Source organism: Haemaphysalis longicornis, unplaced genomic scaffold, assembly GCF_048455015.1.
Source record: "Haemaphysalis longicornis isolate Haplotype H1 unplaced genomic scaffold, Haemaphysalis longicornis Haplotype H1 scaffold_3, whole genome shotgun sequence".
Lineage (NCBI taxonomy): Eukaryota > Metazoa > Arthropoda > Arachnida > Ixodida > Ixodidae > Haemaphysalis > Haemaphysalis longicornis.
The window spans coordinates 128445492-128517580 of record NW_027526335.1 but is presented as its reverse complement, the minus strand read 5'-3'; the positions used below and the strand labels follow the sequence as shown (position 1 = coordinate 128517580).

General features: G+C 48.2%; 1 protein-coding gene across 1 annotated transcript; it reads right to left on the bottom strand.

Moving 5' to 3' along the window:
* Positions 1 to 32449: 32449 nt before the first annotated feature.
* LOC144175427 (serine/threonine-protein kinase haspin-like) lies at positions 32450 to 55434 on the bottom strand. Its single transcript, XM_077704506.1, has 5 exons — positions 55143 to 55434; positions 54386 to 54448; positions 51929 to 52029; positions 45969 to 46039; positions 32450 to 32704 (listed from the first exon to the last, which is right to left on the bottom strand). The coding sequence occupies exons 1-5, from the start codon at positions 55172 to 55174 to the stop codon at positions 32450 to 32452; spliced, it is 522 nt and encodes a 173-aa protein (XP_077560632.1). The 5' UTR covers positions 55175 to 55434.
* Between the last annotated feature and the right edge of the window lie 16655 nt (positions 55435 to 72089).

Here is a 72089-nt window from a genome sequence, read left to right as displayed (position 1 = left end):
GAGCAGGCGATTGGTCTTCTCATGAGTGCGTCCACACCGAGGCTGCTTAGCACGGGGCCCCACAACACGGTGGAAGAGCTGATAGAAGGCCATCTTTCTAACCAGAAGGTCCGACTCAGAACTGCGATGGGTAACCGCATGCTTCACCAGATTGGCTGGGCAGCCCAGAATGTCACTCCGCTTGACGTACTCCCTGCCTTTTGGCGACTAAAACTAAAGATGATCCCTTTGCTTAGAAATATGAACCCCTCACATGACGAGGGTCACCGAAAAGCACGGGCTCAAGCGCTAAACACCACCCTCGGTGGGGATCATGCAGTTATCTACACAGACGCCTCCAACCATTGAGGGCAGCTATACGCCATCATCGTGGCTACCTCCAGAACCAATCTCCTTGCGTGTACCTTGCTTAGGACCCAAGAAATGACGGCAGGCGAAGAGGCAGCCATCACCTTGGCTCTCGCTCAACCAGGGGTTCGGAGGGTAGTCATCGATTCCCAGCAAGCGTACTGGAATTACCAGTAGGGTTGGTTGTCCTTATCTGCACTTCGCGTGCTAAAACACCACTCCCCAAACGGTTCTATTCAGCTCATCTGGACACCCCCTCACGCTTCAATGGACGGCAACAAATACGCCCACCCACCAAGCCTGCGCTTTTACCTCCCGTGCTATGGAGCTGCACGAGGACAGTCACCCGCTTTTCACGTTCAGGGAGATAACCCAGCATTATCGCCTTCTGAGACAGACCGTACCTTTGCCTTACCCTGACCATTCCAGAGAACAAACTACCCGACGGCTCATACAATCCGGGCTCTCTCCCACTGCCTACGCGTCTTCACTTAATGTATCCAAATCGCTACGGCACTGAATGTAAATTTTGCTCAGAAGTAGGAACACTCGGCCCCGTAATCTGGAATCTGGGTGTGCGACTTTAGCCCTGAGCACCCTCCTCTCTTTCCGTCAACTACCCAACAAGAGGAATGGGAGATGCTGCTGTCCAGGCCCTCTCTACCTACACAGCTTCAGCGGGTGGACAGAACACAGGCCGCGCGGACTGCATATGGGCCCCACAGAAGAGGGAATCACTCCCCAGGGCTGCACTCTGGGCCGTTCAGAAATCTGAACAGAAGTATTTCTTCCTCCTCCTCCTTCTCTGCCGCAAATCTCGTCACCTCCGTCCGCGGCACAGAGACGGGGAAGACAGATCGTCTAACACCGGGTTGGAGCTTACTTTAATTTTATAAAAAAAGTTTCCACTCTTGTGCTACACTAATACAACTCAACCAAACACCATTCATGCTTCCTGCATTGATTTAACTTTAACAAGCATATCTCTTTGAAGTAATAAATGGTGTGGTTAAGCGCATTTCACTTCTTTCTGGTTTTGCTATGTGTAGAACGATGTGAGTGAATTTAAGTGACGTTGCATGGGTAATCGTTATGGGTGCCGTTTACAGCTTTGCTTTGCAACCACATTCACGGGGTGGATTGGCGCGATTTTTTTTATCAGGTAGTGAATATATCTTATTAATCACGCCTTCGAGCAGCGAAGATGGCAGAGGATAGAGTAGTGTAATTAAAATAGCCATTTCCTTAACATTTAGCTTCCCCGTAGTCCAGCATGCGCATATGCTTGGGCAGGCAGACGCACGTACGTTAAAGGGACACTTAAGTGAACTTGTGACGCTCCTTTTTAAAGCAAAGCTTTATACCTCTACCCCCCAAGGGTTCTTTCGCGACCGTTGGTGTCACCAGAAAACTCCCGCGAACAAATAAAATAATTCACCGGCACCACCAGGAATCGAACTTGGAACTACTGGTATAACAAAGCGGGAGCTCATCGTCTTACCGATTTAGCTACGAGCCCACGCAGAAACGGGGAAGAAAGGAGGTGCACTCACCAAGAACACCAACGTGTTTACCGCCTGCTTTCTCGGTGAATGCAACGTGATAGCTTCACGCGACATCTCGCACTGCTGTGCGCTACACCCACGGCACGTCTAGCGGCCCTGTACGCTGATTGCGCATGTGCTATGAGTTACAAAAATTAATGGAAGTTCACGCCAACGCATGGAATCTCTCTTTTAGTACGCCAATGTGCTAAAGCCTGTGGCCTCCACTGTTCACGCCAAAAATCACAGCTCCTTGTCGTCCGCCCTCGCGCCAAACGACACACCAAGGAACACATTAGAATACCCTTTGATAGCCATGCCATCCCTCCAAGCCCCAGCATAAAGATCTTGGGCCTACATTTCCAGGCCAACACCAAGCGTGGCGTATCCTTGCAGTGCCTCAAACACAGCATCAATCAAATCATCTACATGATCAAGTGAGTTGCCACCAAGAAGCGAGGCCTCAAGGAATCCGATACGTTTTGATAAAATTCAAACTTTTGTCCTCTCGAGAATCACTTACGTCAACCCCTGTCTTATTCTCGGCGAGGAGGACATAAAGATGCTTTATATAATGATTAGAAAAGCGGTTGAGCAGGCCCTTCGTCTTCCCATGAGTGCGTCCACAGAGGGGCTGCTTAGCACGGGGCTCCACAATACAATGGAAGAGCTGGTAGAGGGCCATCTTTCTAACCAGAAGTTACGACTGAGCATAACTGGTCGCCGCATCCTTCACTAGATTGGCAGGGCAGCACATAATGTCACTCTGCTTGATGTACTCCTGAAATTTTGGCGACAAGAATTATAGATGCTTAGCAATACGAACCCCTCACACGACGAGGGTCGCCGACAAGTACGGTCTCACGCGCTCAACACCACCCTCGGTGGGGATCATGCAGTTATCTACAGACGCGTCCGAACATGGAGAGCAGCTATACGCCATCATCGTGGCTACCTCCAGAACTAACCTCCTTCCCCTTACCCTGACGTTTCCAGAGAACAACAAACTACCCTACGGCTCATACAATCTAACTCCTTCCCACACCTGACGCGTCTTCACTAATGCACCCGAATCACTACAACGCTGAATGTAAATTTTGCTCTGAAGTAGAACACTCCGCTACATAATCGGGGTGTGCAACTTTAGCCCTCAGAACCCTCCTCTCTTTCCGTAAACTACCCAACAAGAGCAATGGCAGATGCTGCTGTCCAGCCCGTCTCTGCCTACCCCGCATGAGCTGGTGGACAGAGCACAGGCGGTGCGGACTGCATATGGGCTCCAGTGAAGAAGGAACCACTCCTCTGGGCAGCGCTCTGGGCCATTCAGAAATCCGAATAGAAGTATTTTCCCCTCCACCTTCTCCTCCTCCACCTCCTTCGTATCTGCAGCCGATCTCTACGCCTCCATCCCCGGCGGCAGCGACGGAGAAGTGAGATCTTCTAACACCTGGTTTGAGTTTCCTTTTATTTCATAAAAAAAGTATCCACTCATGCCCTTCACCAATACAACTCAACAAACCACCGTTCATGCATCATGCATTGATTTAACCTTACCAAGAATATCTCCTGGAAGTAACAAAGGGTGTGGTTAAGTGAATTTCACTTCTGTCTGGGTTCCGTAATGTAGAGCGACGTGAATGAATTTAAGTGAAGTCGCATGGGTAATCGTTTTCGGTGCCGGTTACAGCTTTGCTTTCCAACCATTCACAGGGTGGATTGACGAGATTTTTTTTGCTTGCACTGCCTAGACTGGGTCAAACAAGCACGCTTTTCATAGTTTATCCGGACGATAAGGCGGTATTTATTTTAGAAAGCCTGAAAGGAGAAAAACTATCATGCGTGGTTTGCGGCAGCCGCACCAACATCGTAAGTGACGTCAGTAAAGGTGCTACGTGATTGGACGATATCCAAGATTAGAATTCCAGCAAGTTTCGGTTTCGGTTCTGTGAAATAACCTGCTGATATCTGACGTTACCTTTATATGAGCATTCTCGATATCTCAGTAATCGGCACACCAGGCTTCTACCATGTTGTCGGTAGTAAAATGCGTCAGATAAGCCTAACAGCACGGCTTCGAGTCGTAGCAATCGCTAGCCGAGGCGTACGAAGTGAATTAACGCCCTCCGCGTCACGGCACACGCTCAAATGCGATGCCCTTCTCCCCCATCTTTGGAGCTTGCCTGGCTCATGCCTGTATTGTAAAAAGCGTGTTCGCACCAGGCCAAGGCTTGGCTGATTCGGGGCTGTGCTTACTGCCCGCAAACAGTAGGTGCGTATGGCAACAGCACGCCAACAAGAACTCGCTAGCGCATCAGTGTCAGTCTGCGCGTGTGCGGCGAACTCGCTCGTGGAGCAATGAACGTTACAACGCAAAAATGGGAAATTCAGTATACAAAACACCGGCCAAAAACAAACAAATCAACTTTAAAAAGAAAGCATGCACTCTCGGGGATCGCAACTTGCGACTTGCAAAGCAATATACCCAGCGCTCTAAACCACTCTGCCACGAGCCAATGCTGCCAGTGGTGGAAAAATGAAGTGTATTTCTCCAGTTTAGATTTTATTTATTTTCAGAATTTCACGCATCTTAGCTGACTACCTCTGTATAGCGCTCGTGCAGTAAGCGTCCCCCAAATTCTCACAATATCTCATGTCTAGCAACTGCATTTCTTAGACGGAAAAGCGTTCGGAGATGTGCGGACGTGCTGCTGACCGCTGTACGTGTTCACCCAGCACAAAAAAGTGCTTCCTCCTCTCTGGTTTTACGCTGTACGGTAAACATTTTGGTTGATTTTATTTTCTTAGTATCTATATAATTTCGATGACTCTTCTTTCGCCTTTAATTGGCTTAGATTTTTTCACTAGCGTACCAGTCATATACGCGTACCATGTGCTTTTGTGGGGAGCTACTTGGACTTATAGCGTGATGCAGGCTACAAATTAACAAACATTCCTCCAGGCGGAAATTGTGGCGTGGATTAGTTTCAACTGAGCGAACAAATTGCGACGACCCGCTGGCCGCCGGCCGACTAAACGCAGGGCCGACTGATTCTGTCGGAGGTTTGGCGAGCCGGGCAGCAGCTCAATCAAGCTCAACCATCTTTTTTTGGCGTCATGCGAAATGTCATAGAAATCGGAAAGGAGGATTCAGGAGGAGGACAGCATTTTTTAATTAATTTTTCTACTGAATAGAGTCGCGTAAACACAGCGAGGCTGGTCGAAACATCGCGTAGAGACTCCAGACTACAGCTTTCGCTAGTAATTCCGCAACGTTTACAAATCACTTCCGTGTACCTTTAAGCGCGAGAGTATGTCGGCACCACGCAAAAAACAAGTGTTGAGGCCCAACTACATCGAAAACAAGATTATTTTGTTCTAATCGAAACAAATTAGGTCTACAAGTACGTCAGGCTACACGTTTTTTTTTTTCAGACCATTTCATCACAAGTCCCCACCACCCATAGGAGCACTAATATTCTACTCTACTCCTCGTCCAAATACCCTTATTTGATAACCTCTCTAATCTGAGTATCACAAGATTGAGGGATGATGGGTTCATAAATTCCGGAGTTAGCGCACCCCGAAACGTAAACGTCTTTTGTTGACGCTCACCGGGCACGGCAACGTGTGCGGAGACTTCATGGTAATATTGCCTGGCTTTTCGACCGGAGGAAAACTCAGCTCTTCTTCTCCACCAACGCGCGTGCAACTGGCATACGAGAACATGTTTACCCCTTCAATAGAACATGTTTACCGCTTTGTGGCGAATAGCCCAAAATCCCATCGTTGCCTTTTACCGTGTAGTTGGTGGGATGCAGCTGTCCTTGCAAGATGAAACCTCCATGAACCCTTTCAATTTTCCACAAGAAGAGTCACGAGAAACGTAGCGAATTGGGCCAGTTGGTGTGTGTTCATATCAAAACACCGCAAAAACACAAGGACATAAGAAAGGAGAAGTACACCAGCGCTGATCGTCAACTTTTGTTTTTAATAAAGCATCACATTAGTGGTTTCCATACTATATATGTGTGATCCTTGATAAAAAACAGGAGTTGATATTTACCATTTGTGTGTGTTTGTTTTCTTCCGTCCGTTTTTGCTTTCGCTGTTTTAAGGTATCAAAAAATCACCCAGAACTTATCCAATTTTCTATGTCCGTTGAGGTTTGCCTGAGGAACACCTCTTTCTTGTTTATTCATGCACACATGACAGCGGTAATTTGCTGCTTGAAGGACCATATAAGTCGATAGAAGCGCTCGTGGCGGAAGTCCACAAGCTTCTGTTCTTCCACACTTGTGTTTCTTTCAGCCACAATGTATCTGCTACAATCTAAGTTCTGAGCGATGGCTCCAACAACTGCGGTTCTGACACACACCTACAAAAATAAACTGCATGAGAAATGTCGAGGCACTTGGACCGATCAGCGCCAACATTCTTTGGCGTAAACAAAACCTGCGTGCCGTGGTGCTTGCTTTGGAGATATAGGTGCAAGTTTGTAGTAGGGCTTCATGGTCCGGGAAATGAAAGTCACTGAAATGTGAGTTAAAAAACCTGGAGGTGATCAAATTCTTCACATGTTTTCTTTGCACTTCGAAACGAAGTCACGCGGTAAGGGCGTGTTATTCCATAAATGTGTTTATCTTGAATTGTCACGATAATACGCAAAAAACGCGGCTACAAAAGCAGTTCAAAAAACACGTGCAGGCACTAGCTGCACATTATATGGTGTGGCCACCGCGGCAATGGCAGGAGGTAGCGCCTGTGTATGGTCTTGGTGGAACACACCTATATTTTGTCTGACTATTTACGCTGTTCTCATCGTTGTAACAGAAGGCTGCGTGGTGTACGTTAAACTGCAAGACATCCTCCAGCATTTGGCACCAAAAGAAACTGACGTTCTGTTCGTATCCTTTAAGGCCTCGTGGAGCGAAGCAGACAATCTTTGGTCAAAACAAGTTACATCCTCTAGAACTTCGTGGCATTTTCACGACGCTGCTTTTAAAGGTTTCCTCATGCGAAGTGCGCAACGAGGGATGTCGACATTGGCATTAGTACCAAAAATCGGCATAAAAACAGAAATGTTCAGGCAGCTTGTTCATAAATCGTACCCATATTACGCCAAAGTACACTGGGTGCTCATGTGCAACCACAAGATGCTTCAGTCCATAAAAACGGCTTACAAGGCTTTCGCGGCACCAATACAGCTCTCTCTGCTTGGTGTGTGTGGTGACGGGGTAAGCAACGCCCTTGTTCAATATGACTCGCCCAGACGGCGAATATATCTAAGGGGAAGAAATTTGTCACAAGCAGCTGATTCTTCTCCTTTACTGTGGCGCAAACTAGACGGATCTCCTAACTTCGCAGGAACTAAGCTAAGACTGGGTTGCCTATTCCTCACACGTTACCTGACACAGACATTGGCGCACAACATCTGTAACAATCGAAGATTGAAGTGGCTGATAGGGGTTTTAAGGAAGAAGAACGTTTCGCTGCACTTTACATATTTCTTCAAAATGAAAGATGCAGTGACGGCTTTAGCGGACGGGAACATCGACCTCATAGTGGTTAAAACAAGCTTCGAAGGAAGCTTCTTGCACGCAGCCTCGTACGCAGACGCATGGGTCGGGTACGACACTTTCTACGCGAGGGCGAACGCTACGAGGGTTATTTCATTGTTTTCGGTCATGGGTTCTTCACCATTGGCGGTTACTCTTACTGTTGTGTGCTTGGGCGTATCCGCATTCGTGCTAGCGTCGCTACTCGGACGTCGCTCGGCAAGTGCTTTCTGCACGAACCTGGCGCACGAGATGATGTTTCTTTTGTCCGCACTGCTCGCAACGTCCGCTTCCGAGTCTCACCGCAACGACCACAACAAAGTTCGCCGCATGCTTTACTCTTGCTGGTTCATGGCGATCCTCCCTTTGTCGGTGTATTTCCGAAGCGAGATGACAGCTCTGGAAGACCGCCACTCAGCCCGCTGACCACTTGGACACTTTGGCAGAACTTGAAGCAGCATTGGATGCGGGAAAGGTGGCTCCCCTTGCTGCTAAAGGTGGCTCAACCTTGGGATACATGAAACAGGCATCCCTGCATTCAAGTTCATTGATGAGAAAGCTTAACGCCGCCTTCAGACGACACCCCAAAGGAGACCTGGTTGTATCGACCCCAAGCGACTGCATTATTGAGTCCGGTAAGCGCGACCGGGTGTGCTACTCAACGCTTCAGCCGCGGTGCATAGTTCAGAAAGTGGCCCCAGGAGTCCGGCCGTTTCGCGAGCCATTCACAATGGACCTCGATGTTTTACCTGTAAGGCACGGGTATCCATACACCAAGGCTTTGCGACGATTTTTCTTCAGCTTGCGGGAGGCGTCCCTGGAAAGCATTATTGTCGATCGTTGCGACAGTGATCCCTATTGGTCACCCACGGAAGTGAAGCTCGAACTACTCGATTTTATGGTGAGCTACTGGTTGTTACAGATAATCTCTATAATAGCGTTAATAACTGAACGCGTCATTGAGTTCTGTTTCAACGCAGTGAGTGTCCCTCGGCCAGAGAGGAAAAGTAGGCGATTACGAATCGAAGAGTTGGGCTAAAAAAAGAGGCAGGGACTGAGTGTGAGATAGGCAAGATAGCCAAGCCTGCACCGCAAGGAGACAGGGACTGTGAAACAAAACGCAACTGCGCTGCTACAGCGGAAGTTTATTTATTCCAGCACACGCTTTTCGGACAGATTTACGCAAAAAAAGTCACAAAATAAAAAAAGGTAAAATCGAAAGTAAGGAAAGCAGACACGGGATCAGTCTACGTGAAAGAACAAGGGTACACATGTTCAATTTTCCTCCTCCTTCACTGCCGTCATCGCACGTTCACCATCAAAATGAAGAGTTTCTAAACTCTTGTCATCATGCAATACCCACTCAGCCAATTCTTCCCGTCAGTACGAATTGCCCAAAACAGAAGAGGCGTCTTATCATTTTCCGACTATTATGAAGGAGCATTCAACGCATTATGCAGAGGCCTTGTTTTTACGGTAAAGCTCGATATGGCTCAGGTCATGTATATTTTTGTCCCGCGTTTCAAAAACGCCTTGATACAACTTGATACGCGTTGATACAAAGCCAACTTGATCCACGAGTTTTTGAAGCATGAAGTGTTACATAGCACGAGGAGTTAGTGTGCGTGCGTTGGTCTGTATGTTTGCGTGGTTGCGTGCTTAAAGAAGGCTTCCCGAACTTATACACAAGAAAGCATGCATCCACGTTTTACGCAAACTCTGCCGGCCGAGCACGTGACGAAAACCGAAAAGTCACTGTTCTTCATTCCGAATACCACTTGTATCATTGTCAATGGGCAGGCCGTGTACACTCCGCACTAACGGATGTCGGAAATCCCCATGTGGCCGGGACCTGTGGAGTCTCTGCTTGGATCTGCTGTCACTTATCCTCTATAGGCCACTACGCGTATCCTCAACTGTTCTATCGGGGTTCAATGACATCGAGGGGAGGTTAGTCGCAGCACGGACTTCGCTAAGTGTTTGTATCTTTGATCACAATTGCGTGTCAGCTCAGCTTCACTGCTCATCCACATTTACAGAGGGAAAGGGGTGTCTTCTTTTGTCCAGCTATAAAATTAATGGCTAACTATGGAATTCCTAACACTAGATTTTTCTTCTCATAGGAGCCACCTCTTCAGTCCTTCTGTCATTTCTTAACAAAATCTGTATATTTACTCGATCTTGAGCGCTCTTCAGTGGTTTTGACGCAGTTGTAGACATTTAAACTGACTGCAGACTTCCTGAATTTTTAAAGAGAGCATGGGACAGCACTGGTCCCACGTACAAGAGAGCGTGAACCGAGATTTGTGCACATTGCTTATTTATAAGAGGTAGTCTAGACGGACAAACGCGACGTTGTGAAGCTGATGCCAAAGCGTACGCTCGGACGTTGCATCTGGCGGTCTTCAAAATCTTTTTGATCACTCTATAAAATAGATGTCTCGCATGTGCCGTCTGATTTCAATACGTTGTGTGCCAAGTCGCTGTGCACAAGGCGGGGGTCGCGCCTGAATGAATTTTTTTGAAACATGCAAAAAATTGTGCACATTCACAGGAGTAAAGGGCATTCTTCGGAATGCCTTTTCGAAATTATTAACCCAAGTACCTCTTGGTAACTTCAAGCTGAGGGTTTTGCATTTCAGTTCATGGTTACTCCCTGTTACAAATTTTTATCAGGTTGGGAAGAAAACGACATCCAAGCAAAAGGAGAGTAGCCACCGCACGTGCAGCGGGCTGGAGGCACCACCTGCAGCTTCCGAATACCGTTAGTCGCTCGACGGTCGCAATAAACCTGCGCTCCTCTACCGCGCGTCTGCTTCGTGGTGTTCAACAATGTGGTGTTGTGACAAGGATGGGACGACTGCGCAGGATAAGTCCCCTACCGATGACGCAAGCCCATTGACGAGACGCACCAGCCATGAACGGCGCATCGCATCAGCTCCTGCTAGAGCTACATCTCCGCGTACAGCCGCCATAATGAACCTCGTTGACTAAAGAGAAAGATGCTCGCCACGAGCGCAGCGAGCGGGAGCTCGCTCCACGAGGTGGCTCATGCGGAAGTCGGCTGGCTTGCATTTCGGTAGCCGGACACCTATTCTTGCGATCCTACAGCAATTTTACGCCCAGCAAAGCGAAGCGAACAAGCGGAGGGCCAGTTGCACGCAGCACGAAGGAAAGAGTTTTAGCCCGGCGATTGGCTGCCGCCTCAAGCGGAGCGCTGTGCTGCGCCCTCTATCCATTGAGATTAGAGTTTCCTTTATAGGAGTAAAAACAAAGGTTAATTTTATTACGCTAAAATTCTAAAATAAAAACGAATTCTACGTTTAAGTGCGCATTATTTGATTTTACCGGTGATTTGGATCTTCTGGCGAGGATGTTAAACTAGAAAAAGTTCGCCACCACCGCCAACTAAAGCCAAAGCTCATATCTAGCTGTTCGTTGCAACGTGTTTGTTGGAAAAATCCGAAAGGAAGAAGAGGTGGCCATTAGCAGCTGCCTCCTACTATCACTATCAATGTACAGTTCCATCCGCCATTAAAAAGAATCGCTGACGTCTCGCGGTCCTCGCCTCGGTTCTTTAACAAAATGGTGCCGTGACCAGGATCAAAGGATAACACAGTTGAAGACCTGAGTGCGCACCGCCCCACAACGATGACGTGAGTGACCGCAACGATGGGACTGAACTGTCACCGCTGACCATAGACCGCAACCGTCCACAAGAAAACTTAAGGAATTGAGGACGAGCCAACCGTGCATGTACCGAATCCCACGCCCTCAACCATTTTACCGATTCTTGACGGACGTCTTGCGGAGACAACTGAAAGACAACGACCACAGCTTCGACATCAACGACAACGGCTTCGACATTCCACCGAGCGTGATCCTTCTCGACGACTACCTAGACATTAACCACGTCGAGAATGGACCTGCAAACCCTTTGCCAAAGAAGAAGCGTAATCCGACAGAACATCAAAGCACTGATTGACGACATAAAATCACGCATTACTGACGAGACATCATCAATCGGTGAGCTAATTTTGCTGAAAAAAAGTTTATTAGAAAAATATGAAATCCTAAAGAAACTGGACGGTGAAATTGAAGAGCTTGTCGAATTGGATGATTTAGAGAAAGAATGTGAAGCATCAATAGAATTCGAAGATTCAATCCTGCTGACAAAATTTAGAATGGAACGATTGTTCCCGGAATTACAAAAATGTCCTAGCAATGACACTGTAGCAATAGCCTCCGAACAAGACGACAGCACCATAAAGAAGAAAGAGTCAGCACTAAAGAACAGTGGCCGTCCTAACGAAAACAGCGATTTGGCGGCACCTCCGAAGGACGATCGTCAGGAGCCCCATGTCACCGCACGAGCTGGTACTTTCAAAGTACAACATAATGCCTCAATTGACAAAGTGCAGGCAGAGGCTCCTAGGGCTTGCTCGGATGAACTGACAAAAACGTTTTCCACAGTTGACGCTGCAAGCGATGAACCTGTGTCATTACCTCCAATGAATATAAAAAGGGATAGAAGCGACGACACTACATTGGAGGTACCAAAAAAGAAGTCTTCTGCGCAGGATTTTGAAGAGATTAAGAAGTGTGCACCGCACAACGAACGACTTCATGGAACCCCGAAGGTGAACCAAAGAACACTGCAGAAACATCGACAGATTGACGCAGTTACAGGCGCACCTGTCGATCGTTCAATTATATGTTGCCATCACGGAAACGCGACTTTGGTGGGGATTTTATTGAATAGAACGAAACGTGAAGATTTTATAACCCCGATGCCAAAGCAACGACGGCGAAAATGGCGAAGCCGGACAACCCTACGACAGGCAGGTACAAGTAGCACAAATAAGGCTCAACCGAAACGTGTGATCCAGTACAATGTGAGACTAAAAGCAAGGAATCAAGGGAAAGCCACATGTCGAAGGACCTGTATACACCTGAAGAGATACATCCGGTACTTGAATTTCCTTAGGACCCGACAGTCAACCCGACGACCATGCCGCATGAAGTTTGTACGAAGTCTGCAAGGTCGTCATCCAGGACGAACGACGGTGCAATCAAGTCGATTACCCTGCTCAGATTCTGCAAGGCGCAGATATCACAAACGCACCAAGCATCGATGGAAACGAAAGTATAGACTAGACTAACACAGGGCGGCTACGACGTTCATGACAAGAATTTTGAGCACATTGAACTGATCACGGGACCTTAGACGAAAGTGTTGTGTTAAAAGACGAGTGCTTGATGACCGTTGAAAACTGCAATCCTTCACGTCATGCCCATTCTCCTCCGCCATTTATCGCGTGGCCGGGAGGATGTTGGAAAAATCCGAAAGGAAGAAGAGGTGGCCATTAGCAGCTGCCTCCTACTATCACTATCATTGTACAGTTCCATCCGCCATTAAAAAGAATCGCTCACGTCCCGCGGTCCTCGCCTCGGTTCTTTAACAGTGTTTTAATAGATAGACTCTCGCTTCCGGCTCCAAAATATCTCTCTCAGAATTGCTTTGCCCAACACGACTGTACCGAAGAGAACCGTGCAGGACTCCTTGGCCTGACTCGGGTCAAATTATCCGAAATAGTCGACGTCTTGTGTCTTAGAGTTCTTGGTGAGACACGGCGTGATCCATTCTCCAGGTGCCGTCATTTGAACACTGATGCATTCGATAGTGGCGTCTTCACGACGTACTTTACTTTCAGAAAGGAAGACGTACACATGTCGAAGAAAGTCTTGTTCAAATCTAAAGAGATAACTCCGGAGGGGATGTCAGTTCCTGGTGGCGAGGCCCCCTGCATCGCGCTTCGAAGGCTGGCATACCCAAACAGGCTGACCGATCTAGGGCGCCATCTCTGCGGACACAGCTCTACCGTACTGTCACCGACGAAAGAAGTGCTCGGAAACAACGACGAAAACTTCTTCCACCTTCTATACGACGTAAATAACCACACCTGGCTGTATCTCGACACCATGGAGAAGTTTTGCCGGCAAGTGATAAAAACTGGAATTGTACTGTTGCAAGTCATCATCCTCAGCCTATCTACGTCCACTGCAGGGCAAAGGCCTCTCCCACAGATCTTGAATTATCCCGGTCCTGTTCTAACCACGACCAACTTATCCCCGCAAACTTCTTTATCTCATCTGCCCATTTAACTTTCGGCCGCCCCCTGCCACGCTTGCATTCTCTAGGGATCCACCCTGTTACCCTTAATGCCAAGCATGCCCTGCCCTCACCAATTTCTTATTGTTAGTTTCTACTAATATGTCCTTAACACGCGTTTGTTCAATGACCCACTCCGCTCTCTTCTTGTCCCTTAATGTTACTGAATACTGTTGCAAGTATACTGTGTGAAATATTCGCTTTTTTAGGCGGTTTACGTGACAGGTGCCCCTCTGATAAAATGCTGGCCCTTCGTCGATGGTACAGCGCCACCAATATGTCGACCAACAAGGAACCAGAAAGAGCACTTCAGAGACCACAACAGACTCTAAGCCCTGAAATGTCATGCTATGCGTCCGAATGATTTATTCTTGCAGGTGGAAGGGTCATATCCAGCTCGCAAACATGATGACTAACATCAGCAAAAGCCAAGAAGCTCAGCTGCAGAAACAAACCACTGCTGCCCATAGCTCGTCTCTTCCTTTTCATGCTAAAAGAGGTGTAGCTCAAGCTAGTCGCAACTTATTCTTTTAAGTAACTTCGGGAACAGCGGAGAATACCCAAAGCTGGAAAAACTTGTTCAGCGTCCTCACTATTGCATCTACGGGGACGCAGCCTAACCATTGCGACCCCTTCTGCTCAAGCCGTATGGCACAACTCGCCTGATTATTCAACAGTGTGCTTTTAACAAAGATGTGAGTAGTCTGTGCAGTAGTTCCGGGAAACTTGCGGGGCTGTTTGCGTTCCTAGACTTAAAATAAACTAGATAAACTAGAAACCTAGCACACATATACAAGTCGAGCGGCTTCCCTCGAACAGTCACTCTTGCTTGTATGGCGCCCAGGTATCGTACCACTTTGGCCTCGAACCATCACCGCTTGAAGTTTACCTTGTACGTAAATAGTCCCTAAAGCGACTCACAATTTTGAAAACAAAGTTTCTGCAGAAACCGAGCTGTGGTCTTGTAAAAGGATGTGCAAGACACTTAATGAAAGCGTCGCACCCAATCTGGCAATGAAAAAATGTACGATAAGTGCCATTTTTGTCCTGTTCATCATGAATTTCTGTAACTTGCTTCAGCCGCTTCTGGCGTTTGTGATCATGGCGGTAGGTGTGATACTCATATTTTCGCTCTTCTGGCGCCAAAGTTCGCTCCTCAAAAGCCAGACGTGGCTCGTCGTTGCCAAACTTCCTTTTCGGAAATTTCAGCTCCTTCGGCGCAGTAAAAACTCGCACAATTTTCCGTTTCAAGCCCGGGTACCTTGATTCTTGAGCCTTGAGCCACCAGCTCTCGAGATTTACCTCGCTCCACGGTAGTGCTCCATGACTTGCGACACAGAACGGAAATACTTTATTTAAGAAGTGGACACCGCATGAAAACAAGGTTTTCTGAGGTCATAGCTCGTAGAAGCTTTATGTAAATTGGTTGACGGGCATTTCTTTCTTGTTTTGCTCGTCGAACGTTTTTTTGTGTATACTGGAGGGGTTTCTGCTGGTCTTTTTCCCGGCGGAACACTTCGAAGCGCAGTTTTCTTCCAGCGGCAACATTTCTTCTTGTTCTGCGCTTTTGTTTTCTTAATTTCAAGTCGTATATTTCGCAGATAGAGCTTATTCTATCTGCGAAATACGATAGAGCGTATTTACGATACGAGCATCTATAATACGGGCGTCTATAGACCCAGACTTTGGCATCCTCTCACTCCTGCAAGGTAGACGAAGGCATTTTGGCCGTACGTTGATGTGAGGTTGTCCACTGTAGCATACGTAGTTCCAGAAGAAAACCTCATACTTTCATGCAGTTTGCTGCTTAATTGACTAAGTATTCTATGACTTGCATGCTTGTATTTCAGTAACACCTATGTTTTATGTCTACCGTTTTTGTGGCCTACACACCCTGATAAATTGAAATAATTCCTTTGCATATATATTATATTGTGTAAATATAATCAAAAAGCTGCTGTGAATTCTGCTGAAGACTCATTTGGGAAAGAGACACTCGGGCGCTGGTATGTTTTATTGAATGGTGTTCCTAATAAATAAATGCCTTGTACGTTCCTCCTCTTTCTCAGTAGATTTCCTCATTGATCATGAAATGAACCATACCCACGTGCTTAAAAATCAGAAATGTGTCTCAAAACACCGTGGCAAAGTTTGTACGCGTGAGGCCTCAAATCCTACTTGCACACACTTAGGGGGAGAAATATTTGCACCCAGACTGATGACTGCATTTACTTGTGTGTGCCTATGACGATCGTTTGCAAGTTACCCTGCATTGTACAAGTAGGGAATAAAGTTTTGTCTACACTTAACTTTCCTCGTGGCCGGAAGAACATCTTCCATACCTGGAGGCTGGTGGTGATCTTGCTCAGCGGGGGGCGGCCGCACACTTGGTGGAGCGTGCTGCTCCTTCTGGTCGCTGTTTATTAGATGCGACGCATCTCTTTCTCTGAGGCATGTCCCTACCGCGTCGGCGTTGTCCGGCGTCCACACGCCAGCTGCGCATGCGCGACACTCATCCCGTCTTCTCTCCGACAGCTGTGCGCGCAACGCTCTCACTCCGCCTCATTATCATCAACAACAGCTGTGTGCGCGCGCTTCGCTCGCTTCACTCCGCTCCCGTCGCGAAAGCGTGCGCATGCGCGACTCTCCTCCGTTGTCTCCTCTCCTTGAGGCGCTGTGAATATAAAGCGGGTATCGCGCTGCGGCGGTTCAGTCAGCGCTCGCTCTCGTTCGACTTCGCGTCACTTTGCTTGACGACTGCGTGCTTGACTTGATTCTTCCGATGAAGACGTGATGGAAGCGACGGTCCCTTCATGAAAAGTAAAATTACGCCCATCTTGCCGCGTATGAGAACACCCGCATGTGATCGAATGCATCATACGCGTTCACAACACGTTTCACCCGATTTAGAGAATCAACCCAATGGAAACGCCAAATGAACCCCCCGATGCGTCGCATCACACCAGGGTTCCCTCGCGGGAAGATGGGCGTGCTTTTTACCCCGTACGGTGTTCACTCCGTTCGGTATCAGGGGTCGCAGTAGACGGCGCCATCACAGGATCCTGTTACACACCTTCCAGAAGTTGGGGAGCCGAACATACCCCTTGTGATGAATAAGAGAAAAGAGAAGACAGGGCAATGATATCCGTCATTTTAAGCGAGTTTAACTGCGTACCCTACGCAATCAGAGCACTGGCATACAGTTGTCTGCACAGCAGTGATTTTACTTTCAGCCAAGAATCTGCAGTCACTGTGCAGCCTCAGATACAGCTCTGTACACAATCATCGCCATAGCCTACTCCCGTCCCCTTTTCCCCAGGCCCATTTCTCTTTAAATACACTGCGTGACGTTGGCAACTTGCCACCCAGCGGAACAATCACATTATCAGGAACAACATATCGACATGCTGTGCAAATATCAATGTTGTAGTACGGCCAGGTGATTGGAAAACGATCATACAAAATAAAAAGTATGCACAACACAATACAAATCCTCAAAACTCGAGTTTGAATTTGTGAAAACACGTGGTACTCAAAAAAACAATCTGCCCTCATTACGATTATTTTTTAGTTCTGTTGGATAGAGAAGATGACAACAGATTGTGCGTTGACATCCTGAAGGTTTTTTGAGTTGGGCTCAGGAAAGCACTTCAATATTTAGATTCCTAGGGATAAGGTATTGCAATTCCTAAACCATAGATTGCGTGGTCGGGTCACGTATATTTCTCGGTGCTTTTTGGCCAGGTCCGCTAAGCCACTCCTCTGTTGCGGATTGGCTCACTTTATAATCGTAAGGAATGGTATTGCACTATCATACATCAAGTGGCCCTTTCCGAAAACGTGTCTCATTATCTCAGTGTCAGCTTCTGACAAAAGATCCAATGCTGAAAGCTGCCAGGCCTCCAGATGCCTTGTTTTTCGGTGTTTGAGTGAAGGTTTGTTAAATGATAAAATGTGGGGTGAGGGCTGATGTGATTCTTATTTGAACAAGGCTGAACTAAGAAAGAGAGAGAGAGAGAGAGAGAGAGAGAGAGAGAGAGAGAGAGAAATAAGAACTAGGAATGTTGCAGTTGTGCCCAGCATGTATCAAAAAATTTTTCTCCATTTTTGCAGCCGTCCCATTTCATAGGGGCGATTTCCCGCACAGGCCGGGTGAACTTCCCAAGCGTTGTAGTCCCACACAAGGGTGGAGCTCCCGGAGTCGCTTGTACCTATTTTTCCAGTATGTGCCTGGCGCTACTAAGGCACGGGAATGCACATGGTGACTTCTCCAGCCGCGGTGGACGCTCAACTCGGTAACCACCCGTGGCGGGACATGCCGCCATACCCTTTCCTCCCAGCAATGCAGCAACGCGGCATAATGGCCGGGGTGAAGGCAGCTTTCCAGGCGTGATGTTCCCTGTTTAAGGATCCGCACTCGACCAGGGACGCCTGTAACCATTAAAGAAGGGTGCGGGTGCAAGGCGGTACGCGGATTCCAACCCGGTCCCTCCCGCATACCAGGCGAGGGCTCTACCTCTGAGCCATCAACGCGGTTTTTGAAAGTTACGACCGCTTCCACCGGGGTATTTTCCGACAAAATTGTGTAACTTGCAAAGCATCATACACCGTGTTGAGGGTGTGCTTGTACTAATTTTTCTCATTTTACTGGTTGGTGCCCAGCTGTACCAAAGTACCTACCACTTTCTTGTTACCCCTGATACGATCCACTATGATGTTACGATTTCCAGGATCTCCACACGACAGGCGCCTGTACCCATTTTAACCTGGTGGGTGAGCAGCGGCTCAAGTCGTGGAGCAGGAGCCTCCAACGTCTGCGGCAGTGGAAGGGCGTTTCCAAGCCCTTTACCTCCCGCCAAGACTGAAACAGGGGTTTGTAAACAGGTTTCCAAGCCCTTTACCTCCCGCCAAGACTGAAACTTGTACCCTTTTGACTCGTGGGTGCCCTGCGATCCCAGACCCCGACAGAAGGGTTTCTAGAGACCTCCCACATGGCATCCTATGGCTGCTTGTGGCCAAGCTCCGAGCGTTAATTACAACGTTGAGAAAAGCTGCGGTACGGAGGCGCTTGCATTCTTTAAAGAAACGGGTGGGTATACGGCTGTACAAAATTTCAACCAGGTATCTCCCGGATACGAGACGAGTATTCTACCACTCGACCATCGTTGTCGGTCACAACCGCAGCAATGGCTCAGAGGTGCAGCACTCGCCTCGTATGCGGGAGGAACCAGAATTATATCCGCGTACCACCCAGCACCCATCGTATTCCTTAATGGGCACAGGCATCCCTATTGGACTGCGAGCCCCTCAAAGGGGAATTTACACCAGAAAAACTGCGTTTACTCTGACGAGGGGCCCTTGTCCATCTGGTGGGGCCCCCGGCCACCACTCTGCGTTTCCGCATTGCCGGAGGTGAAAGAATCTGACGGCATGTTCTCACACGGGCGGTTACCGTGTTGGCCGTCCACTATATGGCTGGTGAAGTCTCCATGTTCATTCGTGTGCCTTTGTAGCGCCGGGCACAAAGTGGTAAAATAGGCACAACCGACTCCCAGGACGGGCGGTCGGCCCTTGTGTGCGACTAGAAATCGTGGGAAGATTACCCGGCTTGTGCAGGAATCACCTCTGGAATGGGACAGCTGAAACAACGCAGGAACTTGTTTTCTTTTTTTGCACCGTTTCAAAAAAGCAGCCAAATATTATTCAGAATATGTGTTGCGTTGTAAAACACATTAATAAGGTTGTTCTCTGACTCATTGGCTGGAATACAAGATGCCCAATACTTGCATACGAGTGTAAATCGTTCAAAGGGGGTGGTGGCTGGAATACGCCTGCGTGCGCATGACAGGGCTTTAAGCACAGATATGTTCTCACACCTATCCGCGCATTGTGAGTCTGGTGATTGCCTTTTCGAAGAAAAGTTAAATTTGTTTTACAGAGAGTCATCAGACGCATCATATTTTTAAAGCTACCTGTAGATCAAAAACAAGTTACACCATCATCTCACCCTTTGTGTAAGTGTCAAACCGACAACTTATTATCCGGAGGCCACGCGAAATAACGGCTACGCTCGTGGAGGACCTCCGAGTCAGGCCGTATTGAACTTGTTCATTAGTATAAAAATGTACTTTTTTCAATAAAAGCCTTAGTTGATGATAGCACATCGTCCGGTCTTACTTTTTCTTTCTCTATCCATTGCCTTTCGCTCTTCCTCTCATCATGCATGCTAACAATTTCGCACAGATTTCCTCGTTACACTTCATGGTTCTCCGCACAAGCAAGCACACATGCATGCGAAATGAGATGCTCACGTGTGAAAACTTACCATGTGTCTTATATATTGCAAATCAGCCACGGTCCGGTAGCTGCCGTCGCCTGCACCATCTTAAGAGTAGGTCACCCATGGTAGTCCTGCTTTTGTCACTTTGGTGCCGCCGGCCGCTCCTGGCCTCGACCTTCGTGCTCGCAGCCTACAGCCTCAATGCCGCTAGGTGGTGCACCGGCGAAGGTCGTTGCGTTTCAAAAAGTCTGCTACGGCGACCATGCCCCCACAGAGACTCCCGGAAGGGTGAATATGCGGTCTCTCCAGCACCCCGCGTCCATCGGTGCCGCTAAGGCCATCTTATTGGCCTGGCTGGCCCAACCGAAGGTAAAATGACTTGCGTGCTAAGCGCCAATTCGCGCCATGTTGTTTTTTCGAAATGTGGGCTGGGCGTTTGTGTTTTGTTAAGTGTACGGTGGTCCAAAGTGTCAAACCCCCTCTTCTACCTATCCTTTCCTCTCTAATGTTTACTACCCTTTCCAATCTTTGCTCAGACTTTTCTAATTTCCTATCCTCTGCAATTTATTGTTTTCATCCAGCCAGGTTGCCTGTCATCTCTTCATAGAAAACTTACGCTGCATTTTCCTTTAATCCTTCCATCAATAATAACCAACCACTCGTTGTAATGCCGCGATATAAATATATCTAGACTCCGGTAGTGTGAGAGCAGTCCGGAAAAATTAGCCCAGCGTGGGCAATGGCCGTGTGTATGTGTCCGCAATATAGCTCTAGGACGAGAAACGCGCAGCGCGCAATCGTGGTTGTTTTTAAGAACCTCCTTTTCCTGTCCAATTATCTGCGCCTCCCTGCATCGCAGCAGTACTTCGTTGTTTCGGACGCCATTTCAGTCGATAGCAGCGCTGGTCAAGGGGTTACGCAGTCTAAAGGTCATATCTTGTTCTTTTGAGTCTTGTGATATGTGCTGCAATCTGAAACTGACTAAGACTCCAGCAGGAGCTCTTTTTACTGAGAACTAGAACTTATTCTGGAATAAAATTATCGCGCTGCTTCTGTCGACATGTGCCCACACTTGTTTGGTGTAAGCAAAATACGTTAGCGATGGCTCTTGCTCTTCTGAAATATACGCACGTTTCATTAAAGGCAATGCGTCATTCGACTGGGAGTCACTAATAACAAATTTAAGTTAATAAGATACGATACTTTTAACAATGAAGCTGGTGATAAAATCTTTTGTGCATGGTGTCGGAAGTTAAAGATAACCAGAAAAGACCGACCGCTTAGAGCACTGCACGGGCCGGAATTTCTAGGCCCGGCCCGACCCGGCCCGGTAGAGACACGGCCCGGGCCCGGCCCGGGCCCGACAAGTTTTTAAAACGGGAGCCCGAGCCCGGCCCGAGCCCGACAAAGTTTTATAATGTGAGCCCGAGCCCGGCCCGAGCCCGACAAAAATTTAAAATAGCAGCCCGAGCCCGACCCGAGTCCGGTAGAATTTAAATGAAATAAGTCCGTGCCCACCAGACTTTCTAAGTATCAGCCCGAGTCCAAAAGGCTATAAACATGAGCCCGAAAACGTTTGCTGTTTTTAACCTAAAAGCGTAAGCATAAAGCGACTACATAAAGCAATGAATGGGAAATACTGTGATCACAATAATATAATTAGGATTTTGTTAGTGTTGACTCAACAGACTACGTTTACGTACATTTACTGCTGGAATATTTTACAGCATCTTGCTTTTTCTATCTGTTGCTAAAGGAACTCGGAGATTGCGCCACGGGTTCAATTCGGGTTCATACACGAACGCGCCTGAAATTTGAGCAGATGACGTGTCCGCTTTCATGACTTCATTTCTGTTTTTCCTTCAGTGATGAAGGCAGCATTATTTCGTCTGCGTTTGTTTTCTTTTCTGCCTTGAATCATGGTTTTAAAACTTTTTATCCGAAACATTGGCTCTGCTTCGAAAATTGGTCCCCGAAAATATATGCACGGTTGTGACTACCGCCCATACGAAAACATGTGGGCATCCGGCGTTCCTACTTTCAGCAAAAGAATGGGGATGTGCGGACCTTGAAGGCAGCAGCTGATGGCAACAAATCTTGTCTGCCTTGCCTCGACATTTTTGGGTGACAGCTTGCTTTCCGAAGTGGAGGAACCGCTTCAGTAGGGTTTGGTTTCGCCCTCCACGGACCCGTACCATCCCGACGACGCTGCGGCCGCGCATGCGCGCAGTGACTGATCCATTTATTTTGTTCGACGACGACTTCGAGCCAGCCCGCCACCACCGGGGGGGGGGGGGTTCCGGCAACCGTTCGAGACAAAGCGACGACGCGGGCCGCACGACCCTTCGTGGAACTTCTGTGAGGCGGACCCCGGCGACGGAATCTTTACGGCTCCCAGCCTCAGGGGATGTGTTTGTGTTGTTTTGTGAATGACTGCTTCTCCCCGCGTCTCCTCTCTCGTGCCTATTCCACCAACCCCCATCCTGTACACAGCAGTGTATTCGACGTGTGCACTCAAAATAAAGAGCTGTACTCCCATTCTTCAGTCTCCCGCTTCTTGTGGAGGCCCAGGAGCTTGGAATGCAGGGCCACACGTCGTGACCGAGGAGCCGCTTGCTACCACGGAGGTGGCAACAGTAGACAGTGCGAAGTCTATATCGCCATTGTTCTGTTTGTTTTATTTCAAAAAACATGTTGTATTGTGTGTCTGGAGTGCCCTCGTCTGGCCTGCTCTCTCCCACTATGCTGCCCAGACTGTCTGTTTTATAATTGATGTGAAGGCTTTCTGAGCAGAATCGTCTATTTATCATGTTTTTTTAACGGCGCCATAGCGACATTGCACTTCGCTTTTTTTTTTTTTTCACTTAACCTCAAATATCAATGGGAAAACTTCTTGCTATCAACAATTTAGAATTAGCGTCACAACACTGCCGTGCCTCAGGCACTGCTCGGGCCGGCAAGGCCCGAAACATTTTTCGTTCAAGCCCGAGCCGGCCCGGGCCCGAGAAAATGTGTGCTACCCGGCCCGAGCCTGGCCCGCGGGCTGGGCCGGGCTCGGGCTTTCGGGCCGGCCCGGGCCCGTGCAGTGCACTACGGACCGCTCATGCACGCGTGCCTCGAACGCATGATCGTCAAGCCAAGCATACCCTTAGGGAGATTGGCCAGTAACAAAAACTCCAGCGTTCGCCGCGTGCCTCCAGTGCAGGTTGGTAAAGCCAAGAATACCCATATAGGAATATTGGCTAAGATTTGCCACAAACAAATTGGCCGCGTATCTGCTCCTTTTGTTGCAAATGTCGTCAAAACACGATAGTCTTTATCGACTTTTGCCAAGTAAATGCCTCACTTCACTTTCCCGCTCACCTCTTATGTTGTTCCTTTTGCGTCGCGCTCCTACCATGGTGAAGACGCCAAAGGGTTGCTTAAATCATTTTAATTTTCCTGCGTTCCACTGCTCCAAACCGGGTGTCTCGATGCCAACGCTGCCGTACGACGAAGACGCGCGTGAATCGAGGTGCCCTACTTCCACATTTATAGAACCGCGTTTCCCTAGTCCACGTGCGTTCCAAGCAGAACGTGGAATCTGTCTAGTAGAACCTTTCGTAACTGTTGCCACTTGATTTCTTCAAATGCCGCCTGAAGCTATATGGCGCGGGCGACAGCAGGCGACGATGGAGTGATATTTTTTCTTCAGTTGTTGAAGTATTTAATCTCGCCAAAATCAAACATGTACAATTTTTTATAAAAGAACGCTGCAAATATCACTTCTGTATTAATTTGTTGTCTTATATATGCGTAATGTCTTGTTGTTCTTCAACAATATTGACAAGTATGAACATTACACCGGAATTAGACGGGCACATTTAGCTGTGACTATATGACTATTGCGCAGGCATTGTTTTACTTTGGCCGGGTGGCTGAATTGAGTCACAGACCGTGAAACACTTTTGCGTAGCTAGCGGTAGTGCAGTAAACTGGTCTAAATGCTTAGGCTTTTGGCATGGCGAATGGCAGTCCACGCCAAGCGTTTTCGCCAACATCCAGTGGGTCACGAGTCCTGTTAAGCACCTGGGGGTGCCACTAGACAGTTATCAAGACAGTGACCCTTACTGGGCCAAGCAACTCAAGGAACTTCGAGAAAAGACAGAGAAGTGGAAAGGGTGGGGTTTATCAATGTTTGCGAGAGCCACAGATTGCAATTTGTTTTTTATAAGCAAGCTGTGGTATTGAATGCAAGTTTTGCATTGTTCAAGGGCTAATATTCTGAAATTTCATCGTGTGTTCGCAGTGTTGATCTGGAGTTCATCATGGGAAAGAACGAACAGAACGAACCCCTTTCGGAAAGTGCGTGAAGGCGGACTTGGTTTATCGCACTTATTTTTAAGGCAAGTGGTCAATAGACTTCTGTTTCTTCGTGATGTTGAAGACGCGTTTCTTAGGAAGGTTTGTCAGCTGCCACTTGGAAGACTTTTGCCTGAATTTGTTGTGAGCTCTGAGTACATGAGGGGAACTGTACGTGGATTTTTTAAGGAGGTGGTGTGGTCATACCGTTTTCTTTCAGTGAGTTTTTCTTTAGAGTACTTAAGCGGGGTGAGTCGGAAGAAACTGTACAAATATGTCGTCGAGAGTGTATTGCCAGTGCCAATATACCGCAGCAAGAGTAATCTAAGGCCTGAGAGAGATGTACTTAAGCGAATGAAAAGAATGACGGTCCCAGGTGGAGTGAAATCTTTCTTTTTTGAACTCCTTACTGGAACACTGCAATTAAAGACCTGGATGGAGGAAAAGGGATGGTTTGTGCCATGGGGTGTGCACTGTTTTCTGTGTCGAAAGCCAGAAACAATTGAGCACGTGTTCTTGGACAGTTGGGGAGCGGTGTTCTTTTGGGACATCCTACACTCTTAGGCAAAAAGGACTAAAATAGGGACTAAAATACAGCCGTTAGTCTTCGCGGGCGACCGTTCATCTTCAAAGGGAGTATCTGCGGCAGAGTACGTGCCGTGTGCATAAATTCGGACTAACTGTTCGTCCCCGCCGATCTATAAGGAGTAACGGGAAGACGAAACGCATGCAGTTAGTCTCTTTGCTGCGTCGTTAATCCCCTAATGGCGTCGTCGTTGCCCTTTCGCGCATATGTCTGCGAACGGTTTTATATTTCCAAAACACAAGGCATTGCAGTCACTGGGTGCTTTAGATGGTGCCACGGGAGAAAATATTGACGTTAGTTATAAGAAAATCGTCTAGGGTTAGTAGAGGGGCGGGTAATGGGAAGGAGCGGCGAAGCGCGATCGTCATGCGATCGTCATACGCTTCTCGGCGAGGTTATGTTGATACGCTGTGTTGCATTCGATTCGTGCGAGATAATAACGGCCAATGAAAGCTTTCAAGCGCCTTAACAGTAACTGAAAAATTAGTGACAATAGCAAAAGTGGATTCCTGAGCGTAATGAATATGTATGTTTAACAGACCAGAAAAAATGCATGTTGCTGATGACAACTGCAAAGCAAAAATGCTCGCTACAGGAAAGCGTCTCGAAGTTATCTTTTACACTCGGTACATAATTGCCTTGGGCACCAAAGCTATGACAATGCTGCAACTGCTGTAACACCCGCTTGCATTTCGAAGTCGCAATCGTCTAGCGACGCGAATTTGAAGAATTCAGGCTAAGCAACACCAAATTCGCTTTCGCCGATGCAGGAAAATATGACATGTTTCCTTATTCTGACACTCACACAGACGACACCTTTCACATACGTTACATAGAGCACTTAACATATGTATCGAACACTAAGAAAGCACTTAGCTTGCGCTAGTTTGTGCGGAAACAAATGAGTCGTCCGATCGCCCAGCTACCTATCTCAACTAGGCGACGACGAGTTGATTGTTATTTACGAAAAAACTATGGTTGTGAGGCTCTACTTCGAATCGAACTGAGCAATAGTCCCTAAACCTAGCAAAGCGCTAAGCGCAAGGCGCAAAACGCGGTCACGTTCGCTTGCACAGATAGAAATTCGGGCACCAGTTGCAATGAATCTGTTTCGTTATGCACAGGACTACACGCTGTACTTGAATATTATCTGCCACAGGAATCACCCGGCGGCGTGGTCTAGCGGATAGCGCGTCGGGCTCCTTGCGCATAATTCCGGGCGTCAGGGGTTCGATCCCTGCCGGTGCTGGCGTTTTTTTCTTTTTTCTGCACTCTACGCAGTTCGTCCTTGCGGAGTATCGGAACGGACCATCCGGGTGGGGGACTAACCGTTCGTCCCCTCGCAGTTAGTCCCCAAAGGGACTAATGATTGTGGCAGAGGCCGTTAGTCCCCGAAAGGACGAACTTTTAGTCCTTTTTGCCTAAGAGTGTACAGCGAACATTCAAAAAAGATTTGCCTGTCGATTCTTACGGTATTAGGTTTTTGAACGTTGAAAATGAGGACCGTGTGCCGCTTGACACAATTATGCTGTATGGACTACATAGCATCTGGAGAAACAGGATGGCGGTACGCTACTCCGACCCAGATGCCAGGCTCATCAGACACTACTTCAAAGATTCAATAGGTTCTTTTGTGCAGATACTGAAACTTCAGCCCTCTAAACACGAGTGGCTACCCACAATTGACGCATTCTTAGTAATGAAATAATATTGAAATCACCGCGCTTGCCCAAGAAGGGCTGCAGTTCTAGTGTTTGTATTGAGTATTGAGTGTACAGATTATCAGTTACGTGTGTCTTTGTTTTGTCATCCTGTCAAAGAAGGCAATAAAGAAAAAAAAACAGACAGACAGACAGACAGACAGACAGACAGACAGACAGACATACGGACAGACCAAAATTTCTGGGTTTAAGTAGCCCAAGAAAGGCTATCGTCTTTAAAAACCCCAGCGTTCATCCTATCGCGGCAACATTTGCTCAGAACGGGGAAGACACATCATAGCGTACGACCCTGGTTCCTCCGCCCTCGTGTCTTTTTGCGCATGCAGCCTGTGCCGTAGAAGAGGCGCTATTCGAATGTCGAAGCTGCGGTAGGTGATCACTGACTCCACATGGCTCGGCCGCGGATAGTTTTCACTGCTAAAGAAGACGCCGCGCTTCGAGAGGCTCCGCGTGGAAAGCCTCAGCTGGAGACGGTAAGTCGCGCTTCGATAGTAGCGTACGAAAACGTCGACAAAAACGACGAGATCACTGTGGCCTTGCTCATCATAAGGGGCCTGAAATGCCATGCCGGCGCCGCCAACCAAGACACCACAACCATACTGAACCTCAACTTTGTGTCCGTTAATGATCACCTACATCAGCGTCGCCATTCAAGTTTTGCACGTGAGTGCAAGCTTCGCTAAAATTTTTAGATGCGAAGGCATCTCATTCACCCACCTTGTCCCTGCATCCGGCGGCGTCGTCGGCGTCCGCCCCTCCCCCATTCTCCTCGCCGCGCCAGCTGCGCTCTCCGCCGCACACCCCCTCTCCTCTCCCATAGCGAACACTCTGTCGCGAGGGGCACTGGATTGGATTCGATTGGATTCGGTTGGATTGGCTTGGCTTGGCTTGGCTTGGCTTGGCTTGGCTTGGATTGAATTGGATTTGGATTGGATTGGATTAAAGTGGATTGTGTTGGATTGTGTTGCTTCATAGCCGCGGCAGAAGCACTGGCGCCGGCGCGTCCCCTCACCGTTATGCGCGCTATAAAACGCGGTGCCTGCGCCGCTCCGCTCCAGCGTTCCAGCGCCGTTCCTCCGCTGTCTAACGCTGCAACGTGAACCCCCTATGCGTCGCATCTACACAGGGGTTCCCGCGAGGGGAGGTGGTAGTTTTTGTCCTTGGCGTTTTATACACGTGCTCCCGCCAAGGATGTTTCTTTCAGTGGAGAAATTCTTATAGCCTGGTAAATTTATGCAAACATGACGAACTGACGCAGACAAGCACCTCAAGCACTGACACTTCCTTATGCGCAGCAGACAGCTCGATAATGGCAGCAGTTGGCGGCGATGCACTGTTCGTTTAGAACAGACAAATGTCGTTTTAGATGCGACGCATCTCTTTAACTCGCCTTGTCTCGCGTCCTTGTCGCGGCGTAGTCCGCATCCTCGGCGCCGGAGCTGTGCGTTCCGCCGCTCTCACCGCAGCGCCATCTGTGCGTCAGCGCGGTCAGCTCGCTCCCGTCGCCGTGCCAGCTGTGCGTTAGCGCGCAGCTTGCGCTCGCGCTTGCGCTCGGTTAACACATGCTCATGCGCTGCTATGCGCTGCTATGCACTGCTCTCTCTCATTTCGCTGCATATAAGCGCGGTAAGTGCGCCACTCCGCTCAGTCGTTCCGCCGCCGGCGCTCCGATGACATCGTCCGATGATTTGAATAACACAACGGCAACCCGCGATGCGTCGCATCCACCCCATGGTTCCCCTCGCGGGAAGATGGTGTAAATTTTTAGCAACGTGCGCTTTGATCGTTCAAGAACAAGGATGCGTGAAATATGGTAATGTGCAGGACATACAACATTTGGCCGGATAAAAAAGTGATGTTGTGTTTGTATCTTTTACGACGTCGCGGAGAGATCGAAATCATTGCTCAAAACTAATGCTATTCATAAAAACAATCTGGTTTCTCCTTGCTATCATTTCCTGGGCGGTGTTCAGAAGGCTCGCCTCTATTACTAGATCGAAAAAATGCAGGAAACCACAAATATGAACTCTTGCACAAGCATGCCCCGTAAATATTTTTCTTGCACCACTTTCCGTAATTTCGTAACACACACATAGCGATTGAGAGGGTAATTCTGGTCACGAACTTCACCCTGACTCGTCATGCAAAGTTTTCTCGCCCTCTAGGCACATCAATAGTCTAACGGCGGTTTTTACTGTAGGATGGGGATCTGTTCAGACTGGGCTTAAAATGGTGGCTCCATTACGTTTAACCTTTAATTCCTCGCTGGGGAGTATATGTTAACGTAAATACGACTGCAGCAGTGTGGCTATGGGGGGGAATGGGCAACTTACGACAGAGTCAGCGGTGCAGATTGAAACCAAACATTACAAATGAGACGAGAGTTCAAGCTCTGTTTACGTACCAAATTATCCTGTGTACCTAAAAAACGTTTTTTCGAAAACGTTTACGTACAAATTTTCCCGACAGCGCAAACGCTGTTTTGTACGCTCTTTACGTGCAAATGAAGGAATAACAGGCAGGTAACAAGGTAGCTCGTTCCGACATATTGTTACACGCAAATGGGAGCTCTACAATCCATTTGTTCCTCTCGCCCTCGTATATGCGTCTGTTACACACTTTGCTGAGGCATGCGCCAGCGATCAATAAAAGAGGCCAGAAACCACCTGAACCAAATTTAATCCCGCAGAAGTTCGGCAGCATCCAAAAAAATTGTATTTTGAATTATGCACAAATGAACCGCGAATCGCATGTAATTAAAAAAAAGTTAGAAATGGATTTACAGCTCCGTCTGGTGGCTAGTACTAAAATTGTCAGTTGCCTGTTTTCAGTCGCTTATAATCTCTCCGGGTCTGCACTACGTGGGTCCCGCATACAACTAACATATTTGAAAAAAAGGGTATCACACGCAATACTTGAATTTAGATTTATAACCGCACACTGAAAATTGCAATAATTGTATAATGTGGTGGAGGAATCCAGGGAATGGACGCAGTGGGTAGGAGTCGTCTTGGGGGTGTCCGGCTGCACAAGTGGTCATTCTGCCTGTCCCGTAAACAGTATCGCTTTGCGATGAGACATGAATGACTCTTGGAAGTCGCGGCATAGTCGCATCTCTTTCCTGAGAGCCTATTTGAAAGAGGTGGCACTACGATTGGTTCGTGTGGCCCGCGGTGGCATGCTGGGCCGAGCAACAGCCGGCGAGCAGAGCCTTCCAGCGAGCCAGCGGTGCCGAGGCCTCGGGGTAGCGGTTGGTCAACCAGCACGCGAGGTGCTGCAGCCACATGACGTTCGAAAGGGGCTCGAACTTGGACGGACATTTGCTGCGGAAATGAAAAACAGTGATACTGAGCGCGAACCGGCGTCGATATAGTGCAGACTTAAAGAGAACCCAACGACTGTTCCGCCAACCCAGCACAAAAACCCTTCTGGCGAACTTGATTGGAAACATCACCGCAGAGAACCTAACTTAATGAGTGCTTCTCCTCGGTGCGCCTGGGTGAAACGGCACCCTGGAAAAGTTCGCAGAGACCAGCAGTAATTTGCTTTCGACTTTTTTCAGCGCCGCATCCCCACCTGCACATCACCTGTTGTGTTACTTTGGAGTAAGAAAATTTAGCACTGATTTCATATCTTTACGTGGCACACAGTGAGTTGTTAAAACGTACCTTCTGGTGAATAGTAGTAGAAATCGTTAACAGGGAAGGTTACTAACCGCATGCTTCTGTGACGTCACATTGCTCAACGACATGCTTCTGGGACGTCACATTGCTCAACGGCATGCTTCTGTGACGTCACATTGCTCAATAGTTGAACGTGATTGCGTGTAAAAAGAGCTTGTGAACTCAAAACACTCCGAACTCCGATTTTGAGGAAGCTGTGGCTTGAAGTGTCGCCCCTCTACCTCTCGAGGCAATTTGAATTAAAGACGACGCAGAGAAAGCGAAAAAAACAGCCGTAAACCCAATGTATCACCGAAGAAGTACCATACGTGCCGACATTGATGTCCAGTAAGCTTGGGCCTCGAAAGCATGTGAGCAGACTTGGGTGTCAAGAGGAATTTCGGTTGCTTCAGTAAAAATCAGAACAATCGGGAATTCACCACACAAAATTCAATTGAATACAGTGCATATGTGGTGCAATTAAAACTACGATATTAACAACTGTGAGATTTAAGAGAGGTTGGCGGTGGTTAAAGTAGAATATTCAAATTTTTCTGTTAAAGCAGATTACGACAAGCCCTTACAGATGTATGGTTGAAATGTAGCAGAGCACAAAAAAGTGCGAAATTCCGTGTTTTCTCGTGAAACGTGCCCCGATGGGCGCAGGCATACAGGCCGTTCAATAAAAAGGACGACTTCAGCCTTTTTTTCAGAGGAGGTCTGAAAAAAGGCGTAACAGAAAGAGAAAAGAACGAAGGTGGTACCACAAAAGCCCCCTTTACCTGGAAACGCCTCAAAACTAGCGGAACTCTAGATAATTGTTTCAGTAGGCTTCCTTCATGTGCTCATTGCTTTGAAAGTGTGCGGTTCTGTCGTTGCGCTGTTCCGTCGTACTGTGTTTTGCGCCCTGAAATCATAAGCACGCAGTCATGCTGCCGCCTTTCTGCTGGTTAAGTAAGTGGGTATACCGTTTAATGGAGCCGAGTAAAAACAAATGAAAAGAAACAGAAAAGTGAGTGGCTTTTCATCAGTCCAGAAAGCCGCCAGCTGTTGCCGCTGCTCGTGCCGGTTAGAGAAAAAGTTGGCCGAGAGATGGTCAGCTAGCACTGTCACTGCTCCGGGAACAGGTAAGGAAAGGGCGTTGTACACTGTGGCAGCGCCCCCTGTAGACACGTAATGTGCTGTGTCAACGTAGCACTGCGGCAACGTAATGGCAGGAACATTCTCCCGCACTGTGTGACGTGCTGCAGGGATTCTGGCGAGAAGGGCAGTTGTAAGGCCATTTGGCTTGGATGGTATGGTATAGAATCGGGAGGTTAAAGTATGTTTTGGTTCGGAGTGTGCGCCAAAGGCGGGCGTCGTGACCGTAAAAAGACGGGTGAGATGGAGGATAGTGGAGACGGCTACCTCGGCAGTGGTGAAAGATTTGATAGCAACAAGCAGGCAGGGGATCGACTAGGGGTGGTACGGCCGTGTTTTTCCCAATTTCGAAGGGTATGCACGAAACTTGATGCGGCGGGCAGCGCCTTCCGTGTTGTTTGCTGTTGTCGTTCGCCATTTTGTCGCCACTCCTCAACGCAAATGATCACGGGCAACCGTAAGCGAGCGATAGCCTTGCATCAAGGCCAGCTGCATTGAAAGCTGGCTACCTAAGCATTGAAAGAATCCGCGACTTACCTCAGCAACTCGGCGATGCCAGCGCAAACCCAGCTCTCATCGTCCGTTGCGAAGTCGGGAAAGCGCGTGAAGTCGGTGGACTCGATGCGCTTGCCTGAAACCGAATGCAGCATATCACAATTACGCTGACGGCTCTTCGCTTTGTTTGGCAATCATAATATGCTAATGCTGTCGCGCTAATTAATGATGTCTTGACCCCCTAGTCGTATTTAAAGCAAAGGCCAGAACGTGCTCTGAACGTGCCTTCTCGGACACAGCTGAATTTGGATCCCCATTACTGGCCATTGCGTCATAACATGCTTGGATTAAAGATGCATTGATATATATTTCAGATAAATAAAAGGATAAATTTCACAGAAAAATACAAGTATTTCGACGGAATTTAGACAAGAACGTTGCCTGTTCGAAACATAACTTATAAAATTCTAGTAAAAAGACAGCATTGGAGCGAAGATACCGAATAAGTTGCATATACGATTGCGCTTGTTCCATTCCCTCGCAAAATTAGAAAGAATGTTTCTATTCTTATCTCTAATTAAAACTTGACCGGCTACGGACGCTTGTCACAACAGGCACGTGTGCTTGCCTATGCGGATCCTGGCCATGTGCAGCCGTTGCAGTCTTATCTTGATTCCCGCACTTTGGAGGCGAACGATGCGTCCCCGGAGCGTGAACTCGACGCGGGGCGAATGTGTGGGACGCACAAGCACCCCGCCAGCGCCTGGAAGCCGGTGCTCGAACTCGAGGTCGGCCTCAGCTACCGCCAGAGCCCAGCACGCCTGGCTCAGCACGCTGGCACACTGCTCGGGATCCGACAGCTGCGTGCAACATTTTATGGTATTTCTAAAGGTGATAGCCCTTCTTGGGCTACTTAAACGCAGAAATTTTTGTCTGTCTGTATGTCCGTCTGTCTGTCTGTCTGTCTATGACCGTATTCAGCCACCTGCCCAAAGGGAAACAGAAGCTGCGCAATAGTCTTATATACATCCAAATCTAAACGTCTAAGTCCGTTGTCAATGTTCATAGTTGTCAACATTCTTGAACAAGAACAAGATATTACGCAAATATAAGCAGAAAATCAATTCACAAGTGATATTTGCACTGTTCCTTCATTAAAAAATTATTGAGGCTTGGTTTTTGTGATAGCAAATAAAATACTACATCAACGGCAGAAAATCATCGCCTGCTGTTGCCCGCGCATATGTAGCTCCTGGCGGCATTTAAAAACTCAAGCGGCAAGAGTAGGAGTAGGGCATCAGGTTCAATAAACGTTTTATAGGGTCAGTCAGTCAGTCAGTTAAAACTTTATTTTTTGTAGGGTACCTCGATTCACGCCTGTCTCCACCGTATGGCCATAGAGATTCTTAGTAAGTATACTAGAGAGGAAACTGCGCCTGGTAAGCCATGTCGTCGGGGGGGTTCATGGGCAGACCTTCCTTTTTGGCTTGGGCTTGGTATGACAATTGGATTCTGAAGCGGTTTTGGGGGTTTGCTTTCTTCACTATGCATTAAGACGTTTACGAGCTACAAGGTAGCCGAAATCCTCCCTGTTCTGTGGTAGCCGGGTTCGGTGAAACAGCAGGCAGGGCGTGATCGTACCTGACGTTGCTCATGCCGCAGTCGAAGGACGTAGGACTGAGCGCGTAATATGCCGCCACGAAATTTGTAGCCCATGAAAAGAAGAAACAAAACGTACTTCGACGAAGACAAGATAGGACAGATACGGGCGCTTGTATGCGTCCTGTCTTGTCATCGTCCACGACTGTTTAACGCCACGTTTCCTTTTGGCTGTGGCTAGCGTTCCGTCCAGACGGAACGATATACTAGTGCTAAAGTTCCATCCAGACGGAACAGAGCGCTGCGGGTTATCCTTCCGTCCAGACGGAATACAACTGAGAGCTTAGAGTTCCGTCCAGACGGAGCAGGGGTGAAATTTCTACAGTTCCGTCCAGACGGAAGCAAAACCGGCTGATTAAACGTCATGCTCACTCCTCAGATTTGGTGTACATGTTGCGCCTCGGATAATGGCGCTAACGTACCGGGTTAGATTCCCCCCGGACAAACTTCTTTTTTTGCGTGGTTGTGCCAGCGCTTTGTAACGCCTAACTTCGTGTCCACTTTACAATTGACGTGGTGAGAGCAGTAAGCCTTGATTTTGCACTCAAACGGCCGCTCCGGTATACCGCTCACTAGAGCCAAGGCCGACGTATCCATCGCCAGAGTACCGATAATCTGTAGTTCGTAATGGCGATCACTAATTAACGGTTATTCTGTCTAGTCAATGAGCAGAAACGGTTTACACGGGCAGTTTCCCACGGTTAAGCGAACCGCGGTTAGACAAAACCGCAGTTTGCTGCGTTACACGACAGACGAAACTGCGGTTACCCCGCTAACCGTGGTTAATGCACCCGGAGCTTGGCCACCTCAGTTCGGTCACGCTAACCGCAGTTCCTGCAGCCGCAGTGCTCAAAATCACAGAAGTCAGTTTGGAAGCATGTGGCGGCGCATCAACGGAGGCGAAAAAAAAATTCACCTGGCGTTCGGAGGAGTCGAAGGTTCTCAAATAGCGGGCGCCCCAAAGCCCCCAAGAGGTGCTTGCGTCCTTTGCGTCGCTCCCGCAGTCAGCGCGACTGCCCGTCAGCAGCGACTCGTTTCCCGATCCACCCGATCAACTACGACAAAAGCCTTGCTAAATTTGTAAATTGCGGGCGTCGTTCGCCAAAGCAGGCAATCATGGTGCGTTTTCAGCACTCGGAAACGATCGGCGCGCACATCGGCCGTGCCCCCGCGCCTGCAAACATGCCGGCGCGCCTGCCCCAAGGAGGTTAAAGAAGATTGCAATTTTTTTAAATGCAGAGCATTTCAGTAACTCACGATGTCACCCGCGTTGACGTCCGTAGTCGTAGTCCGCACCTCTCCCCCTACACTATATAAAAAAATAATAGTATCCGGCGCCTGGTTTCGATCCCTCGACCCTGCGGGCGGAACGCAATGTACATGGTGCTCTACCCACTGCGCCACAAAGCCGACACGGAATGGGAGGCTACGAACGCGCTTTATATCCTTGACTCATTCAAACTACATCAAGAAGCTGCTGATACAACGCATTCACTACCACCAACTCCCCAAACACTAAACGTTAACGCAATACACCCACCCCCTATGCGCCGCATTTACTCTAGTCCCCCTCGCGGGGAGATGGGCCCAATTTTTTAACCTCCTTGGCCTGCCCACACGGCACTGAAAGCGGCTCGAACCGGCCTAGACCACGGAAGCAACAGCTTAGCGACGCTCTTCGAAATCAATCTGATCGCAGAAAAGAACTTCCACATGCGAGAAAGTGAATGTTAGTGTGGTGAAAAATTGCGCCCTCCTCCCCGCGAGGGGAACCCTGTGTAGATGCGACGCATCGTGGGGTTCACTTGGTGTTTCCGTTAGATTGATTCTGAAATCGCGTGAAACGGGTCGGGAACGCGTATGATTATTATGTTTTATGATTATTATTATGTTTTATTGGCCAATCTTGGTCAATCTCTCTAAGTGGTATGCTTGGGGCTACGCTTTCGCAACGACCTTTACTCCATCATTGTTGCTGTAAGTGGGAGCTTCTTTTCTTTTATTGCAAGTGTTAATCATTGCCCCATAATGCGTTGTATCAGTAGCATCTTGACGTAGTTTGAATGAGTCAAGGATATAAGGCGCGTTCGTAGCGTTTGATTCTGTATTTATGAAAATTCTCGCCAATAGGCTTCAAGGTGTGCTACATGAAATAGTAGGCCCTCATCAAACATGCGGCATACGAGGACGGTCCATATGCACCAACATTCGTAAGGCTAGGTGCGTGCTTGAGTGTAGTGACGCCACGCGAGTGCCTATCGCTATGCTTCAGCTCGACCTTGAAAAGGCATTTGACTGCGTGTCACATGAATTGTTGTTCAGTATTCTGGATCATATTGTTACGTAGAGGAATACGTGAAAATGAAGGTGTATTTCACACACACAAAGAAGCGAGCACAGCGTTGGACCTAGCCCGAACCTCTTCTTCCTCACAGCTGGGCCCTAGCACATGTCCGCAATGCTTGGGGCTATGTACTAACATTTCCTTCTTTAACTACTGACACACTGTAACATAACCCCCGGGGCAAAAAGCGCCGTCTCGGTGCTTCCTAGGGCGATGTTGTGGGAGGGCGATGGTACGGCTTGAGGCGGGAAACGTGGACAATGTCTGTTTTGCCGCTTCCAAGGTGGTAAGTTGGCGAAGGGGCGGCTTGGGAGATTTCGTAGGTGACTGGGGTCACTTGACGGACCACATGGTAGGGTCCCGTGTAAGGGAACAGCAGTTTTTCAGAGAGCCCCACGCGGCGGGACGGCGACCACAGAAGAACAAGAGACCCAGGTGAGAACTGCAGGTCTCGGTGGTGGGAATCGTAAAGCGCCTTTTGGGAAAACTGCGATGAGCAGAGGCGAGAGCGGGCAACTTGTCGAGCATGGTCGGCACGGTCAACTGCGGCTCGAGCATATTCCGAAGTTGGAACTGAAGGCGGCAAGAGAGTGTCCAGTGGCGAAACAGGCTCGCGACCGTAGAGCAGGTAAAAGGGAGAATACCCAGCGGTGTCGTGACGGGACGAATTGTACGCAAATGTAACGTACGGTAACGCCACGTCCCAATCACGATGGTCGTCGGAGACATACATTGAGAGCATGTCGGTAAGTGTTCTATTGAGTCTCTCAGTGAGACCATTCGTCTGAGGGTGGTAAGAAGTCGCGATCTTGTGTTGCGTTGAGGAAGCACGAAGAATATCGGCGACAACGCGAGACAAGAAATAGCGGCCCCGATCAGTAAGGAGCTGACGAGGAGCGCCATGATGAAGGATGACGTCTTGGAGAAGAAAATCAGCAACGTCAGAGGCACAGCTCGTGGGGAGAGCGCGTGTAATTGCATAACGTGTGGCGTAATCAGTGGCGACCGCGATCCACTTGTTGCCCGAACTAGATACCGGGAAAGGACCAAGGAGATCGACGCCTACACGAAACAATGGTTCGGTGGGTATGTCCACCGGTTGGAGAAGGCCTGCTGGGGATGTGGTAGGCTTTTTACGGCGTTGGCAGAGGTCGCAAGAGGCCACATAACGCCGTACGGAGCGATAAAGGCCTGGCCAGAAGTAGCGACGGCGCACACGGTCGTAGGTGCGGGAAACTCCGAGGTGACCTGCAGTGGGTACGTCATGGAGTTGCTGGAGAACGTCCGAGCGCAGACGTTCAGGAAGGACCGGAAGCAACTCTGGGCCCTCGGGGCGGATGTTGTAGCGATAGAGGACCCCATTGCGCAACTTAAAGAGGCGCAGTGAAGGGTCATGGGAGCCAGAGTTGAGACGGTCCATAATTGCGCTGAGAGATGGATCGCGGCGCTGCTCGTCCCCAAGGCGTAACAAATCCGTTATTGCGAGCACACTACTTGGGTTTCTCGAAACAGCAAGGTCGGGGTTGTCAACCGGGTAACGGGACAGGCAATCGGCGTCTTGATGCAAGCGGCCGGACTTATAAACTATGGTGTACGAATACTCCTGCAGACGCAGAGCCCAGCGACCTAGGCGTCCTGTAGGATCTTTCAGAGAAGAAAGCCAACAGAGCGCGTGGTGGTCGGTTATCACCGAAAAGGGGCGTGCATACAGATACGGGCGAAATTTTGCTACAGCCCACACCAGTGCCAAGCACTCCCTCTCCGTGATTGAGTAGTTCTGCTCAGCGGACGTCAGGAGGCGGCTGGCGTATGCAATAACACGGTCTCTACCGTTCTGTCGCTGGGCGAGGATAGCGCCAATGCCATGTCCGCTAGCGTCAGTCCGTACTTCGGTGGCGGCAGTGGGATCGAACTGGGCCAGGATAGGGGAAGTGGTGAGAGCGGATATCAATTTAGAAAACGCTTCTGCTTGAGATGCACCCCAATGGAACTCAGCGTCCTTTTTAAGAAGGTCTGTCAGAGGGCGCGCAATGTCAGCAAACCCCCGTATAAAACGCCGGAAGTACGAGCATAGGCCAATAAAACTGCGGACGTCCTTGGATGAGCGAGGTTCGGGGAATTGCTTGACTGCGCGTACTTTGTCAGGGTCGGGTTGAACCCCGTTATTGCCAACAAGATGGCCAAGGATGGTTATCTGGCGGCGGCCAAAGCGACATTTTTTTTAGTTCAGCTGGAGGCCCGCACGTCGAAATATTCTGAGGATGTCTGAAAGGTGCTGAAGATGCGTTTCAAAAGAGGGTGAAAACACTATCACATCGTCCAGGTAGCATAAGCATGTTGACCATTTGAAACCGCGAAGAAGAGAGTCCATCATTCGCTCGAACGTTGCGGGAGCATTGCATAGTCCGAACGGCATTACTTTGAACTGGTAAAGGCCGTCTGGTGTGACGAAAGCGGTCTTCTCGCGGTCCAACTCATCGACAGCTATCTGCCAGTAGCCAGATCGAAGGTCAATAGAAGAGAAATATTTAGCACCGTGTAGAGAGTCGAGAGCATCGTCAATCCTGGGTAGGGGGTAGACGTCTTTTTTTGTAATGTGATTAAGGTGCCGGTAATCAACGCAGAATCGCCAGGTGCCGTCTTTCTTTTTTACCAGCACCACTGGTGAGGCCCAGGGGCTGCACGAAGGCTCGATAATATCCTTGGAGAGCATCTTGTCAACTTCGGCTTGGATGACGTCCCGTTCAGCGCGAGATACCCGATACGGGCGCCTGTGGATGGGGATGGCGTCACCGGTGTCGATTCGATGAGTCACGAGGCTAGTTGGACCCAGCACTGGATTGTCCAAGTCGAAGATGTCACCATACGAGGCCAAGAGCTCAAGCAGAAGGTGTATCTGATCTGGGGAAAGGTCAGGGCTAATCATAGCGTCGAATTGAGTGGTGGGCGGAGGTGTAGCGGACGAAGTGGGCGGATGGGATATGGGGTTTACGGTAAAAGCGGAAATATGGAAATCGGAGACCGGACAAACAGTAGCGACAGTCATTCCTTGCGGAAGAACCTGGGTGTGGAATGCGAAGTTCAGGAAAGACAAGGAGACGTGGTTCTGCTGTATGGAGACAATAGTATGGGGAAGGGCGACGTTTCGGGTGAGTAGAACGTCAAGGACGGGCGCAACAACGTAGTCTCCATCGGGGACGGGCATGCTTGAAGAGAGAGGGACATAAGTAGCGGCTTGAGGCGGCAGGCGAACGTGCTCACCAGAGCGTAAGTGGAGGAAAGGTGGCGCGTGGTCGTCGAAGGAAAGTGGGAGCTCAAGTCGAAGCAGACCCGTCGAACAGTCGATTAGGGCAGAATGGTCTGAGAGGAAATCACGGCCGAGAATGACGTCATGAGGGCATTTGTCCAGAACAAAGAACATAACAGTGACGGGGTGTCCAGCTATGCTCACTCGGGCGGTGCACATACCCGCGACAGCCGAAGTTCCTCCGTCAGCAACGCGAACGTGCGAAAGGGCAGGGGTGAGTACCTTGCGGAGGCGAGAGCGCAGGTGTGCACTCATGACGGAGATGTGGGCACCAGTGTCGATTAGGGCATTAACAGGGACTCCATCAATTTCAACTGCTAGCAAATTATCTTCAGTCGGCAACGTCAAGAGAGGGTTTGCGGGGTCGGTCGTTGATGCAGCGTCACCTCCGGGAGCTGCATCAGCTAGTTTCCCGGAGATGAACGGCGAGAGTAGTGCGGCGAAAGTCGGCGAGGTTCCGGAGAGCGAGACGGGCGACGGCGTGGGGAGGTTGTACTCTCCGGTGGAGCATCTGCTGGTAATTGGGTCTCAAGGTGGGGCTGCGAGCGATAGTAGGTTGGGCGGTGTCCATCGTTGCGGCGGGAGTCGTCCCAAAAGGTACTCCTGGAGGGCCAGCGGTTCCGACAGTAGCGCGCGACGTGCCCAACCCGCCTGCACGTGAAACAAATCGGCCTGTCATCCGGAGTTCTCCATTCAGCGGGGTTTCGATAGCGCGTAGGGCCGTACACATTGCGTGGTCCGGGTGGGGCATAACTGCGGCGGATAGCAGGAGTTACGGCGCATACTGGCTGGAAGCCCATGTTGGTTATTTCGTCACGAACGACAGCTTGAATGAGCGAAATGGCTGGAACAGGGCTGGTGACGGCATGGGGCATAGTTTCGGCAGGAGCTGTCGCTTCAAGTTCTCGGCGTACTATCTTTTGGACGGTGTGCTCTAGGGCGTCGCGGTAAGAAGGCGCGGGCGAAAACGACTGAGGGTCTGGTGCGTCGCAAGAAGAAGTAGCAGCGGTGTTGGGCAGCCGTTGGAACTGCTGCGTGATGCGCCGACTCTTCGCATGCTCGAAGCGCCGGCATTCTTTCAGGATAGCATCGACTGTCGTACAGTCCTTGCATATTAGCAAGTGAAATGCGTCGTCAGCTATTCCTTTGAGCACATGCCCGACCTTGTCCTGCTCGTTCATGCTCGCATCGACCTTACGGCAGAGAGCCAGAACGTCGTGGATGTAGGCGACGTACGGCTCGGTCGACGTTTGGGCACGGGAGGCAAGTTCACTTTTTGCGCGTAACTGGTGGGCGACAGGGTTGCCGAACTCTTCCAAAAGCTTGGCTTTACAATCGTCCCAGCTGGTGAGCGTGGATTCATTTGTCTCATACCAAGTGAGGGCCGTACCTCTGAAGCAGCAAGGGAGGTTGGCGAGCATGATAGTGGGGTCCCAACGGTTGTGGGTGCTGATCCGCTCGTAGTCCTTGATCCAATCTTCGACGTCAACGTTGTCAGTGCCGGTGAAGAAACCAGGCTCGCGGGGCTGAGTAACGACGACCAGCGGGGTCGCCGACTCGCTGGGCGGAGCCATGGTGGCAGAGTGAATATGACGCCCGCTGCGGAGTAACGTGATGAATGGTCACGAAGCCTCGAGGATTTGAGCGGCAAGACGAGAGGTAAGGGATGTCGGGCAACCTCCACCAAGATGTTACGTAGAGGAATACGTGAAAATGAAGGTGTATTTCACACACACAAAGAAGCGAGCACCGCGTTGGACCTAGCCCGAACCTCTTCTTCCTCACAGCTGGGCCCTAGCACATGTCCGCAATGCTTGGGGCTATGTACTAACATTTCCTTCTTTAACTACTGACACACTGTAACAATATTAATGTTGGTTCTGTTATCAATGAGGGGGTGGCGCTCGCGTACCGGAATTGCAGTACGCGGTTGATTGTGAACACGCCATTGGGAGCGCCCATTAACGTGCAACGCTCTGTGCGCCAGGGCTGCCCGCTCAGTCCACTTTTGTTCTGCATTTACATTGAGACGTTATGTTTGCGAGTTTTAAAAGATGTTGATATACGGGGGTTCCGCCTGCACTAGTCAGAAGTCAAGATTGTGGCGTATGCAGACGACATTGCTGTTCTCTGCGAAGACAAGTTAAGTATTATGAGAGTAGTGGACATAACAAAGCTATTTAGTGCAGTTACCGGGAGCTCGGTTAATTGGGGAAAGTGCCTAGGGTTTTGGCACGGCGAATGGCTGTCAATCCCCGGCACTTTAGCCAACGTCAGCTGGGTAACGACCCCAGTGAAGTACCTCAGTGCCCCTTTGCAGTTCTATAAGGACAGTGAGCCGTATTGGCGTGAACAAACCCAGGAGATTCGCGCAAAGGCGGATAAGTGGAAGGGGGCTTTTTTGTCAACATTTGCTAGGGCAACGGTGTGCAACTTGTTTTTCATTTGTAAATTGTGGTATGTAATGCAGGTACTGCATTGCTCTCGTGCGAATGTGCAAAAGCTGCATCGGGTGTTTGCGGTTTTTCTGTGGGACTCAACCTGGGAGAGGTGCAGCCGCACCAACCTGTTTAGGAGAGTGAAAGAGGGGGGACTGGGGCTGGCGCATTTATTTGTGCGCCAGCTGGTCAACAGATTTCTTTTCTTAAGGGATGTAAGAGACCCCTTTCTTCGAACAGTACGTCAACTAAGGCTGGGCAGGGTACTTCCTGACTATGTTGTCACCACCGAGTACCTGTCGGGGGGTATTTTTGGATTTTTGAAAGAAGTAGTTGGGAGTGTGAACTTTTTGAGTGCACGTTTCTCTAAAGATTATTTAAGCACAGTGAAGCGGAAAACCCTGTACAATGATATTGTGGATGTTGTCTTCCCTGTGCCATTGTACAGAGCTATGTACTGTGGAGGACCCGGCCAGGATGTGCTCAAAAGGGTGAAAAGAATGCAAGTACAGCCTGGAGTGAAGTTTTTTTCTTTCGGCTACACACGGGAACATTATTAGTCCGGACGTTTATGGAAGAAAGGGTTTTTTTTGTGCCATGGGGGACATATTTCTTTAACTGCAAATCGTCGGAGACGATAGACCACGTTTTTTTGCATTGTTGGGAGGGCGTATATTTTTGGGATGTTTTACAGAGGGCACTTTGCAAAGACTTCCCGCTAAACCCTCATGGCATACGGTATCTCTCCGTAGACAAAGAGGGTGGAATGCCTTATGACTTAGTCATGGCGCTGGGCCTCCACAGCATATGGCGCTCACGCACAGCAAGACTGTACAATGACGTTGATGCCCGTTCCGCAAAGCAGTACTTCAGAGAAAGTGTAGATCGTTCTGTGGAGGTAATTAAATTTCAAGAGGTATCGCCTGTGTGGCTGCCAAAGATAGAGCAGCTTACGTCATTGAAAGAGATTTAAAAGACATCACTAGGCCTAAGTCGGGCCCGCTTCACTACGTTTTTGTGGTATATCATTTACGCTATTGATCTGTGATGTGTTGTGAATTGTCGAATCCAGGTAATAAAGAAAAAAAAAGGGTTTTGTGGCGCAGTGGGAAGAGCGCCATGTACCTCGCGTTCCGCCCACAGGGTCGTGGGATCGAAACCGGGCGCCGCTAACTATTATTTTTTTTATAGTGTAGGGGGAGGGGTGTGGACGGACAACAACGCCGTATGGAGGGACAAGGCAAGTGAATGAGATGCAGCCGCATCTAAAATTGTGCTATGGATTGCAATTCGCAGTTGTAGAGATAGCGGCGATCAAATATTCACCGCGACGATAAGCCTAAAGTTCCCAACACCGAGCAGACGCGAGAAAACCTAGCCGGTTGCGAGCTGTTGTGGAAGCCCCTCAACTAAATCTCGCCGCGCGCGAGTGCGTTGCATTTGGGTCTGAAGCGACTGTTTTAACAATATTTCCTTTTTTTCGACACTGCTTCTCTTTTGTTTTTTATCGTGAAGTTAAAAGTGTGTTAATTTTTTTTTGTTACGCTCACAACCAAGTGACCGTGGTCACCACAATTAAAATTTCGCGTGTAACAGCCAAAACCGCAGTTTGCGATAACCGCAGTTAAAGTCTAATAACCACGGTTAAACTTCACTACGGTTACTTCCGCTGAGTAACTCTAACTCCGTCAAACGAAACTCCAAGCCGCTACCTCGACCACGCCCGCTTCACAACAAGCAGCGAGAGCAGTCTTTCTTGATATTTACCCAGCCGAACGAACCGTTTTCGCTCATTGACTAGCCAGAATAACTATTAATTAGTGATCACCATTACGAACAACAGTTGATCGGAAGTATGGCGATGGATACGTCGGCCTTGGCTCTAGTGAGCGGTAGCGGAGCGGCCGTTTGAGTGCAAAATCAACGCCTACTGCTCTCACCGCGTCAATTCACCGCGTCAATTCACCGCGAAGTTATCTGTTACAACACACTGGCGCAAGCACGCAAAAAAAAAAAATAAAGTACGTGAGGCTCAACTTCTACACCAAATCTGAAAACTGAACATGGCGTCTAATCAGCCGGTTTTGCTTCCGTCTTGACCGAACTGTATAAATTTTCACACATTCCGTCTGGACGGAAGGATAACCCGCAGTGCTCCGTTCCGTCTGGACGGAACTTTAGCACTTGTATATAGTTCCGTCTGGACGAAACGCTAGCCACAGCCTTTCTTTTTTCTTGTTAAACTAGCTGGCGGTGGGTGCACTGGTTCACCGCGAAGGCAACGTTTTCATAGGCACGCTCAAAAAACTTTCCAAACTCTTCAAACAGCTTATTATTTGAAATAATGGTAAAATTAATAAAATCAGAGTCCCTAATGAGCCCCCCCCCCCACCTCCCCCCAAATATTAACATTGTTCGTAACTGCAACCTTGGCCTGCGGAATAGCACGCACAACCGTTCCGGCAAAAATACGCTTTACTTCCTTTTTCGTTATGTTTAAAACAGCCTGTTTGTTTTCCACTTACATAATTGCACACCATTCTCCGCATTTTTGTGGCACTTGGGGTCACTAAACTTGGGGTCACTAAAACGTTTCAATCTAAGCAAACGATGAAACTGAGGCGAGCGCATGATATAATGGCGCTCCATGACGACACAGACGGCCTTGATGTGAGCCGCATAGACGCTAGCGCCAGATTCCTCTCTTGTGTATATTGTAATAAACTCTATGCGTACGGCAGCGCTGGCATCGAGGCACCCTACTTGGAGGAGTGGAACGCGGCAAATTTAAATTGACTTGATCAAACCTCCAGCGTGTTTACCCTGGTGCGAACGCGACGGAAGAGGAACAGCATGAGACGTGAGCGGGAAAGCGAAGAGGGGCATTTACTTGGCAGGGGCGGCAGTCCACTATCGCCTTTCGTCGACATTTGCAAGGAAACAAGCAGATACGCGGCCATTTTTTTTAGAAACGCACAATTAATATTTTTTCACATGTTGCTTTAAGCACGGTTCAATTATGTTCTGATAAAGAATTCAAGAGGCTCGGAAGAACTTGTAGACGAGTTGGTGAACCTTAACGGAATGTGTAAATTGCGCTAAAACCTGACAACCACTCAGAAGAGGACCCAAGGACAGGCGCTGAATTGCAAATAATAATCGATAGAAGAACACCCGAGTGAATACAGGAGGAAGATCACTGCGCTCGCCCAAAAGAATAAGTAAGATAACAAAATATATTGGAGAGAAAAAAGTTTTATATCCTTTTTACAAATTTCCTCAAACTTCGTGTCACTGAAATAGCGTTTGGTAACGGCCGCATGGTAAATAAGTATACCTCCACTACGTTATCGTATCTATGCTAGATTTATGAAGTTATTTGTATTAAACTGCAAATAAAAATTGAAGGAATTCCTTTTACTGTTTATTTAGGGTATAGTTTATGTAAACCATGTTCGTTTTCTTTAATTACATTTCCTGTGACCATTGCACTTTCCAGAGTAATAAAGTTGCTAAATTATTGGATACAGGTGTTTGATTTCTGAACAATAATTGTATTTCAAAGTTTATTGTGACTTGAGCAAAGCCTAGAGCTTCGGAATGAATTGACGAATCGGGGAAAAGCTGTGACAATAAATCTTTGTCGCAAAAGTGCGCTAAAACGGTGTGATCTCGATGTACACGTACGCATTACACCCTTCCCTATATATGTTTCTGAGGGCAGAGAGAATAGAATGATGATTTTAAAATTCGTTGTATTCGGCACAGCCCTTGGCCTTTATATATTCATTCGCACAATTCTACCGTCAAAGGTGATAGCAGGTTGTGTTGTTGCTGATTGTCAAGTGCCGTTTTTTCTCTTACTACTTGTAAAATAGCTCCTGTTAAGTACTTTTCTAACCAGAATCTTGTGGAATGTCTTCCAGGGGTACCAAGGTAGAATGCACGCGCGGCATTTCATGTACACTCCTTCGCAGAAAAAAAAAGGTGTCTTCTAAGCAAGAAAATGTTCAGTAATTAGGTGCTCTTTCACATGGCTCATATCCGCATAGAAGAAAAAAAAGGTGATCACTCCACAAACACGGTATTTTATTAACTACAAGCGGCTCGGTAGTAAAATAAAACCAAGCTCTATAGGAATTAGTACTATGAAGTCGGGCAATCCTGCCAACCGTTTGCACAGAAAGGTTTATCCAACGAGATTAGCTTTTATTAACGTGAATGCATACAGTGTGGCGGTACCGAATATATGCATCTGGTAAATGAATCGACATGTTTACACAACATTGCGATGCACTTAATATCGTCTGAGTCGGCCCTAAATATTCCTGGCCCTACCCCGAGTCTTACTGAGTCTCCCCAGGGCCATAGCTCACCTTGTAGCTGGGCAGCGGGAGCCAGCCTGGCTGCATCTGGGTCACGAGGTAGTCGCCCTCCTGTTGCAGGTCTTGCACAGAAACATTCGCTTAAAAACGCGACGAACACTTAAAGGCGCCATGCTGTACGCTTATTTTTTTACATCCTAATCCTGTTAACACATGGGACTTGGGAGAGATAACGGCGCTGCAACCAGATTACACCCACCGTGTTAATTAGCAAACCACACAAATTCAGTTTTCAAACCCATGCTGCAAATATCCAGGGCAGTCGAACCACGTTCAGTGGAACCACATCCATTGGTGTTTTGTGGCTTTTCGTGAAGGGTGACGTAGGAGCTAAACGATTGATTGATTGATTGATTGATTGATTGATTGATTGATTGATTGATTGATTGATTGATTGATTGATTGATTGATTGATTGATTGATTGATTGATTGATTGATTGATTGATTGATTGATTGATTGAAGGGTTTTAACGCGACTCGCTACACAGGCCATAAGGTGCGCCGTAGTGGCGGCTCCGGAATAATTTAGACTCGCTGGAGATAATTAACGTGCGCCGAAATCTCGAGCAAACCGGCGTTTTTGCTTTCACCTCCATCAGAAAAGCGGGCGCCGCGGCCAGCATACGAAAACGCTTCCTTGGGCGCAGCAGCACAACGCCATAGCCACTGAGCCACCAAGGTGGGTTAAACAATTCAGATTGAGGGGATGAAGGTAATGTTTTAAAATTTAACAAAAAAAAGTGGACTCAGTTTTTCCGCTTGACGAGTAAAAAATTTTCATAAGATTGCATAAGTTCTTGTATGTATGGTGACTCTGATATTTTATGTAAACATCAGTGCTCCAATTTTTCCTTTTTGCAACAAGTCTACCTTCTGTCGTAGACATGTCTGCCGGCCATAAAAGCAAGATCAAACGCTCTAAGCCAACTTACGTCTGTGCGTTTTGCTTCCATGGTCACCTTACGCACGCCTGCAGAGCGAGCGAGCAGGTGAGAGAAAGAGAATAACTTTATTTCCTCCTTGTGGATTTCCCCTAAATTTGGTCAATAACTTTATTTCTGGCGAGGCTCAGTCCTAGCGTGAAATAAAGTTATTCTCTGGCTCTGCTCACAACCGCTCTGCAACCGCTCTGCAACCGCTCTGCTTGAATCCAATCTCTAGGAAAGCAGCTTGCTCGCCATGCGGAGCGGTTGCGAATTACTTGCTCTTGTTGAATGCACATCGCCGTGGTACTGGGCCCCGCTAATACGGCGTAAAATGCCTTAAACTGCTTGCCTCCCCGTGATTCGGTTTTATATGCCCTGTTTTACTAACATACATACTTCTATACGGTGCTCGTCATGCCACAGTATATATTTACACCTTTATAGGGCAAAAGGGCTGAAACGTAGTTAAGAGAGTAATCTTCGAACTAAAGGTAAATAAAAATAAAATAACCAGCGCTGAAAAAACAGGGGTCTTCAAACTCCATCCTCCCAATGTTTCTGTAATAAAAGTATTGGTTTAAATTTATCGGTTTTTGAACGATGAAACTAGTGAAAACATGAAAAGAAATAAAATGTATACATTTGCAAATACATTTATTACCAGACTATTTATTTAATCCTTTCAAATCCCCTCGAGGTGTGTGTGGTGCTACGGATGTTGCATTGTATTCGGTACCCTGCCGCTGTTGAAGTGTGATTTTGTTGCGAATATACCTCCTGTTAATAAGTCATGTCACCTGTCAGCTATGACATCCACTACAAAATAATTAATCCCGGCTTTGAATAAAAAGGGCCAAATGTGTGTGTAATCCTGAACCTCCTGAAAAAGGGAATAACACCTAAAAATGATGTAACCAGCCGACAATTAAAAGAAATTCGGCCACCTTCGCAATTGAGATGCTGAAACTTAGAAAACAGCGCAGCTGGTGGTTTTCACTACCTTTAACTAGGCTTTTCATAGGCATGCCCCTTTCGTGAGAGAAACATGATTGAAAAGCGTAGCTTTCTCCATGCAAACTTAGTTAAATCAAAGTCCACAATCCACCCTCTTAATGTTCAAAATCTCCCCTACCAAAGTCCACTCGAACTCAGCCAAAGTCCAAAGCCCACACCCGCTCAACCAACCAAAAATAAATGCTGCGCGTCCCTAAGGCGATGATAGCGCAATCGTACAGATGGCACTTTCATAACGCAAGAGAACCAGTTGCGGTCCCAATCATGGGGAGCATTTTTTCGTGTTGTTGTTGTAGTTGAGGAGTGTACTCTCAATACCTGCCCGTGGGCGTCTTATTTCCTCCCCACTTTCGCTCATTTTCTTAAACTGCACTGCCGTAAAAGAACGGTGTTTCCGCCCATTTGCGCTCTAACCGTGTTTGAGATACAAATGATATTGTTACCCGTCGGTGCTGTGAGTGATGGGGACGAAGACGACGGACGTTTTTGGGCTCTTGAAGGAAGACAAAGGTCCTGTCAGAAGGTCCTGTCATGGCATAACCCGTGCTCTCCCTACTAGCTGCGCCACCGACGTTGCAAACGTTCTGCTCAACTACGTTATTCTCATCCACGGAGCCCTTAAGCAGCTGCTTACTGATCGTGGCCGCTACTTCCTTTCCAAAGTGATCGATGACATTCTCCGCTCGTGCTCGATTAAACATAAATTGGCAACCGCTTAACATCCCCAGACAAATTGCTTAACGGAACGACTCAATCAAACCCTGACAAACATGTTATCTATGTACGTCTCCCCCACCACCGTGATTGGGACGTTTCTCTGCCGTACGTAACCTTCGCGTACAGTTCCTCTTGCCACCACACTGCGAGGTATACCCCGTTTTACCTGCTCGACGGTCGACACCCCAATGTGCCATTATACACTTTGGTTCCATCTGCTGGAGTCAGTAGTATTAACTCTATGATCTGCTGCAAGCCCCACTGAACATGCCCGCGACACCATCGCCAAGGCCGACGCGGCTCGTCAGATTGCACGCACCCGTCTCACGACATCCCAGGCCTCCAGCAAGCTTCGCTACGATAAGGACCGTTCCGCAGCCAAATTTCCCCCAGGTACCATCGTGCTTTTGTGGACACCTACGCGTCATGTGGGCCTCTCAGCTAAACTCGTTGCTCGCTACACTGACCCTTATCGAGTCGTGCGCCAAGTCACTGACGTGACTTATAAGATATCACCACTACAGCGCTCTCCCGCACAGCCACCAACAGACATTGTGCATGTCGTCTGGTTGAAGCGCTATCTTTGCCCCAGCCTAACAGCTGTTTAAAGGCGCCGGGACGGCGCCATCGGCCCGGGGGGGTTATGTTACCCGTCGGTATTGTGAGTGATGATGACGAAGACGAGGGACGTTTTGGGGCTCTTGAAGAAAGACGAAGGTCCTGTCAGATTCCAGCCTGCGTTGCTATCTACAGTAAATACTGAGAATAGGGTGAATACATTGTGCTTCCTCTTTTACCTTCGTAACAATATCAAACACCAGAAAGCTCTTTCAACAGTAGCAAAAAAAAAAAGGCTCGCCGATCCACCTTGAGAAGGAGGTTGGAAAGCGAAGCTGTAAACGACACCCACGACGATTACTCATGGGACGTCACTGGGATTCACACACGTGGCTCTATAAAGAGTGAAACCAGAGACAAGTAAAATGCACTTAACCACACCCGTTACTCCTTCAAAGATATTGAATGATCCGTGAATGGTGGTTGGTTGAGTCGTATCGGTGAAGCCGGGAGTGGGAACTCTTTTCGTATTTAATGAAAGGAAGCTCAAAACAGATTTACGAGCGCCGCCGTCCGTTCGATAATCCTACGATCACTTCCTGAGACGCAGCATTTACGCACCGTCACCGAGAAGACTGCGGTTGGCGCTGCAGGCAAATTTCGCATTAAAGAGTAAAGTAATCGTCAGTAATTTTGTTATTTTTTATTCCTAATGGGAATTGGATATGGCGATACTGTTCCCTCACAGGTGAACTTTTTTTCTGTTTGGATTGCTTACTGGGAATAAATTCACGGTTTTAATTTGATTCTTTAGAGCGTTCTATATTGGTGCACTGCTGCAGCGAATATTGATTGAAATGATTACCTCTTTAATAACTCAGCGAGGGTCCCGGTACAATCACTGATATAGGGGCCGCTGTCGGTAGGGTTATTATTTTCGCAATCCTCTTCACAAAATACTTTAATTTGATCAAAAATTCCAGTAAAAAGACCGTGTGCGTGAGAGTGTGTGTGTGTGTGTCCCCTCTGTAAGCGCGTGTGTGTGTGCCTCGGTTTTCTTGTGTGCCTGCGTGTGTTTGTATTCGTTAGGGCTTGTGTGTCTGCTGTGTGCATGCATGTCTGTCCCTCTGTGTGTGTGTGGGCGCGCGTGTGTCTCTCCATATGTATGTGTATGTGTACAGATGCATGCGTGCTCGGCTGTGTGTGTGTGTGTGTGTGTGCCTGTGTGTGTGCATGTGTGCGTGCGTGTGTGTATGTCTGTGTAAGCGCTTGCGTGCGTGCTTGTGTCTGTGTGTGTCTCTGTGCATGCGAATGAGTGCCTGTGTGTGCGGCGGCATGTGCGTGTGTCGGTGAGCGTGTGTCTGTGTGCGTACATGCAGCATGTGTGTCGGTGTGTGTGCGTGCATGCGTTTGTATGTGTGTCTGTGTGTGTGCGTGTGTCCTTTTATGTCTGCGTGCACGTGCGTTTGTGTATGCGGGTGTGCATACAGGAGTGGTCGTGTCTGTATAGGTCTTTGTTAATGCGTGTGTGTGTGTGTGTGTGTGTGCACGTGCGTGTGTGTCCGTGTGTGCCTCTATGTGACTGCATGGGTGAGTGTGTGTCTGTGTGTGTCTGTGTGGGTGTGTGTGTTTGTTTATGCGGGCGAGCGTGTGTTTCCCTATGTGTGCATGCGTCCGTGCATCTGCCTTTGTGTACGTCTCTGCAATTGTGTTGCTGCGTGCTTGTATCTGTGTGCGTGTCTCTGTCGGTGCGTGTGTGTGATTGTATGCGTCCGTGCGAGCGTGTTTGCGTGCATGTGCGTGTCTGCGTGTGTATGAGCGCGTGTGTTTTCCTGAGTGCATGTACGTGTGTCAACGTGTACGGGCATAACTGTATTTGTGTGCATACATGCACGCCTGTGTGTGTCGGTGCGTGGGCGTGCGTGAATGCGCGTGTCTTTGTAAGTGTGTGCTTGTTTGCGCGTGCCGTGTCTGTGTGTGCGTGCGTTCGTGCGTGCGTGTGTATGTCTGTGAGTGTACGCTGCAATGTTTGTTTCGGAGTTGGATTTATTCCCGTCGTTGTGCATTGTAAAACTAATAAAATCCCCAGGTAAAGTAAACGCGCGCTAAAGTCACTGCAGCCATACGCCAACAAACATTTGGCGGCCACCACACATAGGTGGAATTAACCCAAACGTAAGCTTTACGCTTGTGCTTTTACAGTTACATCATCGAATGCATCTTTTTACGGCAACCGTACATTTTTTTTTTTTTTTTTGTCGACGCAAACGTCCCGGGAAAGAAATGTGATTCACGTTGACCGTCATGTTTACACTCGCGGTTTCCACAGCCGAGACTCTCCTGCTGGCCAGAACGGTGTTAAGACGCCACCGGCTCGAAGCGCCGAAAACGCGGTAAGTGCATAAACTGGGGTTAGCTGTCGCTAGTCGTTTCCAGGGCCCGCGGGAGCGATACCTGAAGGACGGCGGTCTCTCGTATAATCTCCCGTGTGCACCCAATAACTCCCACCTCCACCAATCGGTGGCCTCCTCGGGCCTACGCGCGCCGTACCCTGTGGCCGTACTCTGAGGCAAGGTAGAACCCAGCGCGCACCCCAGCAGGAAGCAGCAGCACCAGCCACCGAAAAGCAGGGAGAAGGGCCAAACAAAGGTTCGCTCTTAAATTTCTCAAATATAATGAATGCGTCGGTAGGACCAGTACTTTCTGCTATACGGTCAGCAACTAAGCGTCCTCACCTTCCCATGACGGGCCATCAGTCGTCGTTTGATACTCCTTTTGACAGCGGAGCCGTGCGTCCCACAGCAGCTTCGGGTACTTGTCTCGTACCAGGCTCGTTCTGTGGATAGACGGATGCATCAGGAAATGAACTTCGCAGTAGGGAGATGTAGGTATTGCCTATCTGGATAGCGCCAGAAGAAAATTAAACTGTGAAGGCATGAATCCGTCTCTGAGAATAAAACTAGCGTCGAATAGAAACACAAGGTACGTACTACACAAGGCGCGTCGTCTTGTTGTAATCAGTGTTGCAATTGTTTACCTCACGCCAAGGGCTATTAGCGTAGCCAGAAATATATTTTTGGTGTGCCATACGCCACCCAGACGGTAAAAAAATATAAAGAAAACAAGCGGCGCCAGACGAACAAACACTGTGCCATTTTTCTGCATACATACATTTCAAGGGGTGTTCTGACCCCGAAACACCTACCCTGGTTACGCCCCTGATGAGGGAAGTGCCTACCTGGGGGATGACTAGATCCGCCTCCCTGACTACTCAATCACAACTAAGGCATGTAAGCGCTCGCCGTCAGAAGTATACCAAATCCGTAATCAAGGGAGAAAGAGAGAGAAACTTTATTGCGTGTCCGGCAGAGTGAATTAGGCCGTGGGGGTCGGCCCCGATCCCGGGTGGGTCGAGCCCGTAATGGCGTAATCAAGCGACTCTCCTGGGGCCGACTAAGTCGCCGAACCTTGGTTGCAAGTGTGATGTTTCCAGTTCCGATATTCCGGCGTTCTAGCGGTGGGCAACATGAACTCAGTAAAGGGGAAACATGCCTCGTCATTCCGGTTCTCTCATCGCAGTTCCTTTACGGGTACGCCGTCTTCACCCTCACTCGCAATTCGTATGTCTGTCTGCCGTAGTTCTGGAGTCCTGTGTATTGTGCTAACATTGCTTACTGCGTACTTCACAAAACGTTCACGGTTGTTGTTTTTTTTTTGACATTTCACAAGTAATATTGTACACTGGACTCGCGATAATTCACGAGGGGACGTCAGGGTTTTGTTTGAATTAGCTGAAGTTTGAATTATTAGAAGCTCTCATAAATGGGTCTCTCGGCATCACACGAACTTGTGTCGTAATGAAAGACTCACATATATTTAATAACACAACACTCACACACAATACTAATGTGCTATTTACACTTTGAAAAAAAAAAAGTCGCGAATGGATGACTGCTTTCTCATTCCATGAGAGTTCAAAAGGAAAGTTTTAAATGGCAGAATTTTTTTTCTTTCTTTGTTTCTCCTCAATATACACGCGGATGCCGACGCGCGCGGTTTCGCTTTTTCACGTGTATGGAGGTAACCAGCTTTGTTGGGGATTGATTGATTTGTTGATTCTCCGGGGTTTAACGCGCCGCTACTACACAAGCAATGAGAGGTGCCCTACTGAAAAACTCCGGATTAATTTTGACCCCTTGGGTATCTTTAACGTGCGCCGAAATGTCAAACATACAGGCGTTTTCGCTTTTCGCCTCTATTAGAGTAGCGGCCGCCGCGGCTGGGAAGCGAGTCCTCGTCCTTGGACTTAGCAACACAACGCCATCGACACTCAGACACCGCGGCGGGTCTGGTTCATTTGTGATCGTTAGTAGTATAAGAACGCAAAACCGCCCCTAGAAGCGGAAAATTCGGCAGATATTTTCCAAGAAGGACAAGCTTAGGGAGTATACCAGTTTGCATAAATAGGATTTAAAATATATTGAAACATAGCTGGAACCACAATTTCGAAATTTGTTTGAATTACCCGAAAGTTTGAATTATCCAAGTTTGTATTATCGCAAGTCTACTGTATATAATATTGTTTTTGAGTGTTGGTTCATATTTAGAAAATTATACTCATATAGATTAGTCCCTTATAGTGCGCCACTTCGGATGCGCTCAGTATCAGTGCGCTGCATAGCCTCGGGCGAAGGTTTCGATTGGATGCAATTTATTGGGGCAGCACCGTATGATAGCAGATTTCAGCGGACACCGAATAGTGGCACTAATGCCGCACTTTAAGCGAAGAGGTCATTTTGCTGAAACGTACTTGTTGCTAGCATTTTAATACGGCTATAATTACAATGCTCAAATTACTCATGAGTTTACGAATGCCTTCGCATTAAAATGAAGCGCAAGATTAGGAGTTGGAACACAAATCCGGCTTTAAAGTAAACATAATAGGTTGGAGGGAACCGGGACAGAGCAGCTGACAGCGTTGGCTCTTTAACAGGACATTCACTTGTCTTGCGCAGCTTGTCTTGAGAGCTTCATACAGACAGTGGGCGCGTATAAGCGTGCGTCGGCGTGCAAGCAAGTGTGTGTGCGCGTTTGCGTATAGGTGCCGGTGGGATTTTTTGTTGGTGGAATGTGTGTGTGTGGTGCGGTGTGATAAGATGTGTAGGAGCGGGTGAAATCCAATGTCTGCTCACTTGGTGCCGAGAAAGAATGCCGAGGTGCGGTTGTCGACGTTGTTCTTCAGATTGCCCAGCTCCCTGCGAAATAAATGGAGAGAATTAATGAGTGTAAGAATTCAGGCAGCGAACACTGCGGTACGGAACGTTAGAACTTTTGTAAGCTCGTGTTTTAACGCAAAAATTCTTTCACTCCGGCTGTAGGCTGACAAAACGCCTCGTTCTGTTCCTGTGTTGTAGCGCCAAGCTCATATTCAAACTATGTTCATTGCGAAAGAAGTGTTCAGAAAAGCAGGCCAAACGTGGAAAAAAGACCACACACGGAAATGGTTTGTCTGAAGCCCTTTGGAAGGTCATGTCTATTAAAAGCTGCGTGAAGTCAGACAGCAGATGGGATACTTCGAAAATGCGTTTGATCCTGCGCAACCCCGCTCAAATTTCGGTTTGTTGTCCCCGTGTCAAGCAGTTCACAAACATACGAGGCAGGCCAGTCTGCTCAGGACGAAGTCCAGGAACACAGTAAAAAAAATGGCTGCGGCTTAGCTCGGCTAGGCCTGAATATGCAAGCGAAAGCATGCAAAAGTATTTGCCAACCGAGCGATATGGCTGCGGCTTAGCTTGGCTAGGCCTGAATATGCAAGCGAAAGCAGACAAAAGTATTTGCCAACCGAACGATATGGCTGGTCGAAAGTTCGCTACGTCGAGAATACATTACCATCGTTTCGTCAGTTCCCGAATACGCCATGGAAATCTGAAGCTAGGCGTCTATTGTCACCTGTAAAGCCCATCGTTGTCGTCTTTCCGCATCCTTTCTCCCGACGCTTAGCTATCCGAAGTTCCAATTATTCACTCGTATCCGCCTCCCGCTTTGCGCGCTCGTTCTCACGTTTCCGCTTAAACGTATTAGCAAGGCGAGCGAAGTCATCAGGATGTCCGACGTAGCAGGCGGCTGTCGGTGCTCTGGCGGGCAATTGGATTTATCAGTGATAGTGGCAGACTGAATGATTATCCTTCGCCAAGCGCATCTTCAGCACCCCACACATTCGTCTTCACGTGATGTGTGTCCTTCTGCCGAGCGAGGAAGTCGCGTCTTTTCAACTTGCCGACACGTGCCGCTAGTTGCCGGCGTCATGCAGGCGCCTATTGGCCGGCACTAGTTTCCCTAGCCGGCACCATATGAATCGCTGCAGGGAGATGTGGGCTGGGAATCATTTTAAGTTTGAGGAGCTCAGAGCAAAATATGTTTTGAGGGGAGCTTTAGAGCAAGTAATCTGCGTAGGTGGACAGCTAAATGTTTTGAGTAACCCATAAATGAAAAGCGTGGACACGCAGTGTCTAAAAAAGACTAGAAGGCTTTCGATGAAATGTGGAAAGAACAGTGGAGAATCAAAGAGAGTCAAGGTAATCAAAAAAGACACAAAGCAGATAGAAACGAATACATTGACGAAAATAAATTGGACATCAGAAAGGAAAACTTCTGCGATAATTCCAATCGAAAATTTCAAAGCGCACCAAAAACGGGGACAAAGAGCAGCGACACACACAAGCGCTTACTTCCAATGGTAGTGCTTTGCCTTTTTGAGGCGAGTGCAGGTTGCTTAAGAACTGATAACTTTGTGGGGAAGTTTATACAAAACGATGGGATGTATGTGGTCTGCGGAAAAGAAAAAAAAACTATGCGTCACATAGTGTTAGAATGCTAGGGTATCCATCCAAATCTACATGAGGGAAATATTCGACTTCCAGAAGCCCTAGGATTCAAGGGTATCCCCGAGGGAGTTAAAGTCACGGCTGTCGAGGCGACTAAAAGATTAGAATACTGGTGGACGAAAAGCAGAGATGGGAATATTGGCTAGGACAGCTACCACATTTACAGAAAGAAGTATGTTGAGGCTGCCTTAAGGCGAGCGCTAGAATTAAATGAACATAAAACATAGCTATAGTACTAAGTCTTCACATTGCGCTAATTGGCTACACATTATTGATATTAAAAGCTGTGGTAAGACAAGGACAGAAGAAGGGACGAACCAGAGCACTGACGAACAATTGGAGAAGGATTTAATATAAGCCATTCAATACACGGAAAAACACAGGACGCAAGCACGCGCATGTTCAAGGAAGTGTCAAGTTTGATTGTTTTATCATTTATCTAAGCTTCCATAGCTTATTTGGAGGAATATCTTATCCTTGAACGGGCGCGTGCGTCCGTCCTGTGTTTTTCCGTGTGTTTAATGTGCGGTAACAATTCGTCCACCAGTTGCTCGTTAGCGCTCTAGTTTGTCAATTTTCCGTCGTCGTCTTTGCGCAGTTTTTAGCATCAATATGTATAGTATTACTTTATTTGGTACGATGACGCGTCACTACCCCGTTACAAAGGCAATACAAGTAGCAATCAATCAATTAATCAATCAATTAATCAATCAATCAATCATGACTGCGGCGAATCATGCGGTAACACTTTAAGTTCAAATTCTGGCACATGACAAAACTAGCTGGACTACGCCAATAATACTTTCACAATGAAAAGGCCTTGAGAAAGAATACACACATGACTGCCGGCCACGCCCAGTTTGCTTCCCCAGTGTTGTTCATTACCGGGATTAAAGCTAGGTACAACAGCCAACAAAGGCAAACCAGTTCTGTTATTTCCCGTCTACTCTGTTTGGCCTTTTGCTTATACCGAACGCGATGAACTTCGCGCGACTGCAATCAATAGTACGTAACCACAAACGAAGGCGCCAGCTCCTGTTTAGAGCATTGGACGTCGTCAGCAACAGGCAATGAAGCAAACACAAAAGTATTTTCATGTTCACTAACAACAGATCTACTTCCGTAGAGAATCTGCAGGGATGAATTTTTGTTGCAGGCAGACGCTCTTGATGGACAACGTAATGCTTTCGGCAGATCAGATTTCAAGATTGATGGTACGAACCGTGCTGTTGCGTACATACGTCTATCAAAAGCAAAAGCTGCTTCGAAACAGGTCAGATCAATCACACACTGCGGGTGGATGTGCCACGCGGCTTCTTCGACGCACCAGGCCAGTGTCATTCTGGAGGCGTGCCAGGGAACGTCCCGCGGCCGAACTGCTACAACGCGTACCAGGTGCTCTCCCTGACTGCCTAGAACCTTAAACACGTCTCCGCCGCCAGCTGCCGTTTCATCCTCCCAGCCCAGGACCTTAGTCGCCTCGCAGCTGCAGCAGGAATATACGAAAAAGTTAGTTCGTTAGAAATATTTCGTTTCAAACTACAACACAAAAAAATGAATAAACTTCAATAAATCACTACAGGTTATCAAGATGCAAATATCCACCGGCCCACCACACTCTTTCCAGGAAAGAGGCAGTCACGTGGCGACGGTTGCAGACGAACACTTTTCCGAGCCCTGTTTCCCTCAACCGCTGCTACCCAGACCTTTATTCAAACCTCTGCACTTTATGCAACAGCAGAGCCGACCTACACCACATGATACGGTCCTGTCATAAGCTCCAAAAAAATACGAATGGCTATAATAGCAAATCCGATGTAGATACACTTAGAAGCTACAAAATTAAGACTGCAGAACAATGGGAGACTGTTCTGCTCAGCTCCACACCAGAGGTACAACTGACAGCAGTCCGGATGGCCGAAGCCGCCGCGAGGATCCAAGGAATCCTGGCTGACGGATGAGGGAGGGAGACCGTCCAAATCGTCTACCCTTTAGAACCCATCTCGGGCATCAAAGAAAGTAATCTCTCTCTCTCTCTCAATTCCATAGTGTGAGCTCCTCCGCTGCCTATGCAAATACGCTTTTGTAGCCAATACAAAAAGTGGCAAGCACTGGGCTCTGAAATCCTTGCACACCAAACCTCAATTTCTCCCCCTCTCTTCTTGAGGAATCAAACGCACTAGGCATATTAAGGGGAGGCCCCGCTTTATGTTGGATCTGCTGTGATGCCTCATCCAAAGCATATTTTCTACCGCGAACAAGACGCGAAGACGAGAGAAGAATCTGCCATCTACCATTTTGTGGTCTGTCCCGTCCGCATTTTCTTGTTGTGTTCGCGTCTTGCTTGCACTATAAAACATGGCCCAGTTGTCCCAGTACCAACTTGCTCGACTTTTCGCAGTAATTGATGTCTCATCGTTCGAGGTAGTCAATGACGGCGCGAATCCGCATAGTTTCGTTGCCGCACATCTCAGTAGCGTTGCGTCACTTATAAAAGAAAGGCACTGTCGTCTCAAGCGTTACTAAGGGGTCCTAGTTCGTCTGAGTCTGGACAGAGGTAGCTGGCACTGAGGTACCTTTGCCCAGGTTTTAATGGCACCTTCAATATAAGCTCAGGTGGGGACTGTGTTTGGAGGCAGTTTATGGTACGCACTTCATTCGCGGTTTGAAAGGCCGCTAGATCGCATGCGTTTCGATATTAGGAAAAGAACCTTGAAGTGCCAGTTATGCTTTATTGATACATTCTTCATTTCCAATCCTGATGCCCGTAAGCACGTGCGTACTTACTAAAGTCTCCTGGACGATTGGAAACGTCAATTTAGACGCGTAAACTCCGCACTCCTACTTTTTATACACGTTTAACACATCACTGCAAAGGAACTAACCGAACCGGAAAGTCGCCTTCGAGAGCAAAAATGGTTCGCTAACAGCGGCTCAAGTCCAAACCAGCGTTTGATTTTGAATCAGTGCTCATTAGTCTTATTTGCAGTACCGACGGTACACGTGAGCGATTAGGCGTTAAAAGTCACTTCGATGGTCTTCATTCACTTCCAGAACATCAGCGCCAATAAAAGAAACGAAATGGCCTATGCAGAACCTAGGCAAAAAAAAAACAAAATCGCGCCAATCCACCCCGTGAATGTGGTTGGAAAGCAAAGCTGTAAACGGCATCCATAACGATTACCCATGCGACGTCACTTAAATTCCCTCACATCGCTCCACAAATAGCAAAACCAGCGAGAAGTGAAATGCACTTAACCACATCATTTGTTACTTCAAAGATATATTCTTGTTAAGGTTAAATGAATGCATGAAGCATGAACGGTGTTAGGTTGAGTTGTATCGGTGTAGCACCAGAGTGGAGACTTTTTATTATAAAATAAAGTAAGCTCCAAGCCTGTGTTAGACGATCTGTCTTTTCCGTCTCTGCGCCGCGGACGGAGGCGACGAGATTTGCGGCAGAGAAGGAGGAAGAGGAAGAAATACTTCTGTTCAGCTTTCTGAAAGGCCCGGAGTGCAGCCCTGGGGAGTGATTCCTTCTTCTGTGGGGCCCGTATGCAGTCCGCGCGGCCTGTGTTCTGTCCACCCGCTGAAGCTGGGTAGGTATAGAGGGCCTGGACAGACAGCAGCATTTCCCATTGCTCTTGTTGGGTAAAATACGGAAAGAGAGGAGGGTGCTCAGGGCTAAAGTCGCACACCCCGATTACGGGGCGGAGTGCTCCTACTTCAGAGGAAAAGTTACATTCAGCGCCGTAGCGATTCGAATACATGAAGTGAAGACGCGTAGGCTGTGGGAAGGAGCCCGGATTGTATGAGCCGTAGGGTAGTTTGTTGTTCTCTGGAAAGGTCAGGGTAAGGCGAAGGTACGGTCTGTCTCGGAAGGCGATAATGCTGGGTTATCTCCCTGAACGTGACAAGAGGGTGACTGTATTCGTAATAGCGCAGGCTTGTTGGGTGGGCGTATTCTTTGCCATGCATTGAAGCGTGAGGGGGTGTCCATATGAGCTGAATGGAACCGTTTGAGGAGTGGTTTTTTAGCACGCGCAGTGCAGGTCAGGACTCGCAACCCGACTGGTAATTCCAGTAGGCTTGCTGGGAATCGGTGACTACCCTCCGAACCCATGGTTGAGCGAGAGCCAAGGTGATGGCTGCCTCTTCTGATGCCGTCATTTCTTGGGTCGTCAGCGAGGTACACGCAAGGAGGTTGGTTCTGGAGGTAGCCACGATAATGGCGTATTGCTGCCCTCGATGTTTTGAGGCGTCTGTGTAGATAACTGCATGATCCCCACCGATGGTGGTGTTTGGCGCTTGACCCCGTAATTTTTGGTGACCCTCGTCAATGTGAGGGGTTCATATTTCTAAGCAAAGGGAGCATCTTTAGTTTTAGTCACCAAGAGTCTGGGAGTACGTCAATCGGAGTGACATTCTGGGCTGCCCAGCCAATCTGGTTAAGCATGCGGTTACCCATCGCAGTTCTGAGTAGGACCTTCTGGTTAGAAAGATGGCCTTCTATCAGCTCTTTCACCATGTTGTGGAGCCCCGCGATAAGCAGCCTCTGTGTGGACGCAATCATGAGAAGACCAATGGCGTGCTTGACCGCCTTTCTAATCATTATATAAAGCATCCCTATGTCTTCCTTGTCGAGAAGAAGACAGGGGGTTGACGTAAGTAACTCTCGAGAGGACAAAAGCTTCAATTATTCGAAAGGTACCGGATTCCTTTAGGTGCCGCTTCTTAGTGCAAACTCGCCTGATCATGTGTATGATTTGATTATTGCTGTTTTTGAGGCGCTGCAAGGAGACGTCACTCTTGGTGTTGGCGTCGAGATGTATGCCCAGGATATTGATGCTGGGGCTTGGAGTGATGGCCTGGCCATCAAGGAGTATTAAAGCAAAGCTTTTTACCTCTACTCCCTAAGGGTTCTTTCGCGACCGTTGGTGTCACCAGAAAACTCCAGCGAACAAATAAAAGAATTTACTGGCACCGCCGGGAATCGAACCTGGAACTAATAGACTAACAAAGCGAGAGCCCGTTGTCTTATAGCTACGAGCCCACGCGAAGACTGGGAAGACAGGTGGTGTACTCACCAAGTACATCTCCGGGTTTATCCCCTGCGTTCTGGCTCAATGCCACGTGAAAGCGTCACGCGACCACTCACGCCCGTCTAGCGGCCCTGTGCGCACCTTGCTCATGTGTTAAGAGTTACAAAAATTAAAGGAAGCTCACACCAATGCATGGCATCTCACTTCTAGTACGCCAATGTGCTAAAGCCTGTGGCCTCCAGTGTTCACGTAAACAATCACAGCTCCTTGTCGTCCACCCTCACGCCAAAACAAGGAATATCTTCAAATACTCCTTGATGGCCAGGCCATCACTCCAAGCCCCAGCATCAATATCCTGGGCCTACATCTCGATGCCAACACCAAGAGTGACGTCTCCTTGCAGCGCATTAGTCAAGTCATTAATCAAGTCAGCATTAATCAAGTCATACACATGATCACGAGAGTTGGCACTAAGAAGCGAGGCCTAAAGGAATCCGGTACCTTTTGAATAATTGAAGCTTTTGTCCTCTCGAGAGTTACTTACGTCAACCCCCTGTCTTCTTCTCGACAAGGAAGACATAGAGATGCTTTATATGATGATTAGAAAGGCGGTCGAGCAGGCCGTTGGTCTTCTCATGAGTGCGTCCACACAGAGCCTGCTTACCACGGGGCTCCACAACACCGTGGAAGAGCTGATAGAAGGCTATCTTTTTAACCAGAAGGTCCTACTCAGAACTGCGATGGGTAACCGCATGCTTCACCAGATTGGCTGGGCAGCGCAGAATGTCACTCCGCTTGACGTACTCCCAGACTCTTGACGACTAAAACTAAAGATGCTCCCTTTACTAAGAAATATGAACCCCTCACATGACGAGGGTCACCGAAAAGCACGGGCTCAAGCGCTAAACACCACCCTCGGTGGGGATCATGCAGTTATCTACACAGACGCCTCCACACATCGAGGGCAGCAATACGCCATCATCGTGGATACCTCCAGAGCCAACCTTCTTGCGTGTACCTCGCTGACGACCCAAGAAATGACGGCAGCGGAGGAGGCAGCCATCACCTTGGCTCTCGCTCAACCAGGGCTTCGGAGGGTAGTCATCGATTCCCAGCAAGCCTCCTGGAATTACCAGTAGGGTTGGGTGTCCTGACCTGCACGGCGCGTGCTAAAAACTACTCCCCAAACGGTTCCATTCAGCTCATCTGGACACCCCCTCACGCTTCAATGGAGGGCAACAAATACGCCCACCCAACAATCCTGCGCCTTTACATCCCGTGCTATGGAGCTGCATGAATACGGTCACCCGCTTGTAACTTTGAGGGAGATAACCCAGCATTATCGCCCTCTGACACAGACCGTACCTTCGCCTTACCCTGACCTTTCCAGAGAACAACAAACTACCCTAAGGATCATACAATCCGGGCTCCTTCCCACAGCCTTCACGTCTTCACTTCATGTATTCTAATGGCTACGGCGCTGAATGTAAATTTTCCTCAGAAGTGGGAGCACTCCGCCCCGTTATCGGGGTGTGCGACTTTAGCACTGAGCACCCTCCTCTCTTTCCGTATTTTACCCAACAAGAGCAATGGGAAATGCTGCTGTCTGTCCAGGCCCTCTATACCTACCCAGCTTCAGCGGGTGGACAGAACACAGGCCGCGCGGACTGCATAAGGGCCCCGCAGAAGAAGGAATCACTCCCCAGGGCTGCACTCTGGGCCTTTCAGAAATCTGAACAGAAGTATTTCTTCCTCCTCCTCCTTCTCTGCCGCAAATCTCGTCGCCTCCGTCCGCGGCGCAGAGACGGAAAAGACAGATCGTCTAACACAGGGTTGGAACTTACTTTAATTTTATAATAAAAAGTTTCCACTCTGGTGCTACACCGATACAACTCAACCAAACACCGTTCATGCTTCATGCATTGATTTAACCTTAACAAGAATATATCTTTGAAGTAACAAACGGTGTGGTTAAGTGCATTTCACTTCTCTCTGGTTTTGCTATTTGTAGAGCGATGTGAAGGAATTTAAGTGACGTCACATGGGTAATCGTTATGGATGCCGTTTACAGCTTTGCTTTACAACCACATTTACGGGGTAGATTGGCGCGATTTTTTTGTAACTCTTAACACATGAGCAAGGTGCGCACAGGGCCGCTAGACGGGCGTGAGTGGTCGCGTGACGCTTTCACGTGGCATTCAGCAAGTACGCAGGGTATAAACCCGGAGATGTGCTTGGTGAGTACACCACCTGTCTTCCCAGTCTTCGCGTGGGCTCGTAGCTAAATCGGTAAGACAACGGCTCTCGCTTTGTTAGTCTATAAATTCCGGGTTCGATTCCCGGTGGTGCCAGTAAATTCTTTTGTTTGTTCGCTGGAGTTTTCTGGTGACACCAACGGTCGCGAAAGAACCCTTAGGGGGTATAAAAAGCTTTGCTTTAAAAGATTGTCAATGTTTTCGCTCCACTGGCTAAATCATAATTCTTCCCTGGGAAGCCTTCAAGTTCAACGTAAACGCCAAATGCTATCTATACTGCACAACAAACGTCCTCTGTTAAAGAACAAATATTTGCAGCACTACCCCATTTAGCGCTTTCCATCAATGCATCGAGGCGAACATAAGGATATCTTATTTCTACTACTGTTGCCTCGTCGAAATTGAAACTTCCACCTGATAAAGAAAACTCGCATTCCAAGTGAAATACGCGTACATTTTTCTCCTGAACTGTCATACAACGAAAGTGCTTTTCTAGGAAGCAATAGCAAAGAATTTTTTAAACATATTATTAAAGCTTTAACGGCGCCCATTCAAGCTTTTAGTGCATTTATTGGTAATCTGCTTGCAGCCATCTATGGGAGTTTTTATTTTGATAGGACTACCACGCAACAACTTTCGCCACGGGATTAGTAACAATTCAGATCGACACCTAAGACTCGTGTGTTGTAATGCGAACGTCTTGCATTTTATTTAAGGCAATTGGAAGAAACTGTAACTTTATAAAACCATTACAAATATTCGACCGACTACTGCAGTAGACATAGCACCAATGATGGTGCTGCCACTTAATACAGTCATGACGTGGCGTCGTCAGTACATAGGAGTTAACACATAACCGGTAAAAGTAACGCAACCTTTCATTATCATCGCCATGATCATTTTCTCTTTCCGTAGTTTTCCTCTTCTCTCACGTAAATTAACGAGGCATGGCCAACCACGCTAGCTCATCACACATATGCGCCTATAGTTAAACGTCCTTTCTTACTTAAAGTATCATGGGCAATGTATTCCTGTGGGCTTCAGGAAGTGTCTCTACCAAATGTTTCTGAACGGAAGGCCACAATGCATTAACTAGGTTCACTGTCTGTGAGCTGCGACGAATGATCGGCTGTAGCGCAGATTATTCGTGTGGGAGTCGCAAGCCGTACTCCTCGGAATCGAATAGCCGGGCATGACATTTTATTTCCCCTAAATGTAATCCCCTTGCACTGTCGGTCATTTTTAAGATTAATTTTTCATCGTGCCCCCTCCAAGAGCCATTTCTTCCAGTAAATTGTATCTTTACTGCTTCCGTATTTTTATATATACGTACTCGCGTCGGTCGCTAATTTAGATTCGCTTTTTCGAAGTCAGTTTGGTTCCAGAAGTCGCTGGAACACTTCATTGTCGCCCATACAATTTGAGGACTACTTTCACCTTAAACCTAGTTCTGGGTATTCAGCACATCCAGCGTGAAAGAAGGTGGTGCATGTAGTCCTCGCCATACCCTGGATTGTGCATCGGTGGTTAAGATCGACGACCCTGTTATTTTTTTTTCCTGGGTCGTTCGCAATTTCTCCTACTTGCGTTGGAGACTTCGATTTCTTTGAACTTTTTCTGCTATATTCATGGTCCTTGTCCTATTTGGTTTCAGCCTCTTTGAATCCAGCATCTTGCCGCCTTCTGGATTGCCCTCACCTTTTTCTATTTCATTTTTGCGAATGGTGATTCTGTCATGTGTTTTTGTAATGATAATGGAGAATTTTGAGGTAACGGCGCTTCCCACTATTCCAAGTATTTAAGAGACTCACAGGATCTTTCTGTTAATGCACCGTCTTTTGTTTATTCCCTTCCTTCATTCAGGGCATAGTAGGAAGTCTGTCCTCGCACAGAAAATGACGGGCACCACACAGCGTACTACGTCACTTTGATCTTAGCCAAAAGGCCGACAACTATCTAGTGTTTTACATTGAGTTATTATCTGATGTAATTATCTCGTGCAATTACCTAGTTTATATTTATTTTCGATTTGAAATCGGAACATGCAATTCCAATGTATTTTTTGCCGGTTAGCTTGTTGGTACGACTTTTTACCTGTTATCTTGGTGGACGGGAAGGATGTCAATGCATGATCCAGTTTAATAAAGAAGTTGTGTCCCGCGTTATATATAAGGTCCCACACACAGCCAGGAAGTATCCTTGGGTTCACGCTAAAAACTCCGCCGTCTATCGCTTCATTTCTGAGAGCGACGTTTCTGCAACGGCAGCCAAAACCTTCTGAGAATAGCCACGATTCACTCACACGGCCCTCGAGCTCGTACCGGGCTCGTTCCTTTTATTTCACCAGACGACATCACGCATGCGTCAGTGAAGCGGAAACACAGCCGCCCACATTTTACTGCATCAGGTCACTGCAGTCTCAATGCTGTGTGTGCGCCCCACTCTCAAGACTCCGTCTTCCAAGCGACGCAAACGTGGGATTTGCGCAGCCCTCAAAGTTTCCCCACTACATCTACCACTCACTTCTTACTCTTGACATACTGTGCTCTTGGAGGAGCTGGACCACTGTACCAGCGGGTCCACTCCCCACACTGTGGCTGGTTCAAGCCAAGCACATCCATGCAATCGTGGAACCTGCAATCTTACCACATTACCTAAAAACATGTACTCTTAAGTGACCTGTGACAATGTGACTAAGGCTTTGCTTCTCCAATAAGGGGTTTCCGCCTCTTTCTATGTACTGCTCACTCACTACCTGTGATGTTTTATACCAGCTTGCATGGTCCCCCGACTTCACCGCTGCAAAATCCGGAGTGCGGGTACCCGATAAGTGGCGCTTAAGTTGTAAAGACGTATCGTGTATAGGCTTGGTAAGTACATGTATGTGCTCTAATAGCGCAAGCGCACCGATATCACGATCCACTCATCAAGAGCCAGCTGCGTAATTCCAGTGGAAAAGCACCGTTCTGAATCTAGCGTCTCTACACAACACTGCACCGACACAACGCCTGACCATCCTACCGCACGCCTCCTGCCTAAGCTCTTACCGCTATGACTGACAACTTGCCAATCGACGCACGCGCACACGCTTGATTTTCAAGCCACATCCCCTCGATGGACGCCCTCACACACGCACCAATGAGGCCAATCTGAGAGCACCGTTCTGAAAGTAGTGTCTCAACCCAATACCACACCCACACAACCCCTCACCTTCCTTCCACATGCCTCCTCCCTGCGCTCGTACCGCTTTCACTCATAACTTTCCAATTGAGGGACACACACGTGTTTGATTTTAAAGCCACATCCTCCTGATGAACGCACTCATACACGCGCGAATGCAACGTGGGCACACAAACGTATCGATTTCCATTTTGAGCACAATTCAGGCACAAGCTGTTTTCTATTTTCACACATGCCTGTATTGAAGTGGGAAACCGACATAAATATAAAAAACCGACCTAAATGTTTGGTAAAACTTGGTAGTATGTCTCAGCGATGACATAGCGGAATTGTCGCCGGAAGGAGGAAACGCGCAGATTATGTCCCTTACTCTTCGTGTATGATGTGGAGGAATCTGACTGGTGCCGGTTGCTTGCACAGGGCCAGTAGCCGAGACCAGGGGTTTAAGTCTGCCGCCAGGTAGCAGCAGTCCGCCTGCGAGTAGGGATGAAAGACGTTCGGCCCCTTTTATTTGCGTTTAGAGCTGATTTGGCGGGGGCGTAAAAGTGCTAATATGATGTCAGCATCCCGTACTTTCGCCAGAAGTTTTTTGTCACGCCTACTCTATTGGCCGAATTTTGCAAGACAAATTTCCATTCTAGTACGTGTATCGTTAAACAGATTATAATACGCTTCTTCAAAGTGCGAATTTTTAGACCAAATGGTGTTCCTATAACTGAGCTGGCTGCAGTTTCACCATCAACAGAAAAACTCTCTGCGAAACACCACATCAACCTGTTCAAAATGACCCAATGAACATCACCCAAAACACCACATGAACATGTAATTTCCGCTCTTGAATTATTATATATTTCGTGCTGAAACTCTTTAAATCATAAAACGTACCCCAATATCAACTCTCAAGGAAAAAATATCACTAAATATGCCGCACTTGGCCCTTTACCTCGCCTCAAGTGCAACCTGAAACTTAGCGCTTTGTATCTCTTGTAGCGTCGCTAAGCTGACCTTTTCCCCCAAAGTCCTGTACGTAAACGTTGCCAGGTCCAAATTCCTGTGCCGGCATGTCTGCACCCAGAGCCTCATAGCATCCTCTGCTGTTTGGAAGACGTTGCCATCGCCTTTTTCAGGTGCTTTTGAGCTTCTTAGTGGGGATGGCCACGACTTCAGGCTCCGCTTCATGGTAAACAGGCTTTGAACAAATACTTTTTCGGAGGTGTGCTGGCGAAGCAATGCTACTTGTGTCTGCGGGAGATTTTTTAGTATTGCTCTGAATCGTAGTGATTAAATTTGGTTAACGAGAAAAACACCGATTACGATGTTTTGGAAGCCCTGGTCTTTCATGAAAAAAAGCAAGATCAGAAACGCAGTTCCTTCAACTGTCTGTCTATGAACTTGAATGCTTTTCAAAACGGACGATGGCGTCTACGGCATCGAGGTTTCAGCGTGCCGCGGCAGTGGTCTCTAGGACTCTGTGCGAACAACAACATTGCCCACCCCGCAAGCAAAGCCATTGGTCCGCTGCTAAACGTGGCAGATTAGCTGTAATCAAGCCTACCGCAGTATTCTAATATCTTGTCGAACGACGAAATACCATAAAATCTATACTCGCACGTGCAGCCTCCGCGAAGATAAGGTGGTGCATTTTCGGACACCAGCGAAGACTGCGACACAAGCCATTCAAAACAAGCCGTCATATCCGGCAGACTTTGCATAATACCTTGCAAACAACCTCTTCAGTCTCTGGTCTGCTACCCTGTGGCATTGGTATGTTCTTACCTCGGTAGGTTCATCCCTGCGCTTGATGAGAGCAAGGTTTTCGAAGCTTTCTTTCGATGGGTCTTTCGTCAGGGGAACTGCGTCAGGCCCTCGTTTCTCAGTTCGGTCTTCTGGCGATGAGCATCTTGTTGACGTGGATGTCGTTGCTGCTAGGTCTCGACGCCCCCTACGCCGCGTCGTCTTCGTCACTTCGTGCCGGATAAACGCTGGAAGAAACAAAGAGCCTCAGGGAAAATGCATCGGCAATATTACCCTATGGTGGCGATGGCGACAATATCCATCTCCGGCTAGTGAAACAGACGCCTCGAGTGCCACATGAAACGTTGTCATGGCGCAGGCCTGAGCCCACTCTAGGGATCGGTTGTCATCCAGGCGTAGTTACTCCCGCAATCTTAGGGAAGAGGATTCTCGCCGGCCGTGCTTCTTCAGCTTCATCCTGAGGGACATTAATATATTTTCTTTCTCTGTAACCACAAGTGCTGCAAGGGGACCTATTTCGAAATACCGCTGTAGAACAAGAAATGTTATGCGGGTGTAAAATTCGGTTTGCAGATATGCCTGTCTATAGCTGCCTTCGAAAAGAAGTATAACAGGTGAACGCACACATAGCAAGCTGAACTGGTTGCAAATCATGAAAACGCGGGTTTTGGTTCGTGCACTCCTGCTCATCTTCGGTGCTCGTGCCTTTTCCTAGAGTGGAACGGCGGGTGTGTTTTCTTTCAACATACCTTAATTACAATGGGTGCTCCACAGCATTCCCGAAGTGCTGTAGACGCAATTTTATTGCGATGCATTCTTTCTTTGCCGAGTACACTCGCAGCTAGGACCCTGCTACGCTCGGCATTTCCACAATATTACAGATTTTGCGTAATCGTTATAATAGCGTAAATGGAGATAATTGGTGGAACTGAACACTGAGAAACAAAAACATAAACGGAAAAAATTAAATTCTCATAAAAATGATCAGACGACATCAGAAATGTGCATCTTGTGCATCTCTACCCAAAGCAAAAGGAATAAAAAGAATGTGAACAAGAAATTTCCAGATTACGAACTAAAAATAGCGAGAATGCCTAACCGTGTAACGCCTTGCATGCACACAAAAACGCAATTTGGGGAAAGTAACAACTGTGGTCGTTATAATAGCCTAATTGGAGATAATTGGTCAAAAAAAATTTTGAAGATCAAAACGTCGCAAAAATAGAGAAAATAAATTTTTCCCACAATTTACTTGACAAATTCACAAATATACATCTTATGCATCTCCCCCCAAACCCCAAAATAAACAAAAAATAAGCACCCCTCCGAATAACGACGGCGATGGTTGAAAGCGAAGCTTCCTGGTGAGGAATTCTTTGGTTGGCTGATCCCAAAGTGCCAGAATGTGCTACTTTTGCGGTACGCAGCACTTTTCTAGAATATCCACAGCGACTCTGGGTGTGCGCTCCCTAGGTCTAACGGTTCGGTTTGCGGTGTACGGCGCGAATGGGTGCCTGCTGCTTGGCTTTCGCGTCAGAGTTGCCGAAAAGGAGCAATCGGATAGACGAAGGCTTAATAACGCGAGGGACCCACGTTTGATTCCTGGCACCGGAAGTGTTTTTTTTTTCAATTCAACCACGATCATTGATCATCATCTTCAGAGAAAGTTGGCTTTCCTGAAGGGTGAATTGGCGTAAAACTGCAGCAGTGAATACACTAAAGCTTCGTTTGAAAGTACGCAAAAGAACGTTGGAAATATCTATAAATACACTGGCATGGCTCGCACTTTTTTTTTGTGGTGCAAAGCTGGAGAGACAGCAGGGCTGAGGATCGACCTACCTTGTTCCAATATTGACAGTGTATCCCAGGAGAGAGGGAGCAGCCAGACGCCAGCAGCGCCAAACAGTTAAAGACCGCACTCTAAAGCAGGTGCCAATAAAGTATGCGCAATGTTTCATTCTGTAGCAATCGTAATCATCCCTTCCGTCGTCGTCTTCCGAGGGCACAGCCGCGTAAGGCGTGCTCTTCTAGCGCGTTTTCGCCTAGGTAGACCTAACATCTTTGTCACATTGTCTGACAGCCGTCTGCACGTGTGGATTGTGAAAGGATGGCTTGACAGATTCGCCGTCGTCTGCGGTGCGGTGAACCCGTGGCGCGCCGGGCGCTACTATGACGACGACGACGAAGCCGGGAGCTCTTTATGTGGCGTAAGCCCACGCGCAAGCCTGAACGGCGCCGGCCGGTCGCCGCGAGGCACGCGCTCACGTGCGTTTGAGGTTTTCTGTCTACGCTGGACAGACTTGTGTTGGCCAAAACAGCTCTGCTGTAATAGGGTACACGCAACAAATCTGCAGTACGGCTTGCTTTTTCGGGATAAATACATATTTGGCGAAGTAAAGGCACTTCATCACTCTAATGGTATACAGGGTGTCCCAGCTATCATGCACCAAGATTTAAAAAAAGAGTAATGGCGTAACTTGAAGAAAACCTAGCGCATAATGTTTGCAGTACTGTGGAGAAGGGGGCAGTATTTTTTCATTTATGAGACCTAATTAATTATTTGTAATAAATTATCTAACTCGAGAAGCGCTGTCATAATCACTAAAGTCTCAATGAGGCAATTGTAGGTATCGACGAGGGGCATTTAACTGCGGTATTTTCAGTGACCAATTAATTGCGCACACATTTATTCTGACCGATAAAGAAAACCCGCGAAATATGACAAATACCACGTGATGGCGCCTTCGCGGGCAACGTAAAGCAACGCCCTCAAACAGGGCTGCCTCTGAGTTAGCCAGAATGAAATAAACAAAAGAAAGAAAGAAGAAATCGCGACCGAGTTTGTGCCCTATTTGCCCACGCACCCCGCGAATCTTGCTGTTGAACTTGCTGCTCCTTTTTGCGCACTCACACCATCCAGACTATTGGTCTCATTAAACGCATCGCGTCTAGGAAACATGGGCTAACTGAATTAGAACGGCTGCGAATTGTGCAGTGCTTCCTGGTGAGCCGTTTTTGCTATCACCTCCCGTACGCACAGCTCACCCCCTCTCAACACACTTCCCTCGATGCCTTACTTCGAAGAGCCTATCGTTCCGTGCTGCTACTGCCCCCACACGCACCCACCCAATGCCTCCTCGCGCTTCGTATGCATAATACCATAGACGAACATATCGAAGCTCATCGTCTGGCCAAGCTCACGCGCCTTTCCCAGACCCCGGCTGGTCGGCAGATCCTGGATCGAATTCATGCCAATCCCCCGCTTCTATTAGATCCTCCAGCTCACATCCCCCGGCGTCTCCTCGGGCGTCTCCACATTAAGCCGATCCCGCAAAATATGCATCCAGCTACCACCGCGGACGCCGTCTAGCCCGAGCCAAAGCACACCTCTCCCGCTACCCTCCCTCTGAGCATACTCTCTACGTAGACGCACCGGCCTACCCCACCTGTCCTGCCTTCGCACTCACTGTAGTAGGCGCTTCTCCGACAATCCCCCAGGCTTCCGCTACAGTCGCCACCACCTCCTCGGTAACTGCGGAAGAGGCAGCCATTGCCCTTGCCCTAACTCAATTACCTACCCACCAGATCATTTTATCTGACTCCCAAACTGTCATGCGAAATTACACAAAGGGCGTCATTTCCACAGCTGCCCTCAAAATTCTTCTTCAGAATCCCCCTGCCCACGCCGCGATGCTGCTGTGGACTCCGGCCCACACCAGCGCAGGTTGTAATGAGACGGCACACCAACACGCCCGCGCTTTGATATCCCGGGCTCCCGTT

Excerpts from the sequence above, each read along its gene's own strand:
- LOC144175427 (XM_077704506.1), bottom strand. The coding sequence starts at position 55,174 with ATGCGGAAAGACGACAACGATGGGCTTTACAG. Across the intron at positions 52,030-54,385 it reads GCATTCTTTCTCGGCACCAA|AACGAGCCTGGTACGAGACA; the intron begins GTGAGCAGACAT and ends GTCTATCCACAG. Across the intron at positions 32,705-45,968 it reads TCCCGCTGCCCAGCTACAAG|CTGTCGGATCCCGAGCAGTG; the intron begins GTGAGCTATGGC and ends TGTTGCACGCAG.